A 72,089-nucleotide genomic window follows, 5' to 3' on the forward strand; every position below is an offset into this window, starting at 1 on the left:
GGTAATTATACCATCTTACACCTGTATTCATGTTCTATAGGACATTTGAATGTTCTTAAGATCTATGTCTATATTTCTTATTCCCCTTTCATATTTACCCAAAACATGCAATTTACCAACACTTTTTCTTGTGCATTGGGTTTGTATCCTTTAAAATTAATGATATTCAGGGTGTGAGCCTTTGAGTCTATTTTTAAAACCTATCGCCTGAGAACAGCAAGAGATTCCTAGAATGTATTCTCAAAAGTAACACAAATGCCTTTTGAATTACTGGGAATGTGATTCTTCTTTAGTAGCACCATAAGAAAAAAAATTATCTTTAGGGGGAAAAAAGCTATTTACTGTGATCTCTTGGTGATTTTCTCTAGCCTGGCCCCAGCCTCAGGAGTATAAAATGAACTGAGTTGGAATAAAGGACTAACAAGGCCAGGCTACAGAGGGTGAGAAGGAGGCTAAGTTGCTAGGTAACCACTTGAGCCAATCTAAGTGGTCCCAGAGGGGTACCAGATACAGGACAGCGCTCTCTCTCTCTCTCTCTCTCTCTCTCTCTCTCTCTCTCTCTCTCTCTCTCTCTCTCTCTCTCTCTCTCTCATGCTAAGTTGAAGTCCCTCTCAAAGGAGAAAGGAAGGTTTCAAAGGTGAGGGAGGGGCCCGATCACTCATACTAGGCACAAGTAAAGAAATGAGGCAGAAGCACAAAGAAACAGACAGCCCTATATTTCTAAAACCATTCAAGTCTCCTTCATTAATTGGCTTCCCCCAAAAGAAAGATTTCTTTATTAAGAAGTACCAGAGAGTGAAAAACCCCAACACATACACATTTGTAGGCTCACACAAAAGTGCAGAGATTTACATATTAAATTGCATTTAAGTTAGAAAATAGATTTTAAAACAAAATATTTTCCCCCAAAACAAGATAAAGAGATTTGGTCAGTAGGAAAAGGGGCCTTAGGGGTAAGGTAAGGGCAGGATGGTTAGGATGGGAAGAAAGGAAATTAGCTGCTATAGAATTCCATCCCCATTCCTGGGGAAAAAAGGAAAAAATGTAAAAGGAGCAATAATGATCTCAGCTAGGGCCAAGAGGGCCCCAGAGCCAAAGGGATATAAATTTTCCCTTCCCTCAGAGGTTTTGAACCAACGCCAACCATCCTGGCCTGGAGAAGTGGGGTGGGTGCATAGGAAGTGTGAGGAATGGAAAGGAAGGGGAGCATTGGAGAGAGTGTCAGCCATTGAAAACATCAAACAATATAAGGCCTCTTTCCCCAGAGAAAGATCAAGTTTTCAATCTCTCCTCTGATCAGAGCTCAGACTAGGGACAGTCCCAGCTGGTATATGATATGAATGGGACAGGTATTCAGGCCAAAGTCTTAAATACAGAAGAGAGAGAGGGAGAGAGGGCAAGGAGAGTGAAGAAGCAGATTTAAACAAACAACAAAACAAGCAAACAAACAAAAACATTTTATACTAGAGATAAAATATTTCCATTTCGATCCTTCCCACCAGAAGAGAAAGCTCTTCTGGCTGACCTAAGGGGCAGCAGAAGAGCAGCTGAGGTAAGTTGAGGGAGGAAAGAAATCCATTTTGTCCCAAGAGTGAACATGAGCTGAGGAGTGACTAGAAAGGGAGTCCCCATGAGGGGCAGTTGATTGGAAAACACAATAACACAAAAACATGAAACTTCCACACTCTCCACGATTGTCCCCCTTTTCAACTAACTGAACCCAAACTGTAAGAACAAAACTGAGAGAGCCATTGAAAAAGTAGGAAAGGAGAAGCAGAGAGGAGAGGAAGTTGAGTCAAGCTCTCTCCCAATGACTCTCTTTCCCCCAAGGATATTAAATTCAAATCCTGCAGCAACCAAAACAAAAAGACACAGAGAAACCTGGGAGCAGCCAATTTCACCAATTACAATTAACTGGAAAGAGTGAAATAGGAGTCTTGATTATAGACCATTGAAAAGAAATGCATGCCATCACTTGTAAAAGATCACTAATGAAATACTTCCAAGGGGAGGCCCTGGTCAGCCTGCTTCAAAATCCAAGACTCACTTGCAGACAACAGTGTCCACCTACTTAACACAATATCCCAATGAAGAACATGTTCTCTAAGTGTCAACCCTTTACTCTCCCAGTCATGCTCACACTGTGTATTGCTTGGACGTCCTGTCTTCATAGTCCAGAATAAGATAAACTTCGGCCCAGAATTAAATAGATCAACGGAGAGGTTGAATTTGAGAGGTATCTATCTCTTCAACCCAAGGGTACCCAAGAAAATGGAAGTATGGGAAGTAACAAGCAACCCCTTTTACCCCCCACCCACCCCCTGACCCAACACACAAACACATTCACAACCCCGTGGTGGCTCTTGAAATGGAAGGGGAAGGAGGAGGCAGGCAGCTTGCATTAGACACAGTTTAATTGCCTTCAAATAGATTAAAAGTTGTGGTTCACACCCCTTACTGTCCCCATAAGTTGTCCAGACAAGACCCTGGCTTAGAAAGAGAAAAACACAGGTACTTTAGGAAATATAGCCACATATAATACATAGAACTTCTTCCCTGAAATAGTGCAGGTTCTGAGCAGAGCTGCCTGGGGGCTACAGTCCACCCCCAGGGTGAAGTGGCTCAGGGACTCTGCCGGTGGAAGTGCTGGAAGAGTAGGGCTTGGATGAAGCCCCTGGTGTGGTTACCATTGCCAGAGGTGGGCTGAGGCCTTGGAGTGGAATACCCGGGAGGGTAGCAGTGCTGGGCTTTCCCTCACTCAGCCAAGGCTTAATGGAAGAACTGTTTAGCCTTTTTGTTTTGTTTTGTTTTCTTTTTTTTTTTTTTTTGAGGGGAGGAAGAGGGATAGGAGGGGAGAGGAGAGGAGAGGAGAGGAGAGCCTCTCTGTGCCTTGGCTTCCCCATTTGTGCATTCAGGGCCTCTGTAGGCCTTACACAAGAAGTCTGAGGGGTAGTGTTTTAATGAGCACTCAGGCTTCCTCTGAGGAAAAGGAAGCACCAAAGTGCAGGCTTTTATTACTGCCATTCCTGCTCCCAAAGGAAGCAGGAGTCAAAAAAAGAAAATTAAAATGGGCTAATGAGAAAAGAGGGGAGATGAGACAGAGAGTGTGAGGGGCTATGCTGTTGGCATCACATCAATGCTTATTGAGAATAGCACAGGCATTGAAGTCTCTGGAGAACCTATGAGAAATATAAATTGTTATCTCTACTATGACTACTTACATATATCATCTAATGGGGGAAAGAGTGGAACTTGGATGTTAGAGAGTGGATGGGGGTTGGGGGAGAGGAAAAGCTACACAAATAAATACAAGTGGAAGGTATTTGCCCTGTTCCTAAAAGGATTGGCTGGCAATGCTGGCACTTTGTAGCCAGGAAAATCCTCCAACCTCACTCTCCAATCCTCATTAGGTCTGAAGGAGTCAAGAGCCCAGTTAGGATTCCCTGGCCAGAGGTCTCTGTGACTGCCTCTGGACTCAGGATACGTAGCAGCTGGAAAGGACCTGAGTCAGTCTTGAGCATCTTTAGCCCAAGAATGAGACCAATGACCCCCAGCAGGAGAGCTAGGATCTGGAGGGAAGAGAAGGGGAGTCCAAGGACACCTTGTGGCTGAGACCATGGAAAACAAGTGCCATGTCCCAAGAGACCCATTTGTCCAGTTGCCAAGAGGTAACTGGCATCTTCTGCCACTGTCTTAAGTCCATAAATTTTAAAAAAAGTTTGCAGCAAGAAAATGCCAGTGTGCAATTCGGTGACTAAAGACCAAAGGAAAATAGTAATAAGGGACAGCTTATTTGCTCTCTGTCTCAGGTTGATCTTCCCCCTGAAATCTCTCATAGCCCTAATGAAACACAAACAAAAGTCTCTTCCATAGACAGGCTACTTCTCAGCTTCAGTCGCCTCCTGTGGTGGCTCTGGGGGCTCCGGAGGTGGCATCTCTTCCGGAGTAGTGCTGTCCTCTGGCATCTCATTAGAGTTCATATGTTCTGTTGAGGCCTGAGAAGTAAAAGATATCAGATTCAACGCAAAGTTCTCTTAAAACCAATGCAGATAATCCAAAGGCATTGACTTCTTCCTTAGAAACCTTTGACTCCAGTGACACTAAGATATGCAGCCATGGTTACCAAACTCAGACCAAGACCATTTCCTCAGCAGAATGTGCCTGCACCTTATTGAGGTCTATCCTTAAACTGTTATGGACAGATGTTTCCACTATTATAAAAGATGATACTAAGAAGTACCATGAATAATTACATACAAGCATACCCACCACTACAGAATATTATATTGTGCTTATCTAACAAGGTTTGGCCCAATGGTTTTCAATCCTGTTTCTGTCCTAACAGAGAATTTATTAGAATAATGAGTTGAAATCTATGAAAGTGGTTTCAAATGATACATATGATTTAAAATGTCTCATAAGTGACTCTAAAATAATCCTGTCCTATATTTAGCTGAAAACCACTAACCTATATTGTTATTATTTGGAATCAGCCTCATCAGAAAAATGATATTCAAGATGGTGACAATGACATGCTTGCTGTCCTCTAAAAAGCAAATGAAGCCGGGCGGTGGTGGCGCACACCTTTAATCCCAGCACTTGGGAGGCAGAGGCAGGTGGATCTCTGTGAGTTCGAGACCAGCCTGGTCTACAAGAGCTAGTTCCAGGACAGGCTCCAAAACCACAGAGAAACCCTGTCTCGAAAAACCAAAAAAAAATAAAAAAATAAAAAATAAAAAAAAATAAATAAAAAGCAAATGAAAAATTTAGGGGAGAAGAAAATAATATCCCTACAAAAGGTATGCACATGAAATAAGATATTTTGAAACAAAATTTAAATCTAAAAATCTATTAGAATGAAAACATATTTGGTTAGATTTCAGAATATGAAACTGGCATACAAAGATTAATTATGTTTCTCTATACTCCAATGAGCAATGCAAAAATGAAATTAGGAAATCAACTTCATTTACATTAATGTCAAAAAGAAAATATTTATGTAACAAAAGATTCATTTAAAACTATAGCATCAAAGAAAACCAAAATGAACAAAAAGACAGCCCATGATTTTTGGTAAGGGTTCCCTTCCTACCTGGCAGAGAGCTACTATCCCACTGTATCATGACATGTCAGCAGGTATGAGAGTCAAAGAAGCAGATCGGCTCACTCTTTCTCTCTCTGTGTCTGTCTCTCAATCTCTCTCCCCTGTGTGTAGATGTGCATGTGAGTGTGTGAGCGTTGCAAGTACCCTATCACTGAGCTCCACCTCCAACAAAAGATAGCCATTAACAATGGCTCAGAAAACTTGTGTCATGGTGGCAGTATTCCTCAAAGTGATCTATAGAGTCAATATAATCTCTATCAAAATTCCAGCTGGTTTCTTCACAGAAACTCATAAGCTTTAAGATAATCCTAAGGTCCACCTAGGATTTCAAGGAACCAAGACAAGCCAAATCAATCATGAAAAAGAATAAAGTTAAAAGAATAGTATTTCCTGTTTTAAAAACTTTTCAGTGTTAAAGCAGCAGAGACAATCATGTACTATAGGCATAAGAACAGACATATAGATCAACAGACTATAATTGAGAGTCTAGAAACGAAATCACACATTTCAGTCAATTGATTTTCAAAAAGAGTGCCAAAATAATGAGGGAAAGAGAACAATCTTTTCAACAAATGGTAGAAAAATAACTGGATATCCACAGACAAAATAAATAAATAAGATACATGCTCCCTACCTCTTCCCACGTATAAAAATTAACTTAAAATGGATCAAAAATATAAGTGTAAAAGTTCAAACTATAAAACTCTCAGAAGAAGCGGAGGAATCTTCACAACCATGTATTAGGTAACGGTTTCTTAATGTGGCACCAAAAACATGAGCAAAAAAGAAAAGAAAAATTGACATACATTAAAATTTAGAACATATGGGCTGCAGAGATAGCTCAATGGGTTGATGTGTAAACATAAGGACCAGAGTTTAATCCTTAGAACCCAGAGTAGGAGAAAGTCAAAAATGGTGACAGACACTTCTGATCACAGAGAATCTAAAAACAAACAAACAAAAATACAAGCCAAACAAATGAACAAGCCATCAAAAAACAAATCTGGAAAGCACTTAAGGAACAGTAAAAGTTATCCTCTGTCCTGCTATCTGCCTACACACATGAAGCAGGATAGGGGGTGAAAAGGGCTGAAGGGGTTGGGGGAGAGAAAGAGAGGGCGCAAACAAAAGATTTGAATAAACATTACCCTTGTGAAGATATACAAATTACTAATACCTATATGGAAAGATGTATGCATCATTAGTCATCAGGGAAATGCAAATGACAGATAATGAGATAACACGTCACATCTACAGACGCTAAAATAGAAAGATCAGATAACCTATCAGATAATGCTAGTGGAAATGAAAAATGGTGAAACTTTAGAAAGCATCTCAGCAGCATCCCAAAAGATGTAAATGTTTTATTTATATAATTGTGTTACCACTTCTTTCAGCAATTTCACTCCTAGGAATACAGCCAAGAAAAATGAAAGCATTTGTCCATGCAAAAACTTGCACAGAGACGTTCATAGTAGCAATGCTTATAATAACCAAAAGGTGGAAACAGGGCTAGTGAGATGACTCAGCAGGTAAGGGAACTTGCCAAGGAAGCCTGATGACTTCAGCTTGATCCCTGGAATTCACAATGAGAAGAGAGAATTGACTCTAAAAGTTGTTACCTGACCACCACATGCACACTGTGGCATACACATGCCCACACTCACACACACGTACCGCATATACACATACCACAGTAATGATAAATAAAATTTTAAAATAGAAAAATGTGGAAATGGTGAACAGATAGATACAATACAGTATATCCATGTGATGTGATATGAGTCAGCCATACAAAGGAATGAAGTACAACCACATGTTGATACATTCAAAAGGTTACACCTGGGTAGGGAGAGCTTATTGTTAGAGTGTTTGCTTAGCATGTATGAGGCCCTGGGTCCCATCCCCAGATCTCATTGCTAAGGTATGCAAGGTTTCTTTTCTTTCTTATTTATGTATCTGTTTGTTTGTTTTTCTAGACAGATTTTTGTCTGTAGCTTTGGAGCCTATACTGAAACTCGCTCTGTAGACCATGCTGGCCTCGAGCTCACAGAGATCCACCTCCTTCTGCCTCCTGAGATTAAAGGGGTTAAAGGTGTGTGGCACCACCGCCCAGTGTATAGAAGGTTTCTTAAGGCAGAGGATAAGGAAATTCTTTTTTTAATTTGTGACAATCATACACATGTTAGTATACTATACTAGGGAACTGTACATTTTAAATAAATATTGCATGGTATTGCATTGAATCTCAGTAAATATCTTAAATTTCAAACTGGGTGGTGGTAGCACATGCCTCTAATCCCAGCACTGGCGAGGCAGAGGCAGGTGGATCTCTGTGAGTTAAAGGTCAGCCTGGTCTACAGAGCTACTGCCAGGACAGGCTCCAGAGCTACATAGAAAAACCCTGTCTTGAAAACCCAAATAAAGGCCGGGCGGTGGTGGCGCACGCCTTTAATCCCAGCACTTGGGAGGCAGAGGCAGGCGGATCTCTGTGAGTTCGAGACCAGCCTGGTCTACAAGAGCTAGTTCCAGGACAGGCTCCAAAACCACAGAGAAACCCTGTCTCAAAAAAAAAAAAAAAAAGAAAAGAAAAGCCAAATAAATAAATAAATAAATACATATAGTTCAAATAACTTTTAAGAATTGTACAAAATATATCTTGACCAAAAAACCCGGGAGAATGCCCACAGCACCCGCATATTATACCAATGTAAACACATCACTAACTCTTACATGGTCCTCTGGCCACACCTTTGCCTCTACAACATTGTATGTTTCCCTAATCAAGCTACTCTTCACCCGCTGAGCAATGTTCTGTTTTCTTATCCCCATCTCCACCAGACAGTAACTTCTTTCAGGGAAGGACATCATTCAACTTGCTCACTGGTGTATCGCTTGAACCTATGAAAGTAGCTGGCACAAAATAACTCATCAGTATGTGTCAAAGAAATGAATAAATCTTAATCTATGCCAAGGGCACAAAGATCTGAAGGCACTATCAAGGGCAGAAGCAGAGACAGGGAATCTGGGGAGGTTAGGATACAAAAATCACAGTTATATTTTGAAGCTGTAGAGGTAGCCCACATGGTCCCTCTCACCGACACAGCATAAGTCTGCAATACTTACTGGACTTTGCGGCAAGAGGCTACTGCTGGTCTCTTGAGTACTTGGAGGACGACTTCCATTTTCCTCCAGTGGCAAAATACCCCTTCGATCCAACACACTGTCAGAGATAGGAGAATTAATCAAGGTCTTTGGCAGCCACTCTTCTACCAGCTCAGTCCCCACTGAATCTTGTTATGTACATTAGAAAGTACAAACATGCCTTTGGCAATCTCTCCTGACCCTAGCACACATCTACCTTCTATTTACTCTTCCACAAACTAAAGGATGTCACATTAACCAGGGAACAAACAAATGAAATAACCAGTCCATGGTTTATGGACCATGTAGATATAGTGCCACGTGACAATTCCCAGAAAGGCCTATTTGAGATTAAGAAGCTCCATTCAGGAGAATGCAGCACAGCAGGCAAGAAAATGGGTTTGAGTAGTTCATCCTAGTAGCCAAGAACACTTTTGTTACTCAAGTACCTGGGGGGCAGGGGGCCACAAAGCACTTCACAGCAGTTCTTCACAATGTTGCCATGGCTGTAGGGATTCTGCACACGATTCTTCCCTGTCCAAGATCCTTTGATCTAGAGGATAAACGCCAGGGCTTACATTAAAAAGTTATGCTGGAGAAATACATGCAGCATGGGATAACGGAAAAGTTCAAGAGGTGGATAATGGCAATCATTGCACAATAACATGAATACACTAAATGTCACTGAACTGTACATTTAGAAAAGCTAAAGATGTTGGGCATAATGGCACACACCCTGTAATCCAAGAATTTGGGAGGCCAAAGATGGAAGAGTCTGGGTGCTAGGCCAACCTAGTCTACATAGTAATCTCAAAATCCCACAAAAATAAATTAATAAAAAATTTAAAATGGTTAAGGTCAAATGGTTAATGCTTTATTTTATATATATTTTACCAAAATTAACGACAAAAATAGGGGCCAGGGAGATTGCTCAGTAGGTAAAGGCACTTGCCACCAAGTTTAATGACCTGAGTCATCAGGACTCATAAGGCAGAAGGAGAGAACCAAGTTTCCCTCTGAAATAACACAAGTGCTGTCATGCATGCACACACACTAATGAAAATTTTAAAAAAGCAAATAGTTGAACATGAAAATTGTTTATAAGAGTAAGAAAGAAGACAAATGAACACGTATTATTTTTATTCTAAAATACAGTGTATATAAAAACTCACAGAGACTGTGACAGCATACACAAAGCCTGTGACAGCATACACAAAGCCTACACAGGTCCAGACCAGACAAAATTCCAGCATGGAGAAGAGGAAATAGACACAAAGTCCTACCACTAACCAAGAAGTTATCTGCAATTGATACTTGCTGGGAGAGAAGTCAGTTTTCTCCAGTGAGTGTCACTGGATATAACAACCACTCTCCAGGGCAGGCTCCATGCCCACGAGTAGTTGGCCAACACAAAACAGACTCTGTATTTTGCCTTTTGTACTCTTTGTTTTGGTTTACTTTCCTTTGGCATTTCTTATCTTTTTTTTTTGGTTTGCTTAGAATTTTGTTGTTGTGACTTTTTTCTTTCTTTTTAAAAGAAAGAAAAAGAACATGAAGCCAGATGGGTAGGAGGTGGGGAAGATCTGGGAGGAGTTGAGGTAGGAGAAAGAATATGATCAAAATACATTCTATGAAAAATTTTAAATAAAATTAAATTTAAAATACAGAGTATGTGTAAACAAATAAGATCAAATCTAGACAAGTTTAGAAGAGTATAAATCATACCATTAACAAAAGTGATATCTAGAAGGTAAAGTTATGGGGATGTACTTATTTGTTCAACTATATTTTTCTCATATCCATAATGAATTTGAATTGGTAATTCATTAAAAGTAAATATTTATTTGGTGTAATCATCCTATATTCTAAATTTAGAATAGTACCAAAAGCCTTCGCTATTATTTGCTTGTTTTTAAGGCAACACGTCACTCCATAGCCCAGAGTAGCCTTCAACTTGAGATCTTCTTGTCTGAGTATCTCTAGAAACCACTGTGATTATAGGAGCGTTCCATCACATTAGGACTTCAACTAGCCTTTAAGGACCTATAAATAGTTAAAAGACATTGTGCCTTAAAAAGTTGGATAACTTTTTAACCTCTTCCTAATGTTCTGCAGGCATTCAGCTCCAAACAAAGCTGTTTGCCTTCTCTTCTAAACCTTTATTTAACAATCTCCCAAGCCAGGTTTCTTTTCCACTTGTCTCAACCTTCCAGGCCTTGGCAACATGGTTTCCTAGGTGACTAAAGAATGGGAACAGAGAGGATATATAGCAACATGAGAAAGCTGACTCACATCTTCATTGGTTGTCTGGTTGAGAGCCACGAGGAAAGTGTGAAATCCAGTCAGTCCCACAACAGACCAGAGTGTGAAGAAGCAAATGAGAACTTCCAGAACAGTGAGGTTAGGTTAAGGAATACTCAAGAACGCAAACTAGGGAACCTGATGTTTCAGTTCACATTTGTGATACTAGTTATACCACCTTTACCTCTTGGAACAAGTATCACAAAAGTCAAATTATCTGTATATAACTATACATGAATTCTAAATTTCACTGGATAGATCCTTTATGAAAGTTAATGCATTTCTGCTTATTCACGATGAATAAATCTCTAGCATCTCTAGCATTTGACTGTCATCAGTTCTTCAAAGAGGCCATTTAGGTAGGTGCCAAAGCTAAACAATGTTGGCCACCACTGCTAATGAAAATCCCACCCAAGATAAATTTTATAAATGAAAAATCAGTGGGATAGAAACAAGATGTGGTTTATCCAAATCTCTTCTAAATCTCCTTTTCAGAACTGTAGTCACTGCACAAAATAAGCCTCCACTGGAACAGTAGGGCAGGGCTCCCAGCAAATAGCACAAAAGTGGACTGAGACAGACAGTAGCCAACTAGAGGCATTAAGGCTGCACCTGGAAGGACTCTTGAAGGAGGGGAGACAGCCGAGAAAGAGGTGAGGGGCAAATTTCCCTTAAAGTCCTGACCATTTTTCATTCAAGTTGCTAACACTAGGACTACATTTGTTAATTTTAGGCTTTGGCATTCACTGATGTCTGGAAAACTAGATAGTGGGAGAACTGCAGGAAGAAAACATGCTGGCAAGCAGTTTAAGACGCTTCACAGGGATAAACTGCCAGGGGAGGATATGTTCCAGGAGTTTCTTTCAATGTCTCCAGGAAGCCAATTTTCAAGGATTCTGTGAAATTGGGAAGAGGAGCAGAAATAAAAATTAGTGACTTCAGTCAAAACTATAAAAAGCCCCTTAGTATCTACTCACTTCCTCATATTCCTGTCCTGTACTATACTCTGGCAAAAGAGAAGGTCCCACCGAGGCAAGGGGAAAGAGTTTCCCTTTCATCTGCACACATGTGACTGAGTTCACATTTCCAACACACTCCAATGCAGCACTAAGCACTGGTACAGAGCTGGGAGAAACTAAGCATTAGGTTCCTTTTCCCAGTTCCCAAATATGGACATGCAGTGGGATAGTAACAGATGAAAGAAACCAGAAGTACTCTAGAGGAACCTTCTCACAGATGACCCTCCCTTGTGTGATCGCCAGCTTAGAGCTCATCTCGTTTCAAGACCTCTTGCTTAGCTCCATACTCATGCACATGCACATGAGGGTGTGTTTTCCATCTCTGAAGTATATACCATAAGCCACAAACAGGAAAAAGACATTCCCACCACAAAGATATAGCTTGCAAGACAGAATGAGAGGATGTGTAGCGGCAAATACATACCCAACCTTGTGTATCACTTCAGAACCTCTCAGTACTCTGGGTGTGGCTCAGGAATTAGGGCCCCATTCTCACCAGCAGACAGCCAGAGAGAAGGCCAGAATACTCAGTAAATATCTATCTACCAATGTGAGCTCAGATTGGTTATCACTCAAGAACAGACAATAGTACTCACTTCTGTTTGTTCCTGGGGTGTCTTCCTAGCTACAAGGACCCACCAGAAATCCAACTTCCCCTAAGCTACCCCTCAAGCCTTTCCCCACCTAACTCCAGTGACAGATGCTGCCCTGTATACTCACTGAGGGCCACATAGACGATGTTAAAGGCGAAGACATAAATTGTAAGGAGGGAGAGAGAAAGAATGAAGAGGTAGAAGTAGCGGTAGTTCCTCTTTCCAACACAATTTCCCACCCAGGGGCAGTGATGGTCGAAGCGCTCTGTGGAAGAAAGGGAATTCAATGACAGACTCAAAACAGAAGCCACCCCACCAGCCACATGGTACCCAACCCAAAGAACTCAAGGAGCTGGCCATGGTGGTGCACACCTTTAATCCCAACACTTGGGAGGTAGAGACAGGTAGATCTCTAGGAGTTTGAGGCCAACCCAGTTTACGTAGTGTGTTCTAGGCCAGCCAGAGCTACCTGTCTCAGAAAAGAGCTACATACATACCTGTCTCAACAGCAGTGGAAGGGAAGACAACTACAGTTGACATCCTTCACTTTATCAAAATGTTTTCACCTCTAGCTCATTTGATCTTATGATGGTTTATCATTGTTGTCAACTTGACAATTTTGGTAATCAACTAAAACTCAAGCTGCTGGACAAATCTGTGAGGAATTTTCTTTCTTTATTTTGTTTTTGTTTGTTTGGTTTTGGTTTTTGTTGTTTTTTGAGGCAAGAGTTTCTCTGTAGCTTTGGATCCTGTCCTGGCACTCACTCTGTACACCAGGCTGGCCTCGAACTCACAGAGATCCACCTACTTCTGCCTCTCAAATGCTGATATTAAAGGTGTGGACCACCACTGCCTGGCATGAATTTTCTTAATCATATTGTTTGAGGCAGGAAGAATCTCCCTAAATCTGGGCTATACCTTCTGATGGTAGCCTACATAAAAGGACACGGAAGAAGAAAGCTTTTGCTTTTTGCCTGTTCACCCTCACTCTTGCTGGCAAGTTCATCTATCCTGTTGCTGAGGCATTCCTTCACTGGTATCAGTACACACTTCTTCAGATTCCAACATAGACTGAAGACTAGGAATCCTCTTGGACTCTAGCACCATACTGAAGTTGTTAGACACCCAGAGTCGTGGACTTAACAACTACTTACTGGATTCTTGGCCTTTTCATTAGGAAGCTATTATTGAACTAACAAGACCATAGCCTGTATGCCATTCATATATATATGTATATGTATATGTATATATATATATATATATATATATATATATATATATATATTCTATCAGTTATGTCTCCTTAAAGAAGCTTGACTAAATAGATCTTCACAACTACACTGGATGTCAGTTTAAAAAATATTTTCTCACTTTACAGTTCAAGAAAAAAGGCTTTGAACAGTCTAATGGTTGGGTTATTTTGTCAGTTAAGGGAAGAGGCATTGCTTTTTCCAGTAAAAACCTTAGCAGGTAGATTTACTAAATTCAGAAAATAAATTTGAGACGTGAACAGTATGAATCTTTTACCTGTATTCATTAAAAATATAACTCTACAATACACCATTCCTAAAGCTGTATGGAATAGGCTGGGTGGTGGTGGTGCACACCTTTAATCCCAGCACTGGGGAGGCAGAGGCAGGTGGATTTCTGTGAGTTCAAGGCCAGCCTGGTCTTCAAGAGATAGTTCCATGACAGGCTCCAAAGCTACAGAGAAACCCTGTCTCGGGAGGGGGGGGGGAACACCCCTCCCCCCAAAAAACTGCATGGAATAGCTCGAGGAAACAGAAAAAAACAGACTGTAGAGCATGCAGAAATTTACCATCTAATAAGCACACCATTATAAAAGAAAGTATGATTTCATGAATAATTGTGAGACAATAAGCTAACTGGTAGAAAATAAAGTTACTATTTTTCCTTCACACTATTTGATAAAATAAATTCCAGATGGATTGATTAATCGTTATAGGCAAAAAACAAATTTAGATAACAAAATAATTACAAAGACTAGATATAGGACTTTCCAAGCACCTAAATAATCCAACAAAACGTAGAGGACAAAGAAAAACAAATTTTACTAGGGAGGGAGAGGCGGGAGGATCTCTGAGTTTAAGGCCAGTCTGGTCTACAGAGCAAGCTCCAGGACACTGAGGACTAAACAAGAAACCCTGTGTCATAAAACCAAAAGAAATCCCTTACTTTAAAAAAATGACTTTCCATACATTAAAAATACTAGTGAGACAGTTGTGTGGCAAAAGGCACTTGCCTTGCAAGCCTGACAACCTGAGTTGGCTCCCCAGAGCTCACATAAAGTAGGAGTGAATCAATTCACAATGTTGTCCTCTGACCTCCACATTCCACAGCACACAAGCCCCACCCACATCAAACACACACACAAAACATTCTCTCTCTCTCTCTCTCTCTCTCTCTCTCTCTCTCTCTCTCTCTCTCAAAAGGAAAAACTAGAGAGAACAAACATATATGCCTAATTTTGTGAGAAATCTTTCTAAATCAATAAAAAAACACACTTCCTCAAGAAAAGTACCAAAGACTACTAGAAATTTTCTAAGAGAGTTCCTCTTTTTTCAGTTTGGGTTGTTTGTTTGTTTGTTTCAAGACAGGGTTTCTCTGTGTAGCCCTGGCTGCCCTGGAACTCACTTTGTAGACTCTTTTGCTAGTCTCTACCTTCAGAGTGCTGGGACTAAAGGCGTGTGCCACCACCACCCAGCTTTGTTTTTATTTTGTAAGACATTATCTCACTATGTAGTTATAGAGTGGGGTCTTAATTCAATTGGAATTATGTCCCCCTCTGAAGAGGATGTGACACTAGAAATGTGTGAATGTAGAAAGAAAAGGTGTGAGGACACAGCAAGGAAGAAGCCATCTGCAAGCCACAGAAAGAGGCCTTTCCAGAAACTAACCCTTCTGTCACCTTGGTCTTAGACTTCCCAGTCTCCAATACCATGAAATATACATATTCTGTTGATTAAACAATCAAGTCGATAGGATTTTGTAGTCATAACCCAGGCAAAGATCCAGTTATATAGTCAGAATGAGAGACCCTGTCTCAAGAAAATAAGTTGGGAAGGCAGCATCAAGATGGTTCAGAGGACAGAAACATTCTCAACCTTAAACAAGTCAACCTCAGCTGAATCCATGCGGCTGACTTAAAGGAGAGAGAGAGAACCACATTAAAATGCACTCTGAAGCACATAAGCACAAATAAACATTACACAACACAAATACACACAAATTAAATTAAATTTAAATTTAATCTGAGGTGGGGAGAGCAATTGAGGAAGATATCCAATGTTGACCTTTAACCTCTAACCGCATGTGTGCACAGCCAAAACACACACAGACACACACACACACGAACATGTCCACACACATACACACTCAAAAAAATAAAATAAGCCTCTTATATGTGGAGTAGCCAGAGAATTAGTGTAGAGATTCCTCAGAAAACCAAAAAATAAAACTACCATAACAGTCAGCTATACCACTGGGTATATACCCAAAAGAATCTAATATATCCTCCACAGAGATACTTGCACATCAGTGTTTACTGCTGCAGTACTCACAATAGTCAAGATAATGGCCCCAATCTAGAAGCCCATTAACAGATGAATAGATATCCTAGACATATAACAATCGAATTCTATTCAGCTGTAAAGAAGAACGAAATTAAGTCGTTGTCAGGAAAATGGATGGAACTAGAGATGATTATGCTAAATAAAATAAGCCAGAGTCAGGTGCTATGTATTTTCTCTCACATGAGAACAAGATTCGTGTGTATGGATGTGTGTGTGTGTGTGTGTGTGTGTGTGTGTGTGCGCGCGAAAGAGAGAGAGTTGAATAGAAATTACTGAGGCAAATATGAGCAAAGTGTAATGATACATGTGGATGAAAATGGCATAATGAAACCTATTATTTTGTACAATAACTAAAAACTAAACAAAGACGGGAGATATAACCTGTGATAAAGCGCTTGCCTAGCACGTGTGAGGACCTGGTTCAACCCCCAGTGCCACAAAACCCAGAAATTAAAAATCTTTTATATTATATTATGTCTTGTTTTACAAACAAAGGAATTAGAAGGAAATACAGCAAAAATAGAGTGTAAATTTAAAATTGAGTTTTATTTATATTTTTATGTCATCCATATTTTTTAACACAGCACAGTATTTTAATTGACTTTTTAACAAAGGGGTTGGTGGCTGGAGAGAAGACTTAGTGGCTAAAAGCACCTTCTGCTCTCCCAAAGAACCTGAGTTAAATTCCCAGCACCTAAAATAACATCTCATAACTATCTGTAACTCCAGTTCTAGGGGCTCCAACACCCTCTTCTGGTCTATGAATACCAGGCACACAAGTGGTGCACAGAAGTACACACAGGCAAAAGTTATGATAAGTTAGTATAAAATAAAAGCTAAGATAAAATAAAAATAAATGAAATGGGGGTTGAGGGATAGCTCTGTTGTAGTGTTTTCTGTGCAAGCATGGGGACCTGAGTTAAGCAACCCCCAGACTCACATAAAAAGTATAAGACATGGTGGCACATACTTATAATCCCATCACTAGAGAGGCAGAGACAAGGATATCCCTGGGGCTCACTGGGCAACCAGGATAGCCTAATTTGGTAAGTCATAGATCCCATAGAGAGACCCTGTCTCTAAAAAAAGGGAGGAATGACATCCAAAGCTCTCTTCTGGCTTACATATGCATGGGCAACCACACACACATGAACACACACACAAACACCTCTAAAGGGGGGGGGGGTAGTATTTGAAGAACAGTGAGCTATGTACTAATCAAAAATACGAATGTAAGAGTAGTATATCTCCTTGCTAAATGGTTACAATATATGTTTTTTCAGAAAGAAGAAATGTATAAAGAAAACTGTCATGCTCAAGCAGTTAGCATCATGCCTAGAATTATAGTCTCATTTTAAGCAAACTTGCCATATAAAAACGTTGAGAAAAATGCAAATTTATACAGATCTATGTTTTAACATCTTTTTAGTGCCGCTTTCAACTTGGTTCTAGAAGCTGTCCCACCCATCGCCACAGTGGCAGGAGTCAGAGCACTCAGAACTTATCAAAATGCTGAGAATAGCCGGGCGGTGGTGGCGCACGCCTTTAATCCCAGCACTCGGGAGGCAGAGGCAGGCAGATCTCTGTGAGTTCGAGACCAGCCTGGTCTACAAGAGCTAGTTCCAGGACAGGCTCCAAAACCACAGAGAAACCCTGCCTCGAAAAACCAAAAAAAAAAAAAAAAAAGAAAGAAAACAAAATGCTGAGAATAAGTGACTGTTGAATTCAGTCATAAATGAGACATTTATATTGACCCTATTAAGGCTCAAAGAACTTCATGGAAGAGGGAGAAGAAGGAGTACAAGAGCCGGGGGATTTGGAATGCTGATTTCTGAATGAGCATGACAGGATCCATTGTACTCATGAACAGCTTCTATGGTTACCTGCACAAAATCAAGCCAGTTAATTCCAGCACAGATGAAGGGGGGGGGGGCTCATGAGGTTCCACCTTTAGCTGAGAATCCATCAGCAACTGATGACTGCTGGGAATGGAGAGTTGTTTTTTTCTTTAGGGGTGTGGTTGCCAGATAATAAATGACCCCATATCCATGCACATGCAGGCAGCACTAATTGAACTCAATGGGTTATAAAGAATAAAATGGGGGCTGGATAGATGGCTCAGTGGTTAAGAACACTGACTAGCTGCTCTTCCTGAGGACCCAGGTTCAATTCCCAGCACCTATATGACAGCTCACAACTGTCTGTAACTCCAATTCCAGAGAATCTGACACCTTTACACCAATGCACATCAAATAAAGTGTTAAAAAAAATAAAATGAAGAGGGCATGAAGTTGGGAGAGGCATGTGTTGGGGGTTCTGGAGAAGGTCAAGAAACATTGTATGCATTATGAAATTGTCAAGAAATGTAGTAATAAGGGCGGCGGGGCTGCGTCCCCAGCACCCCAGCCGCCCGCACGGCTAGCTTATGCCCGAAATAACAACACACAAACTGTATTCATTTAAACACTGCTTGGCCCATTCTCTTCTAGGCTAATTCTCACATATTAATTTCGCCCATTTCTAATCATCTGTGTGTAGCACCCCAAGGTGCGCTTACCGGGAAGATTCTAGCCTATGTCCATCCTGGGTCGGAGCTTCATCCCGGGAGCAGGGCATGGCGTCTCTCTCAGGCGTCTGCTCCAGAGAGGAGAGCTGTCGAGACTGAGCTCACTTCCTCTTCCTCCCAGCGTCCTGTTCTGCCTATTCCTCCCACCTATCTTCCAACCAATAAAATGGGCCAAGGCAGTTCCTTTATTAGCCAATGACCTTCCTCCATCAAAGAAAAATTAAAATACAATTTTCAGAAACATCCAGTTTTAACATTTATCTCTGATTAGTAGGGGTTTTTACATTAATTAGATAATTAAATTTTCTGTTTTATGAACTGTATCTTTCTCACAAAGCATCAGTGCTTTTCAAGAATCAACTTATAAGCTGGTGTAGAGGCATATGCCTTTAATTTTAACACCTGGGAGAAACAGATGTGCAGATCCCTGTGCGTTCTGGGGCAGCCTGATCTACATAGAAAGTTTCAGGTCAGCCAGAGCTACACAGAGAAACCCTGTCTCAAAAAGTCAATCGTACAATTCTTCTATTTTTTTTACTTGGGTATAGGTTTGCCTACATACATGTCTGCATGCCTAGTACCCACAGAAGCCAGAAAAGGGTGTCAAATCCCCTGGAACTGAAGTTACACATGCCATATATAGCCCTGGCTGTCCTGGAACTCTCTTTGTAGACCAGGTTTGGCTCGAACTCACAGATATCCACCTGTCTCTGCCTCCTGAGTGCTAGGACTAAAGGCATGCACCATCATACCTGACTGTATGAGTTCTTTATATATAAGAATATTAATAAAGAGAGGGATGGGTTGGAGAGATTAAGAGATTAAGGGTTAGGCTGAATGGGCTCAGAGGTTAAGAGCACTGGCTGCTCTTCCAGAGGTCCTGAGTTCCATTCCTAGTAACCATATGATGGCTCACAACCATCTAGTGAGATCTGGTACCCTCTTCAAGCTAGCAAGGATATATGCAAGCAGAACACTATATACATAACAAATAAATCTTTTTAAAAATAGAGGGAATTCTTCATGAAACCTTCATATCACACTTTAAATATTGTTTGTATTCCATTTAAAATTAGTTTTGATTTATAGAATCTAACCCACATTTCAGTTTGGACCATATAAAGGAATATATATCTCCCCAAACTTTGCCTGAACACCTGGCTTGTAGGAAGAAAGCAAGGTTCGCAGACATGGTACAGCACATACAGAATGTTCAAATTTCATCAGTGACAACAGCAGCGTGACCTATATATCTATCAATGAACACCTTTATTATCTGTGTATGATCTTCCGCAGAGTTCAGTACAAAGTAGGAAGTATATCTAAGACTCATATACATAGACCTTGTATCCTGCACATCTATACACATATAGTAAGAGCAAAGACATAAGAAAATCATGCCAATTACACAAACTTACCCAAAGGAACTTCACTGTCACCATCTATAAAATGGGGATGATACTGATTTCTAGGGGTTGCTATGAACACTAAATGAGAGAAAGGGCAAACACTCTAGCCAGGGGTAAGCACTCAGCCCAGTGCTTAGTACATAGTGGGACCGCAAAGACCACTTTTGCTGTAGGCCTTCCTCAAAACTGCCCTCTAGTGTACAACGATATTCTCCCCCTTTGTAAAGTGGGCCACACCTGACAAGGAACGAATAGAAAAATTGAGATTTCCCAAACAGGTATTGTTTCCCATTGATCAGAGAGATTTTTTTAGACCAGATCTCCATAAGTATGCTGAGTTGCTGTTGTGTAGGAGCTTCTTTCCTATCTAAATCTACCTTGTTTCTCATCTGAATCTGCCTTCTCATTCCCATAGAATTTTCCCAAGAACTACTGGCCACTCACTGTGAGACCCCTTGTTCAGCTGAGCCTACCCCTCATCCCTTTGGTTTTACTCACCCACACAGTTGTCACAGATGCTACAATGGGAGGCCCGGGGAGGCCGGAAGATCTTGCATGTATAACAGTATTTCAGTTTCACAATCTGGTTGTTTATCTGGAAATTTTTAATACGAGGAGGTGGTCGCTGGCCCTGTGGCACCGCACCATTGGTGGCTTCTGTAAGTCAGTAAAAAGAAATTTAATTCACTGCTCTCCTTTGTTTGAGTCCAAAGTCTCAGCACCTCTCCAAAAGTTACAGAGGCCATGAAAGGCAAACGCTCCTCTTTCCCATACAAGTGCTACTAGACTAGAATTTCAACATCACACAACATCCCCCACATGTCTACTAAATGTCATACAATTTTTACATGTGATGTACATGTAAGAAGATGTTTTTTCAAGGGCATTGTGTTTGTGGGGCAAGTTAATTACAAATAAAAACATAAAAAAAGAAAAATGGCAAGAATATGAAATAAAGCATCTAACTTGACTAAAATCAGAGAAATGAACTTAAAATATAGTCTGGCATGTTGGACACATGCCTTTAATCCCAGCACTCAGGAGGCAGAGGCAAGTAGATCATCATGAGTCCAAAGTCAACTTGGTCTATATAACAAGTTCCAGGCCAGCCAGGGCTACACAGTGAAACCCTATGTCAAAAAAAAAAAACTACCAAAACACAAAAGTACTATTTCTGCCTATTATAATTAACAAATATTAAAAAGACAATAAATGCTCAGTGTACCCTGAAAAGGTCAAATTTATTTCTTACCAGTGATCAACATACTAGCAGCTACCATAACTTTAAATGCATGTGCTCTGTAACCTCGTAATTCTACTAGCAAAATTCAAAGAGAACTACAAAGCATGGTTATGCAAGAGTATTTTAATAATGTCCTTTTTAATAGTGAAAACTGCCAGCATGGCAGCACATGTCTGCTATCAAAGCACTTAGGAGGTATAAGCAGTAGGATCAGGAATTTGAGGAAAGACTTGGTGGTTACACAGGACATTAGAGACCAGCCTGGGCTACATGAGATTCTGTCTCAAAAAACAACGTCTAGAGGTGAAGAACATGTTCAAAGTACATTATATACTACTATGAAAGTGTCCTTGCAAAACCTAGTACCATATAGAATTCATATATGCCAATTAAAATAATATTTCAAGGGCCTGGAGAGATGGCTCCTCAGTTAAGAACATTTGCTGTTTTTTGCAGAGGGCTTAGGTTTAGTTCCCAGCACCAAAATGGCAGCTCAAACCTGCTTAAAACTCCAGTTCCAGGGATCTGATGAGGATCCTCGTCTCTATGGGCACTGCATGTACATGGTGCACTTACATACATGCAGGCAAAACATCCATACACATAAAATATAAATAAATATATCTTTAAAAAATTCTTTCAAAAACAAATAGGAGTAGGGGCTAGTAAGACAGCTCAGCAGGCTAATACATTCGCGGCCAAACCTAAGGACCTGAGTTTGGTTCCCAGCGAAGGACAGAACTCACTCCTGAAAGTTATCTTCTGACCTACACACCTGCATGTACCATGATGCATGCAGTTCCCACCCCCAAGATAAACAAATAAATGGAATAAAAATAATAAAAAAATATGTTAAAATAAATTGTTTTTAAAAGGAGGTACACTGGGGCTGAAGAGATGGAGAGAGTAGTTAAGAGCACACTGACTGTTCTTCCAGAGAAACTGGGTTCATTTCCCAGCACCCACATGGCAGCTCACAACTGTCTGTAACTCTAAGATCTGACACCCTCACACAGACATACATGCAGGCAAAACACAACTGCAAATAAAAATAAATAAATTTTTTAAAAGGGGGGTAAACCAAAAGTTACTTCCTTGTATTAAAACAAGGAAGTTTTAAAATATGAATTAAATATTGTATTTAATATGAATTAAATATATATTAAATAATAAAGTTTTTTAAAATATGAATTAAAAATTAATTCATATTAAAGAGGAAAAGGAAACAAAAATACACTGAAAATATTTCTATAGTAGGTTGTTTTAAATGTCTGTTATTTCCCTTAACTAAACTCTTAAGGAGCCCTTTATTACTAGGACAAAGGGCATGAACCCTTAACGCCACTTTGCTTATTACCAAACTGCCTTCCAGGCAGACTGTATGAATTTGCATGCCTATCCATCCCTAGCATATGAGAGTGCTGGGCTCGCTGCACCTTTGCCACAAAGTATAATTCTAAAAACAGAGTATTTTTCAATCCACTTTGATTCTAAAAATATTTGCCATATGGAACATTTTCCCTTTTGTAGAGTGGGGTAGGTGCTGTGAAATCAAACAATAACAGTGTGCTACACGTCCTAAGAAGATGAGGCTAGCTATTCATAAGATGATGATGTAAGTGCCAGCATGCCCCTTTAATATTTATTTACATATGCTTTACAGTAGGGTGTGTGGGCCACAGAGTTCATGGCAAAATCCAGGAGAGACATTGGGGTAGAACATGGGGTACTTAAGAGCAAGATAAAGGGGGACTTACGAGTACTGTCTTTTCTCTAGCTGAATTAATCTTACACAGCTACTTCCTCATTCCCATGTGGATTCTGCCTATGTCACCAAACCTTGCCTCTACTTTATGCTTACTATTTTCACCCTCACCTCACCCCATGTAGTTTCAGCTCAGACATGTGCAAACCATTTTCTCTTTAGCTCAACTAAAACTGGCCGAGTTTTTCCAAAAATAAACATACTATAAAAGTAGGGGGAAACAGTTCAAATAAACAAACACAAAAGCATGGCAGCCTTCGGAGCAACATCAAAGAACTAAAGGCTAGCCACAGACCGGAACTCTACTAACACGGATATTCAGCATTCTAAGTTCCCAGTCACAGAGCAGGGTATACAACTCAGTAGTAGAGCATGTGCATAGCATGCCCAGGAGACAGGGTTCGATCCCCAGAACCCAGGGGCAAGGAAGTGACAAAACAAGTCCTGGGTCCTTTATCTGTTCTTATCTTGTTTCCCTGTGGACTCAAGCTACTGTCAAAACAAAATTGAGAAACAACCACTGCTACTGAGCTGGTGGGCTCCCACTTGCTCCTAGTACTCGCATCATTGACTTTTCACAGTGGGAACTCCCAGGATATTCCCTTTCTAGCCGTGGGATGTTCTGTTTCAATTCACGAAGCCATCATGGCTCCTGGTGGTATTACATTTCAGTCTCAGAGTTGCAGACTGTAAATTCTGAGCCTGAAATTTCTTTCTTTACTCCTCTGAGTAGTTCCTAGTACCATGGCTGTCCCTTCTCATTTTGCATGACTCCTTGAAGCAGAAATTCTTAGTCTTGGACCCATGAGTGAACTTCAGAAGACCTATGAAATTATATCCCAAGTTGTATGTATATGCAAAGAAGAACATTTTATGGAAAGACAGTTTACAGCTTCCCTCAACAAGCAGATGTCTGATGGGATGGCCTCCTCCAAAAATGGAAAAGACACTCTCTTGGCAACAATTCAGTCAACAAACCCTTTCTTCAACGCAACATACGGAAAAAGAAAGCATGTAGCTTTACAGGCTTACTGTAGCCGTCTTACCGAATTCATAGGTGGTCATTTAGGATCTCAGACAGGAAAAGCTGGGATAGTAGTCTGAATCTGTGACTATGATGATCCCACTCTCCTATCCAACGGGGCCACCCACTATATAACAACTTGCCAACTGGTTACAAGACTCACCTATTTCCATTTCTATGAAAGCTGCTTCATCTGGTAGTGCTCGAGGAATCACTCCAGGGTCACTGAAACTGGTCCTCAACAATGTGGCCATAGAGAAAAGAAAGAGCATGGCAGCAAACACAGGAATGGCAGGAGACAGCTGAACAGCCAGGTAGCGACACCTGAAGAAAGGAATCAATTTAACATTTAAATATATATATATATATATATATATATATATATATATATATCCAGTTATTGCAACTGTATCAATCTGGTCTCCACAACAAGAACAGCAGATCTCCAGGGCAAAGACTATGTTATTTAATTCCTCTGGATATTCCAAACACTTAAGATGTGATTCTAAATACAATGTAACCTCAATACATACTTAATAGATTGGGGTCACCTATGGCATATAAAAGCAATCTCAAGGGAACTCCCTTATGCCTAAGATAACCCATACCTCTTATAACTCATGCCTCTTATCAGGACTCTAGGAACATTTTGTCTATCTCAAGAAAGGCTGATGCTTGCTAGGGACAGAGAAGTAAGAGCCTGGGTTTGTAAACAACATAGGGTACTTTTGCTCTGGGAATACACAGACCTTTTCTTATCCCTTTATCTGGCATTAGGACTGAGTTTGATGAGGAGGAGAAAAAATAGGATCAATCAGGAAGCAGGCTCATAGTGGCACACAGAGGGTATCTCAGCATGCTTTAAGACCAGTGAAAAGCTTCCAGGCTGCTGACTGACTCTGCAATATCCATTCCTTTTGTCTCCTCAAATAGCTCAGCTAGTAGGTGATGAACTATCATCAGCAATGGAATAAGAAAAGTCCCTAGCGCCACTTTCCAACACAATGTCCATTTCTGTCTTTCCTCATAATGCACCTTTTCCTCTCCATATCCCAAATGAACTCCTCTTTCAGGTCCTAGAAACATCACTGTCATCAATGCAACTACAACTTACCATATACCAGGCACTGTGATAACTACTTTTAAAATACCTTGTTTCATCCAATTCTCACACCAAAGCTACAAGGTAGGACCCTTTATATTTATTGATAGATGAAGAATTTGGGACTTAAAGAAGTCTTGTCTCCTCCTAAAGGCCTATGCGAAGCAGCATTCTCCCTTCCCTCCTGCCAGCAGCTTCACTGTGAAAGCCCTACATTATTTCCTAGCTCGTTATCAGTATGTTGATTTTACATCCTTCAACTTGACTTCTTAAGAGTAAGAAACTGGTCTCATAGGACCTTGGGTTCAAATTCTGGTTCTACCAACTCCCAACTGGGTGAGAGCTACTACCAGTTTCCTCATTTGTAAAATGGGGATAGTAGTAGTATTTCATGGGGTCACTGTGTAGACCCAATGCACTATTATGAAAAGTTCAAGAAGTGAACTTGATGTATATAAACCCTGAATAAATGACCTCTATTAGCATTAGCATCTGACTGTATATTTGATAGATCTTCATTCAAGTAAAGGAACAAAGACACTATCAATAAATACTTGTTGATCTGACCTGACTATCAAACCGAATGAATGAGAGTATGTGATGAGCATTATCACTGACCTATTTTTAGCCATCTCCTCCCGAGGCACATTTCTCCTTGAAAATAGAGATCCTCACTGGAAGCAGACTATAAGTAGATGAGCAAGGAGCAGAAGAAGAGCAGAGAAAGTACACTGAGGAAAAAGCTTACTTCATCAGCATGGAGAGTAAGCAAGCCACAGTCTATTCAGGGCAAATGTTTTAACTCCAGGCTGTATGTTTGCTCTAGTTGCAGAACAACTCCCATGGGATGTTCCCCTGCCTCCCCTCCACAATATAAGTACACAGGGTGGGGGTGTGAACTCACTGTTAAATTAGGCTAAGTAGTATTTATAATGAAAGTGAGTATATGTACTGAACCTGCAAAATGATTTCAGTGGCCTTTTGTTCTTTTTAAAACATAATTTGTGGTCTTAGCTTTCCTTTTTACAATTTACTTCCTTCTTTGAAAAGTCAAAAGGGCATTGGGGGAACATGTCAAGAACCTAGCAAATGGGTTCAGGGCAACTAAGGGCCATGACTATTACTAGTTTATAAATTAATTTCTTTTCCATTCCTCCCTTTGCAGGAATACATAATCAAAAAGTAAATTCAAAAACAAAAGTCACCCCCACTTGCCAGAGACCCAAATGACACAGAGGAATCATGAAGCCATGTTTCATGAGCAAGCCAAGCACAACCACTACACTAACAGAAAACAACTATCTTCCTAGTCGTTGATCATCTATAAGATCACTCTTCAAAACAAAGAAGCAATGTCTCTAGGAATAACTGCCCTGAGTATAGTCTCCAGCCAACACGGAAGAGGGAAATCGCATGGGGACCCACCCATAAACAAAGAGCTACAGGCAACTGAGGAATGCTAAGAGCAGGAGAAAAAATCTCCCACCCCAGGGAAGAATCCTCTAATTGGTTATGTCATACTAAACAGACAGAGCAGGGAAAAATGAGGTTGCTTCTTTTTTAAGATTTATTTATTTGTATTTCATGTGTATGTGTGTTTTGTATGCATGTAGGTATACACGCTATGTACATGCTTGGTGTGCCCTTAGAGGTCAAAAGAGGGTGTTGGATCCCTGGAACCAGAGTTATAGATGGTTATGAGCCACCATATAGATGCTGGGAATCATCCCAGGTCTTCTTCAAGAGCAGCAAGCAATTTTAATCACTGAGCTGTCTCACCAACCCCATTTCTTTTTATTTAAGAAAAAAGACATGGAGCTAGTAAAACAACCACCAAATTAAAAAAATCAAATCAATGCTGGCCCCTGCAAAGAAGGACCAATGCTTAACTAAGCCCAATTTCAACTCCTGCTGTAGACTAGACAAAAGACAACTTCGATTTGAATTCTACTACTCCATCAAGGATAAAGGTCTCTGTAGTCTCCATACAGACTATCTTCTGCACCTGCTAAAACAATCCATTCTGTATGTCAACAAGCACACAACAAGCTCATTGTATTATTCTCTTCCAGAGATGAGGCTACTGGCAGTCAGTTGTCCCTAGTAAGTGGGCGTGGTTAGAAAGGGAAATGGGGGACCAGCAGGCCTTTCTACTCCAAGTAAGAGAATATGTCAAAACTAAGACTATTGTGAACTACAACCTATGTTATCTCACTTCTAAATAAACATGTTTAAGTAAAAACAGCATCCTAAGTAAGGAATGGTGGCATATGCCTGTAGTCCCAGTTACTCAAGAGGCTGAACCAGGAGGACTGTTTGAGTTCATGATTTCAAGACCACCTTGGCAATACAGAGAAACATGTGTGCTTTTTTAAAACAAAACAAAACAAAACAAAACTCCCTCAATGTGGAGAGGTTGGTCAGAGGTCACATAATTTCAGAAAGGAAGAATAGATTTAAGAGACCCACCACACATAATAGTGACTATAGTTAGTAACAATAATAAAAATGGTTGAAAATAGATTTTAAGTGTTCTCTGCACAAAAAAATATGTCTATGAAATACTATATATGTTAAGGAGATTCATTTTAACCATTCTACAACATACACATGCATCAAAATATGTTGTTCACTATAAACAGAGTTTGTACTTGCCACTTTACAAACATTTTAACCTTATTTTAGTTCCATGGCTGCAGTAAGCTGGCACTCTCTTTGACAGGAATAAGCTCCATGAAAATTTAGTAGTAATTCCCCAAAGTCAAGGTAACCTCACACTTCACTAATTTGTCTTAGAGAAATACTTGATGTGTCATCAATAAACAAAAGCTAATTAAACTCCCTCTATTTTCCATCTCTATCATTTATTGGAATAAAGATATCCACACTCTCATGGAAACAGAAGTCCCTTTTGTCTTCCAAGTACCAGGAGGCCTTCCTCCTTCCAGCGGTTAGAAGTTCCCATTCTTACTTTATAAATAAGCCATGTGCCCACTAAGCATTCATTTCTGATACCTGAAAGGGCATTATCATTTTCAAATATCCTCTCCCAGCTCCTTGACTGACCTCCGGTTTCCATAGCTGGGCTAGAATACTGGATTCCCATATGTTTCCATGAGCCACATGCTGGTACTGACCAGCAGTATCCAGCAGTGCCAGGCTAGGCTAGTGCATCATGTCCCATGCCCCACCCCCAGCATGCTAGCTCATCAGAGGAATGATAGTAATGGCACAGACTTCAATTCACTCGAAAAAAAAGCTCAAAATAGATTCATGAGTGGAGCTGGTAAGAGACCAAATAGATTCTATGTTAGGGCTTTGCCTCACAGACTGCAATCTTGGATTGTTCTATATAACATTCTGTCTCTAAGTCCCTAATAGCTTTCTTCCTACATTTTTAATGCTTTGTTTGTTCTTTTATCAGTACAATCAATAAGCCAACAAGTATTTATTGGTCTAACAACTGAAGAACAAGAAAAATGGGAGCTAATTTTGTTGGGGAAAACATAACTAACATATGAAACAGCTAAAGCATAAGATGAGACCAATAATCAAGTGTTAGAATGGTGATTCAGACTCTCTGGACTGTAAGTGGTCAGGAAAGAGCTCTCTTGGGGAGCTGGTGGCTGTTGAAACTGTTCCAATAGCAGCTGTTAAAGAAGAGCTGTGCTTTTAACAGCAAGCAAGGCCTAAGGATCTGAGCCCAGTGATGCTCTTTGATCCACCATGATAGAAATAACACTTCATTTTACTTCCTCCCAGATATAGGTGGATAGTTGTCTCCTTATTTACTACTTACTGGCATACATTAAATGTTTCTGTTTCCACAAAATTCATGTTGAAATCCCAGCCCCTGATTCAATAGTATCTGCAGAGTCCTTGGTAAATGATTATGTCACCTAAGTCTCCATCTCCATGAATGAGATTAATGACTCATATTAACAAGACCTCCTTTGCCTTTCTATGATATGAGAAAATGACAAGAGGACAGCCATGTCCAAGCTATGAAATAGGTCCTCACCAGACCCCAATTCTGCCAGTACTTTCACCTAAAGCCCTCTAGCCTCTAGAATTGGAAGACAGATTTCCATCGTTGAGAAAGCATAGTCTATAATAGTTTGTAATGGCAGCCTCAACAGACTAGCAAGAACTACCTCTAGAGCAAAATAATCATGTAGAATTAGCACCCAGAACACATTTTCAAGGTTATCATAGCTACACTCAGAGTACTGAAAGGGAAGACATCCTCTTCAACACTAAAAACTTAATTGAAAATTAACCTCCAGACATTTTGCTACATAAAGGTCAGAGGAAAATGCATAACCCTCATTTGCTTCAGTAGAAATGGAGAACATTAATCAAATGAGCGTTTTCTATTCTGTGGTGGTAAAAAATCTTTTTGAGGAGATACATAATCTGTACCTGTAGATACAAAATCTACTCAGAAATGGCCAAATGTTAGTTTTAATGACAATTTTTAAACTTCAATCATAGTATACCCCTGCTTAAGAGCTTGGTACTGCTGCCAACTGTGTGTGTGTGTGTGTGTGTGTGTATACATATATATATATATATATATATATATATATATATATATATATATATATATATAGTCCCAAAGTCCACAGACCAGTATTCCAAGGCCTTCCATTAACTAGCCTTATCTAATCATCATCTCAAGGCTCCTGCCTTCTCATTGCTCCATCTCAGAACCATCCCACTAATTATACTGAATTACCTAGCTTCCTGATTTGGCAAGAGACACAAGGTGCCTCCTTTGTTCATTCTTAAACAATACTAGCTCTGACATCTCTGAGGAAGAACACTTCTGAGGTCTCTTCTCTCCTTGAGTGAGCATCTTAACTCATGTCAGATTGCCAGGAACATTTTAGTTCTTTGTGCTCACCTTTTCCAGTATAGAGAATTGCAGACTTAATTAAGATTCATTCTAAACTGGCACGGTGGCTCAAGCCCCACTATCCTAGCACTCATGAGACTGGGACAAGATGGATCACAGATGAAAGGTCAGTGTGGGCTACCTAGAAAGATTCAGGCCAGGCTGGGCTAAGTAGAACCTTTCTAAAACAAACAAACATACAAACAAATGACTCGCTCTCATTCTTGGCTCTGGTTTCATATAATTGGGAAGCTGAAGTAGGAGGCTCACGTGGGTTCAAAGTCATTTGAACATAAAGAAATGGCCATCTCAAGAAAAGAAAGACTATAATCCTCTTGGGGGGTAGGAGTGCAGCTAAATAGAACACTTGTGAGGCCTTGGGTAGTATAGAAAAAACAATATTCATCTAGGTGAAATTTTAAAAAATATTTTCAAAACAGATTGACAGTAAGTAATGCCATTATCACAAAAGATGGTGAAGAGAATAAGCCATACAAAGGAATCCTGGATGACAGAACCACTGGGAATTATTAAAGGAAATAAAATAGTTTGGGAGACTCATCTTCAAGGAACATGCATTATCAGAGCTACACCTAGGGATGTAGCTCGGTTGCTATCCTGCCTGATGTTCCATCCTCAGCACCACATAAAACCAGATATGGTGGCACCTGCCTGCAATCTTAGCACTCAAGAGAGAGAAAGGAGGATCAAGAGTTCAAAGTCATCCTCAGCTATGTAGTACATTTGAAGCTAACCAAGGCTGTATGAGACCTCATCTCAAAAAAGGAAAAAGTTAAGTTTAGCTAAGAACTGTAGTAGACTGATATCAAAGAGGTCAATGGCCATTATAGTGTTCCAAAACTTCCATTTGGTTGCTCAAGTACAAAACAGCTCTAACCCACGTAAAGTACAAGACTGACCTTCCCAGAGCAACTCGCAGAGGAACACTCTCTCAATCAGAGGTCATGATAGTTACCTTTATCTCATCTCAGTCTCGGTGAAGAATGCTCTTCAGGATAGACAGTAGATTTCTACCATGTCAAGCTGGGACTTTGGTTTCTGTAATGCTGTATTTCCTTAAACCTGGTTAACTGTTGCCAGGTCTGCTTTTTCTACTGAGTCATGAGTACCCACAGAATGTCTAGGTAAGGAGCACACTTTGCTCAATCTTTCTCCCAGCAATTTTCATACTGGAATCCAGACCAAGGAGTGGAAACAGAGACAGTAATCCTTCATGAACTCACAAAACATCTTACATTTTAAGTGCTCACTTAGTGATAGGCCACTATGCTCCTGCAAGGATGCCGTGCCAAAATGTTGTCAGTTTTCTACAAAATACTCCTTGGTTTCCTAGGAGCATGAGCTTAGAAGATTTAGCATTTGGCATCATACTTTAATAATTTGAATGTCTTCAGAATTGCATAGCCAAAAGAAAAGCAGTCAACAGAGCTTGAATTAGCTTACTTCTGTGGGCCTGATTTCCTGAACCACAAAAAGGATTGGAGAGAGTCTCTAGAGCTCTTTATAACTCTACCATGCTATGATTCTGAGTCAAGACTGGAATTTTAAAAAGCTTCCAGAAATTCTCCTGGCAACATTTACTGACCACCTACTCCAGTGTAAATCACCACAGGGGTTACAGACACAGGAGATAACACCTGAGCCTGAAAGAGCTTGAAGCTCTGCAGACGCAGGACGAGTGCAAGCATAATAGAAAGAGAAAAACAGCCAGGCTGGGTGTGGCAGCACAGACCTCTAATCCCAGTACTCCTAGAAGTGGGAGGATCAGGAACTCAAGGTCATCCTTAGCCAAACGGGAAATTCAAGGCTGTCTTGAGCTACCTGAGATCCCATCACACACAGAAAATCAAAGAAAAAACTCAGAAATGTAAGACATGTCACATTATTGTACAATGAGCAAATGTACAGTTCAAGGAACTTGAAAGAGGAGGGAGGAAAATCTGGGTGTGCTAGGAGAACTGAGATTAATTACTAAGCAATAATATAAATCTCTTTTCTAGTTTATCTGATTCAGTGACTTCTCTTCTAATATGCACACCGATGGTACCCATGGGGACCAGTCTGACAAAAAAAAAAAAAAAGGTCTGACAGCACCTTTATTCAATTTCTTCCACATCCAGCACACAGAGAGCATCAGCACCAATCACAGCAGCAAGGCACTACTATGTAGGGGTCAAGAGTCATACAGTCTTTCTTGCCACATAAAAAGTCTGGAGACTTTGACCCCACTAGAAAACCAGTCAGACAGTTAAAAGAGAACGTTTATAAAGTTCATTTCAGAGGACAGTGTGTTTGATCCTTTTCCCAGGTCTACACTTCATCAGGAAGTTGATTTAAACCACCTAATCACCAAAGCTTTTCAGTAGCTGGACAGCTCGCAGGTTATCAATGTCACTCTGCTGTAATGTTCTGGTGGAAGCTGGACAGGGTTTGAGCAGAAGGGCTTCAATATTGTTCCTTGTGCTGAAAGCTAAAACTGGCATCCACAAGCACATTTCCTAAATACCTCTCCCCCGAATTAATCAGAACATCCTTTGTCTTTATGCATTTTTACAATTTTCACTCCACTTTTAAATGTATATATGCTTCCCACAAATACAACTACCGATTGGTAATCTATACCCCCCGTATGCACCCTCACATCCTTTCAGACTCAGTTATGCAGAATTCCAACAGATCTACCACTTCACACGGAATTTCCAATCTGTGACAGCAACCTTAAGGGATGGCCACCTCACTTCTTCAGAAATACTTCTCACAATTTGGTGCTAACTGCTCTCAGGTTGCTTTAGGTATCCAACATGTAACCTGTTCACTGAAAATTACACATCTCTCTTTTGAACACTCAAGATTTGGAAAAGTAAAATCTCAAAGTGCAAGGCTGGCACTAGTACCAACAAGGCACATTTTTTTCAGGAAGGGGGCACCCACATGACTGACCAGAATGCTCAAACCATCTGGCTGGCCCACAGCTAGGCCAAACACAGTCATAAGTCTGCTCACACTTGTTCCTAAGCACCTGCTGCCAACAGGACCTGGTTGATAAAAAGCACATCCAGATGTGTATCAAGATTTGAACTACCTTCCTGAGTGGCAAAAGTGTGACAGAATAGAGAATCTAGACTCACAGATAATTTAAGAATGACAACAGGAAGCAATCTGTGAATTCAAATATGCTCTCCTATCACTTCTTGGTGTTTTGGTTAAAATCGAGTGTAATGTCAAATGTCATCATCAGCTGCCTGAAATTAGAGACTAGATCTGCTTTCCTTGGGTCTCATCACATTTTAATACTAACATTAGGGCCCCAACTCTGGCTTCCAAACCCTACTACCCTCCACTATTTGCCTGAGAGTAAATTATAGACTAGTCTACCAAAAAAAAAAAGTCAATTCCTCATTCTTATGTTGCTGTACCTTGCACAGCCTACCATTAGATAGGTACAAAGTAGCCACCACTTTGATTATCGATGTGCCTGCATATGCCAAACAGACACATGCACATGCATGCATGCACGTGCACACGCGTGCGCGCGCGCACACACACACACACACACACACACACCAGATTCTACCTTATTAAAAGAATTCATTACCTAAAAGCATTCATCACGGGAGTCCTCTTTTCTTCGGTCAGATTTACACTTCCCCATTCCACTAAGCTAACACATTTACTTCCTTCTCTCCTCCCTCCCCCAGCCTTTACTTTTGAAATATTTATTTACTCTTTCAAACAGACAGCTGAAACTCGGGACAGTTTTACAAAACTTCGTGTCTACATTAAAACCCCAAGAAATAACTTTTAAATGGGAGTTGTCTTAGAAGAAAACTTATCAAGCTTCTGTTGAACAGTAATTTAGCTAATTAGAAGCTTCATCCCATGGGCAGTTTTCTTCAGAGGCCTTCAGGGGCCTAAGTGGAACAGATCCAAGGCACAGTCTCTTTAAGCCTTCCAGGTACAAAAACAGGCCCAAAAGCCACAGTTCTAAATCCTATGTTTCTCTGACCAAACCACAGGTTTCCTGAACCCAGAACTACCAAGTCACTCAGAGCCGGAAAATAAGTTTCATCTCGGTCATGAAAGATTCAAATCATAAACATCTAAGTGCAGAGGTGGGGGGGGGGGACCAAAAGAAGAGAGAGGGAGCAGGATTCAACGTTGTACTTCCATCAAGAAGACAAGCAGGAACGAAGCAAGAAAAATGTAGAAAGAAGAGTGAGGTGAAGGAAAACAAACTGTTTTGTGCTATGTATAACCCTCCTGGATGCACATGCTCACTTGTAACCCACATAAGCACATGGTGATGTATACACACACACACACACACACACACACACACACACACACACACTGAGTTGTAAAACTCAGAATGGAAAGCAGGTAACAAGCCTTCAGCAGCCTGTCTAACTTCATGGAAAACCTCCATCAAGTCAGTGGCAATAACAACAAAAGGACCTTTAACTAAGAGTTCATTTGATCTTATTTTACCAGCCCTGTTATAGAACATCATAACACTCTTCCCACTGCTGTTACTCAAGCCAGATGCAATCATCAAAAGTCTAGCAAAGTTGCCCCCCAGTCACTCTGAGATGCACAGTGAAAGCCTCTAGCCCTTAGAGAAAGACAAAAGTGAGTCTCAATGATCTGGAGATCATTTAATGACTTACTCAGTTTGGCCAAGGAGCCCCCTTGGCACCTTCCAGCCACACCCCAGCATGGGAACTCTTATTTCCAGGTCACCCATGAACACAAGCCATGGCAGGCTCATAGTAGGTGTGGCCTCGGTAGACATGTGTACACCTCTTGTTTCCTCAAGGTCCTCCTTAACACAGTAATCCCAAAACAATTAACACTGCTCCCATCCCTAGTGGAGACTCATTCTCAGCATACCCAGTTGTCATGCCACAGTGCATGAGACTCCCAACTGGCCACCTCCCTGAAGCAGTGACCTATACACACAACGAACAGCGTCTCTGGCACTGGGTGTCACGTCACAGAAAAAAATAATTTCAAGGCTAACAGTAGGCCAACATAGAATGTTTATTTTTTTTAATACTGAGTGATTGGGGCGGGGGGAGAAAGAACAACCACGCTTCAAAAGCACCTATATGGCATTCCCACAGCTTCTTTGTGGTACAGCTGATGCTGGAACCAATCTTCAGTTCAGTTTTTCAATTTAACAGCTAAGTAAGAAGTAGGCCTTATAGAAATAGGATCCAAAATAGCAGATTAAGTGGATATTGTTGGGAGGTGTTATAACAATGGGGGCTACTCCCAGACCTGGGAGGGGTAGAGAAGAAATAATTTGTTACTAAGTTACTGTCAATGAAAGAAGGTAAATAATTAAGACAAACCCCTTGTTTGTCAGGGGTTATTCCCACCAGTGCTATGAAGTTGACATTAAAGTCCCTGGTCTTTTTATGGAGTATGTATTCTACTATAACCACAAAGCAGTGAATTCAATAGACACAGCCTATAGACACTGTTCACGAGAAGAGTGAAATCATGCAAGAGCCACCCAGGAAAGACAATTTCATTCCTTGGACCCAGATTAACCATCATCAGACAACCGTAGTCAATGAAAACTCACTCGAAGGCAAAGAAGAGTGTACATGTCCCCAGGATGAGGAAGAGGGTCAAGTAGAAGATGCCCTTTTGCCGGGCCATCATGACGCGGCCATCACAGCAGAAGGTGTTCCTGCCTGGGAGTTTCTCCCATTTCCGTGTCACCTTCTTTCTTACCACCATCACAGACATGACTGGAGATCCTGGTCCAAACGGGCTTTGTGACTACAGGAGAGCAGAAACAGAGGCTGAGCCCAGCTTTGAAATCACGGCGTCTACTATTGTTGCCACTGGGTCAAACATTATCAAGAGCCCTAAAATAAGAAAAGGGGGGAAGGTGAGACAAGAATAACAAAATGCAACTGAACCCTCATTACCAGAGACAGAAAGATGAGCACTGCCTGAAGGAGTGGAAACGGGGAGGTCTGAAGTATTTATTTCTAATCTGTGTTTGTTCTCTAAAGAGGAAAACAAACACAACAGCTCTCCAAAAGGGGAGGAGACTAGTATATTTAAATAATAAATCCCGTTTCCAAAGTAATACTGACGATTTGGTTAATTCTGAGTCTTGGAAGGAAGCAGGAATTCTTTGTGTCCATCCTAATTACTATATTTTACAAAGAAGTAAACTGAGGACCAATGAGATGAAATAACATATTCAGGGTCACGCAGCAACAAAACTGAGACAAGAAAAGCATGCGCACTGACTTCCAGTCCCTGGTACTTTCCACTACACCCCTATATTATTTAGTCTTCATTAAGACACCTATAATAACAGTAGTAGGTTTTTGTTATTCTTGTTGTTGTCTGTCCCTAAGTAGCCCTTCCCATCCCTCCTCCAGGCCTTAGCCTTCTTTCTTCCGTTAGTCATTCAAAATATCCATTCCAGGAGGGAACAAGTAATCCTGTGGCTGGGGTAAGATGTTCTGAGCATTCTGTACAGAACACACACACTGTATTTACCCGAACCAGATTTCCCCTAATCAAGCCTTTTGCAACTTCCCGAGTCCGAAAATGAAACAGTCTTGCTGGTCTAGCCCCACGTTTGTAGGACTCTTAATAAACCACATCACCCTGTAGATAAAAGGCTTTCTTTACCAGGAGAGATTCCGGGATGGTTGGTAACTGGCGATGGGGTGAGGGGTGCCTGAGGGCGGTGGCAGTGGCTAAGGTAAGTCCCTTGGGGGCTTTTTGGGACATTTCACCAATACCAGCTCAATTCAGCATCCTGGATTTCCAGGCCTAGCCTTCCCACTCACTGTCACCCCCTTCTCTTCCTCTCAGGTGTGGGGCTGTGTCCTCTATTTACTGGCACCACATGCCCCATGCTGGCAAGAATGAGTCGGAAGCCTGCAGCCTGATGAGCAAGAAACAACCAGCCAGAGATCATTCTGGAGCTAGAAGAGGGCAAAGGTCCAAAAGAGGACTAAAAGCTGAGCTGCGAGGTGGAAAGGTGGAAGGCGCTGGGAAAGGGGAGGGGGCCCCCAGAGGTGCAAAGATCACTTCCTTTGTGTAAAAACTAACCTGGAAAACAATCTCCTCCTCAGAAACTGACCCAGCAGGAGAACACAGACTAGGAAAGGGAGCCCAACCTGGGAGGAGGAGGAAAATGAAAATCCGTCGGGAAGCAGCGACCGGCTTCAGCAGCCCGAGTGCAAGAAGCCAGGGCAGTGCAGCAGCGGGCTCGGCCTCTCAGGAGGCCCGCCCTGCCTCCTCCGCCACGCAGCCGACCACCGCCCCAGGCTGACTGGGACGCGCGCCACATCCACACGCATACGCGTCCAGAAGCTCGTACACACTCACACACACCCCGCCACGTGTAGTCACCCCGGGCCAGGGGCTTGGCAGCTGGCGAGCTGAGCAGGGCGGTGCCAACGTCCCCGGGTGCCAGCGGAGCTGAAGTGGGATGCAGCCCTCCAGACAGCCGAGCCCCGGAGACCCCCCCACCCCCACCACTGCTTACCTGAATGAGAAAGACCGAACTCGGCCAGCAACTGAGGACAGAAAGTGCCCTGTCCCTGGGGATCGTGTCAGCCGCCAAAGGTGCTAGCGACTTCTCCCTGACAGGGAGGGTGCCTCCTCCTGACAGGGGGCCCCAATGGTCGGGGCCCTAAACCAGCTGTGGCAACCGCCCACCGCTGGCGGAATGGAACGCTCCTCACGTCACCAGGTCGCTCCAGTAGTTGCTCGTCTTCCATTGGCTGAACGGTCACAGGGCCGCCAGCCCGCCCCTGCCGCGTCCTGCCATTGGCTACTTAGAACGCCACTCCGGAGCGGCTCCGCCCACCCCCCCACCCATCTCCTTGCTACAAGCCCACCTGCCAAGCCACAGCCAGCCTGTCTCTGGGGCCTGAGCGCCAGGATGTGGAGTGTTCCCTTCTATTAATATAGTTACGCAAAAGCGGAGGCGAAAGGTAGTGTGGACAGGGCAGGGGAGGAGCCAAAAGCAGGCTCCCCACAAACACACGGCGAGATGCTGAAGCAACACCAGCTCACAGATCCGGGCGCTCACCCTGAATTAGGTGTGCCCTGGGCCTCTCCAGTACTGTTTGCCTTAAAATCAACCAAGGTCTGTTAATGGGCATCTCCGTGTTAAGTTCTCTGCTTCCCAAGCCCCACCATTCAGAAGCCAGGGACTCCGATGCAATCTCGAAAGCTTTCAGAAGAAAACAGAAAGAAAAAAAAAGATGATAAAAGAAATAACCGTCTCTGAAAACGTCCTGTGATATTGAAAATAAGTAATTGACATTCAGGGAGCTGGAGAAACTCCACTGAGACAACATAAATACTTCCAGGTAGATAATGAGGTAAAGATTGCCAGAAGGTAACTAATTTCTATTAGAACCTGAGGTCTTGTTTGGTGTGGTGAGGCAGAAATAAGTCAGTTTCTGTAGGTATGAGGCCAGCCTGGTCTCTACATGATGAGTTCCAGGCCAGACAGGGCTACATAGTAAGATCCTGTTTCAAAGAAACAAAACAAAAGAACTGGGGATATTATGATAATTAAGGGAGGGGCATCCAAGGCACAATTTTCTTACATCCAGCAGATTGGCTCTGTCCTTCTGATGCCTCCTCTGCAGTTACTGCCTTGGCTCTCAGTTGTGGTGAGGAACATCATTTAGAGATGGAAGACGACAGGAGTGAGGAAAAGAGCTGAGAAACACAGCGTTATATTATAGGGTGGATGTTACAAGGCACCAGGCCTGTTTCCACGAGCATGCTTGCTTCTTGCCTTCCAAATAATACCAAGGATAATTTAAAGTGGTCTGCTCTTGCCTGCCACACTATATTACCAGCCCAGGTTTTCCAGAGCTTGACCAAAGTTTCCCTAGGGTCACAGTAGTCGGAATTAGTACAGAGGTGACTGCCAATGCTCTCCTAAAACAGTTTTGTGATAGATTTAATGAAGGACTACATCTATGGTTCAAGAATTAGTCTTCCTTTATAGTATTTTGGTCCCACATGATATAAAATAAAAACCTTTATAATGATAATTATTCTTGAGACGTTCATGACATCTTTCAGTCAAAAAATTTAGAGGATTTCAAAAGCATGACCCAATTGTATTACAAGAGAGATGTGTTATAATTAATTTGTTGCTGAAAGTATGTCTTTGTAAACCTCCTATTGTTCCTGAGCACTCAAGCTAACTGTAATCATCGGTGTATTCCTTATGAAGTATGTGATCAGCATTATTGCCTCCAATTCCTGGAGGGTACTGATATTATTACACACTTGGCTTGAAAGGAACAGGAACTTCTCTTGGCCCTGTCAACTCTCTGAATTCCCAAGCGTGTGCATACGAGATGATCTTAGGAATTGCATGCTCAGCCTAGCTGTCATTCTTGTGAGTGTGCAGCCATCAGGATGAAGTGACCAAAGCAAAACATGCTTTGGTCATCACTCAGGTGCAGGTGAGGCCTAGGAAGTTCTGGAATGAACAGAACGTAGCAACACATTCCTGAGCTCTGCCCCTCCCTGATCTGGGTCACATTCCCTCTGGGATTAAATGGTTTTGTAAGTCAGGCTTGTTTTATTGCTTTAATTTCTTATTAGTCTTGCTCACTGAAAGAAAATTAAGGAAATTTTATATGACTAAATATTTATTTCTACACAATTACTTTTTTTTTTGTTTTTTCAGGACAGGGTTTTTCTGTGTAGTTTTGCAGCCTGCCCTGGAACTCGCTCTGGACACCAGGCTGGCCTCGAACTCATAAAGCTCTGCTTGCCTTTGCTTCCCAAATGCTGGGATTAAAGGCCAATGCCACCACCGCCCGGCCTCTTAAAGTTTTAATAAAAAGTATAAACTGACGCTGGGTTTTCCTTTCCTTTTCTCTTTCTTTTCTTCCCTTTGCTGTTTTTGACAAACTTCCCTACTTTATGCACCCAAATCAGTGCTGCCTCTTTTAAAAGGAAGTTGCAGTTATCCAGCAAGTAGGAGAAACACTACTAGAACCAAGAGGTAGACTTCCATCTTATAAGCAGCTCATGACTTAGTGGTATATGTCTGGCATGCTATTTTTTTAAGAATTTGTCTTCATATTTATGGCATATGTGTATGTGTTTATGCATGTGTAGGTGTAAAGTAATGTTGAAGGGATTCCAATTCTGAATGGCACTGCTGGATTGGACACTGCTTGTCAATGTTGTTCCAGAGACCATCCAGAACCATGGCCAAGAACACATGCATCAAATTAAACCCTAGGTCACGTTTGAGCTCAGGATAACCCCTTTTCTTCCTATACTCAATCCAATACACATGTGCCTCTTCTCACCCCACTTGTCTAACTTACATTCCTCTCCCCACTCCCTGGCTATAAATAGATAATAGTAAATAAATCACGAATGCCATGCCCACACATGACCAGCTAGTGTTTCTAAGCAAGATCTGCTTCTGTGGGGACAATATAGATGAAGAATGGTATTCAGTAGAGAAAGAACATAAGCCTTATGACCAGGCAGATCTAAGTTCAAATTCAGGATACTTAATATCTGGGGTAATCCTGGCAAGCAACTTATGTATTCTGTACTTATGTTCTCATCTATAAAATAAAGCTACTACAGATAGCCCTCCATATATCATCCAAATACAGATATTTAAAAATAATGTTTCAGGAAATAAAATGTACCTCTACTGAACATATAGAAACTTCTTCTTGTTATTAGCCTCCCAAACGTCATTTGTATAACATCTACTGTGAAGTCAATATCATAAATAATCTGGACTTAAAATATGTGGGAGGAAAAAAATAAAATAAAATACATGGGAGGCTTGCAAAGGCTATATGCAAATACCATTCCATCCTACATGAAATATTTGAGCATACATGCACTTTCATATTCACAGGGTCCTAGAACCAATCCCCTTTGGATAATGAGGGACAACTGTACCTACTTCATAGAATCTTAAAGGGTCTTAGAGATGATGTGTTCTAAATGCTTGGCTTATAGGAGAAACACAATCCATGTCAAATGTTATAGTCAAGTCTGTTCAGCCTGCCATCTCCTGCCTCTCTCCTTCAGTCATGCTGCAGACTAGGGATAGAGAGATAAGAACGAGACTCGCCACCATGTTTTCATACTCTCTACATTCACCACTGAATTAATCCTTATCTGACAGGCTGCTTGGTTGCCAAGTCCCACATTTCACTTCAACCAGGTAGTTTGCCCAGTAATCTTAGTCTAGTCAAACACCTGTTCTTCTCCATGAATCCTCAACAACGCTGTCACAGTCTCCATTTCAACAGGTGAAAGAGAGATGGAAATTGCTTTCAGTAAGCACCCCCTTGTTCACAGCACTACACTTGACTTGCTGGCTCTTCTCTGAGAATAAACAGCACCACTAAGATGTCCACACCTGGAGCCAGGTGGTGGTGGTGCACGCCTTTAATCCCAGCGCTTGGGAGGCAGAGGCAGGCAGATCTCAGTGAGTTTGATGCCAACCTGATCTACGGAGTGAGCTCCAGCACAGCCAGAGCTGTTACGCAGAGAAACCCTGTCTCAAAAAGCCAAAAAAGATGTCCACACATGAAAACCAAACATACAACAATCCAGTAAAAAAAAACTGCCTGGGGTGTTAGAGAAAATGTTTATCCATAATGCAATTGAAAATCTATTTCAGGTTCTAGAAACTGAGCCTCATCCCATGGTTTTCTTCTTTGCTTTTGTTGGTGGCTTTGTTGTAGTTGTTGTGTTGTGTTGTTGTGTTGTGTTGTTGTTGTTTTGACATGGGGACTTGCTGTGTGGTGCAGGCTATACTCAAACTTTAGATTTTCCTGCCTAAGCCCCTCATATGCCAAGATTATAGGACTACAATACCTTGGCCACCCTCCAAACCGGTTTCACCTCTGTCCCTGGCTGTTCCTGCTGGTTCCCGATTCGTTTCCATCTCTGGGCTGCGGCTTTCTGACTTTCCCTAGAATAGTTTTAGGCGCCACGCTTGAACCTTCAACTCCCCCTAACACTATCACATTAAATGGGAATCACAACAGCAATATAGAGGTCTTTTATAGGGAGCTTCCCTGGACCAGGAATCGTACTAGGTGCTTGATACAGATAAGGTTCCCAGATTAGGGTCTAAACTTGTCCAAGTGAGAGCAACTGATACTGACTTGGCACATCTCTAGTCTCTGACTCTGCCCAGCCCTCTCGTTCCAGGAGCTGACCTCAAAACATTGAGTAGCCCACAAATATAAACCGGTTTATTAGTCATTCACTGGATATGTATTGATCACCAACAGTTTGCCCAGCCTATGCTGAGCACTATGGGAAATGCCAAGGAAGTGTATGGCATGGCCCCAGCCTCCAGGGAATTTAAAATATTCTAAGGGGGAAAAGCCTAGCGTCTCAGTAGTCATTAAAGATAAATACTAAACAGTTCAGAGTCAAATTCTCAACTACTCACTATTGAGCCTCCAGTTAAAAAAAGTTTGACTCAAAAGAATACTCTCTTAGAGATGGGGTATAGCTCGGGGATTAGAGCGCTTGCATAGCATACATATGGTCCTAGGGTCCATCTACAGCACTAAAATAGAAAGTTTGTGGGCTGAAGAGACAGATTAGCAGTTAAGAATGAATACTGCTCTTGTAGAGGACTCAAGTTCCAATCCCACCATGCATGCTGCATGGTTCATAACTGCCTGTAACTCTAGCTCAGGGAGATCCAATGCCCCTGACCTCCATTGGCACCTGCACTCATGAATGCACACACACACACACACACACACACACACACACACACACACACACTTAAAAATAATGAAAATGTACCATAAGAAGTAAAGACTGTACCCTCTCAAATGATGTCGATAGAATAATAAACTGCTTTTAAAGTCAGTTAGACTATTTGACAGGATCTCCTAATATTTATGTATTATCTAACCACTGATCCAACAATCCTACTTCTTTCTAGAAAAAAAAAAGCTAGTAAAAATGTTTAAAGAACAAAGCTCAAAGACAATCACTAGAACATTATATATAACTACAAAAATCAATAAACAAAAAAATCCACTAAATATTGTACACAACTACACAACTGAGAGATTATCTGACTACTCAGTAGCCTGAGGCAGGAGAATCACTGGTTCAAGGCTAGCCTGGACAACAGGGGAATACATCTCAAAAATAGTAGTAGGGATAGGGAGATAGCAGTTTGCCAAAGTGCTTGACTTAGAAGCATGAAGACCTAAGTTCAATTCCCAGAACCCACAAGAAAAAGTCAGACATGTAATCCCAATATTGAGGAGGTAGAGACAGTTAGATCCCTGGGGTTTGCTGACCAGCCTTTTAGGTGTCCCAGGTCAGGGAGACTGGTCTCAAAAAGCAAGGTGGATAGCCTCTGATCTCCACACATACAAGCATTCATGTGTATGATGTATACCTACACACAAGTCCATCAACACAAACATGCAAACATACACCAAAAAAATAATATCAATTATCCTGATAGCTTAGCAGATAATAACATTTGCCACCAAGCCTAACAACCTGAGACCTGAGTTTGATCCCTAAGACCCATCCATATATGGAAGGAGAGAACCACACACTAACTAAATAAATGTAAAAAATAATTCAAAATTGCCAGGCGGTGGTGGTGCACACCTTTAATCCCAGCACTCTGGAGGCAGGGGTAGGAGGATCTCTGTGAGTTCAAGGCCAGCCTGGTCTACAAGAACTAATTCCAGAACAACTAGGGCTGTGGTTACACAGATAAACCCTGTCTTTAAAAGCCAAAATAATAATAATAATATCAATGCAAAATTAAGTTATAATACACATACAAAAGAGTAGAACATCATTTTTGTGTCTATGTGCATAGTTCAATAAAGAACTTTTATATTAAAGAGAGGCAAAATGGCTCAACATTAAGTCACTTGCCTCTTAGGCCTGGCAACCTGAGTGCAGTCCCCTGAACCTACATGAAGGTAGGAGAACCAGTTCCACAAAGTTGTCCTCTGATCTCCACACACAAACATTGGCAAGCATGCCCCCTCCACACACAACAATACTATAAAATAAAACCAAAAGAGCTGTGCTGGGAGATTATAATAGGGTGAGCTCATCAGTGGAAATGAAGGTCAATACCCTAAGTTTATCTGGAAATGAGGACCATTCCTCTTGAATGGCCAGAGGTTTGCTAGAAATTCTCAAGTTCAGGAGAGCCTAGGAGGTCAGGTGAAGTATGATATCATATTACAGGCTCCAGCAGGAAAGAAGAGAGTTCTATTTTAAAAAAAAAAAAACAATTGATATTAGGCTGGGTGTGGTGGCAAATGCCTTTAATCCCAGCACCTAGAAGCCAGAGGCAGGCAAGTCTCTGGAGTTGGAGGCCAGACTGGTCTACATACTGAGCCCTATTCTCAAAAACAACAAAAAAAGATATTCAGTGTTAAAGTTATTAAAGAGTTTAAATTCTATAACAGAAAGAAAATTTTAATTTAAAATATTTGCATTTATTATTAGAATTGTGTGTGTATGTGCGTGCACATGTGCAATGGGGGATATTTGTGTGCCACTGCATACATGTGGAGATCCATGTGGAGGTCAGAGGACAACTTTGCAGAGTTAGTTTTTGTCTTCCAGGTCATCATGTTTATGTGGCCTTTATCTGCTAAGCCATCCTTCTGGCCTTATTTATTTTTCTTTATGTATTATATTTTCATTGGGAGGCATTTCTGTGTATCATAGCAGTCCTGTGGAAATCAAAGAAAAACTTACAAGAGTTAATTCTCTGCTTCCAACATGTGGGCCTAAGGCTTGAACTCTGTTCCTCAGACTTGGTGGCAGACACCTATGCTGCTTGAGCTAGCTTGGCTGATCATCATTGTTTCTTTTCTTCTTTTTTGAGACAAGATCTATTTGTGTAGCTTTGGCTGTCTTGGAACTCTTTGTGTAAAGCAGGCTGGCCTTGAACTCAGGAGATCCACCTGCCTCTGCTTCCTGAGTACTGGAATTAAAGGCATCATTACTTCTTAATAAAGCATTGTTTTACCTCAACAGGTTTGAACCCTATTGTTATTTCTACCAATTGAAACAAGGCATAGAAGTATTTATTCATGGATAGACTGGTTTTCTCTTGTCAGCTATAATACAAAGTGCTTAAAACTCCTGGTCAATTAATTATATGTCATGCATTAAAATATAATTGAAATTTTGTCATTGCAATTTTTCAGGCCTCCAATTATCCTTACAGTGGATAATTTAGTGATCCATATGGACATTACTGTGTAGATCAATTGTTTTCTGCCTATTTTCCTGTAATTTATATGAAGTCTTATCAACAAAGAACATTATTGCAGATAATTTCTTTTCTGTTTTTCTCAATGTGGGATTCAGAGTCTAACAAATTACCAAAATATATGTTTACTATCTCATAAGAAGTATGATAATAGCAACCTTTAATTTTTTTAAGCAATCAGAATTTCTCTACACTGTACAACTGAACTCGAATGTGCAGCTCTTCTGCCTCCTGAAATGCTAGACCTACAGGTGTGTATACGTCACTGCATCAGAAACATGATTGTATTATTTCCCATTGTAGCTGGGTAGAGATTTGGTTTAAAATCCAAATACTGCTGACATAAAATAACATTTTTGCATATCTAATGTATACACATAGAACAAAATCTTCAAGTTATATAAGGATATATACTGGCAACCAGGCCTCTGCTCTCTCTCATCTCAAAATTCACCAGTTTCTCCCTGGTGAAGCAAATGCCTGTGAGCAGTCTCACGTGTTTCCTTTGAGAGGTCATTTCACTGTGCTTTGGTGAGGAAACAGAGTAATTGCCTGTTCCCTAGCAAGCTCTTAGTACCTGGCAATCCAAACGTGTAGCTCCAAGGCCAAACTAATGTTCTAGGTATTGGGATGGAACAGTGTCTGCCCTTGAGTTTTCTCAACTTCATCTTCAGAAAACACATTCTCAGAGCAGGTCACAAGATACTTGTCGGAACTACTTCTAGCTGGACAAAACACTAATGGACACACAGATGATGAACATACAGTAGCCAGTACACCTCCCAGATCCAGACATTTCAATAAATGCTTTGGGTGGGTCGTAGTGCAAGGAAGGAGGTGTGCTTTTATGCAAGACGAAATCAGCGAGAGACTGTTCACTATTTTCTAAGGAACTGGGGAGTTCATCAAAGAGGTGCTGTGTAAATGACAGACAGTTGGCCCCTGGCTCAGTGATACACAGGAGCCATTCCAGCAACATTTCTGGTCCAGAGGAAATCCTGGAATTGAGATTTCACATAAAAGGGACAGAAAGGCAGTATTTGATATTTATTTATAAAGAGCAGAAGAGATAAAATTAGAGTACCAGTGAAAAGCGTGTGGTAATATGGGCTGAACCACCCATTGAATTTGCAGATAATGAAGCCTTATGTAAACCTCTGTAGAGAGTAGTCAGTCTCCTTATATTTACTATGCCTCCTACATTCCTAGCGCTGTCATGGGAATACCATTCATTTCGGAACTTCTCTCAGAGGTACTAAGAATGGATAGTGAAGAACAGCAGCAAGCTTCCTACATTATATCCACCTCACAGGTTGACCCTCTTTACTAAATGGTCATAACTTTAATAAATTGTTGCAGCTATATTATTTGCATATTTAAATACAAATGTGTTCTTTTCTGCAGGGAGCTCTCCTGTGCATTTTTAAATGTCAAACAGTGTCCCTGGTCCCCATAGTACTCCCCTTAAAATGTCTCTAGACATTTTGGGCAAATATCCCATGGGGAACTATTAACCTAAAGCTTCATGAGTCTTTCTTCTTTTCTTTGGTCTTTTGAGCCAGGGTCTTGCATTATCAGCCATGCTAATATCTAATTGACAACTCTCCCTCAGTCTCCTTCATGCTGGGATTACAGGTGTAACACTCTATGCCTTGCTGAACCTTTTTGTTCTACAGAAAGTTTTTAAATTAACATTTAGAATGCTTATCAAAAGGTATCCCTAAAGGTGCAATAATGGCATTCATATCTTGGTACTACCAAACCAGCTGTCTAATTGGACTTATGATGTACTTAACGGGAGGAAAATCATTCTTACTACAGGAAACCTAGTCAACTGCCCAAGGCTAGTGAGGTATTGGATCTTAGAGAACAATTGACTAGTGCCACTTGACTAAACCAGTGTGATTTCTAACTGCACTCGAAATACTTACTCTTATACCCACAGATAAGTGTAGCTTCTCACCTTTCATCCAAGGTTCCCACTGAAGCAGAGACCACTAGAGAAAACCACATCTGGTCCAAATACAGAGAGCAGCTGATTGTGGGTTTTCCATCCATACCTGACACATTCACAACACAATAACTCCCATACCTAAGGCTCAGGGAACACTGGGAAAGAGGAAATGTAAAGATTGTAAGAGCCAGAGAAACAGGAAGTCTTCTGCCAGACTGTGTCTCCAATAAATGCCTGGGAGCTTCACCCATGATACCTTAACAATATGGCTGCCGACACAAGATTTGAACAATGACATATAGACATGTTAACACAGAAAGGGAAAAATCTCATAGGAGCTCAGCCCTAGACACAAAACTATAAACAAATAAGGACTGCTGGTAGAGGGAGGGAGAATTAATCTTCCCCAGGGATCAGTCCTCTAATTGGTTATCCAATATCAAGTGGTCAGCCCTGAAATCGCATACATACAATCAAAAATAAATGGAATCAGTGGATTGTAGTTACAGATTTATGCACAGAGGAAACAATAATAATTTTTTAAAAGGTATTCATGAAAGGGAACACATGAGTGGGGAAAACTGGAGGGAGGAGGAAGGAGAAATTACATAATTATATTTCATTTTAAAAACTGAAAACAGGGTCTGGAGAGATGGCTCAGTGGTTAAGAGCACTGGCTGCTCTTCCAGAGTTCCTGAGTTCAATTTCCAGCATCCACATGGAGGTTCATAGCCATCTATAATGAAATCTGATGCCCTTTTCTGGTGTGCAGGCATACATGCAGATAAAACACTGCATAATAAATAAATAAATAAATAAATAAATAAATCTGAAAACAAGTGCTGGCACACGCTTTTAATCCCAGCACTCAGGACACAGAGGCAGGTGGATCTCTGTGAGTTTGAGGCCAGCCTGGTCTACAAGAGCTAGTTCCAGGAAAGGCTCCAAAGCTACAGAGAAACCCTGTCTCAAAAAAAAACTGTAAACAAGAAAAAATTTCTAGATTATAGAAAAATACAGATAATACAAAAAATCCTGCTATTAAAAGTCTTCTTTCATAATTATAAAAAAATTATTAAAATATTGCATTCTGCATTCATAGCTGGGTTGTGGTGGTGCACACCTTTAATCCCAGCACTAGGGAGATATAGGCATGTGGATCTCTGTGAGTTCAAAATTAGCCTGGTCTACAAAGCAAGTTCCAGGACAGCCAGGACTATTGCGCAGGGAAACCCTGTCTCAAAACACAAAACACCACATTCATGTGCATAAAGGTTAAATAATAACCAAAAGGCTTAGAACAATGAACAGTATTTCTCACCCCATTCCTCCATGCAAGTAGTCTCATTCTCTAAAGATTACCACAATTGCTTTTGAGACAGGGCTTAATGTAGCCCAGGCTGGCCATGTCGTTGAAGATGTAACCTCGAGTTCCTGATCCTCTGCCTCTGGCTTTAGACTTGTGCCATCTCGGTGGGTTTTCTGCAGTACCAGGGATTGAGTTCGGGGATTTTTTTGCACACTAGCAACTGAGCTTTACCTTCAGCCCTGAGTTATAAACACTTATAAGTGTTTCTGACTTGGGTTTTTCTGATGATTCATGTCATTTCCATTAACTTGTGCTATAATTTGGATATGACTTTTCTTCCAAGTTTCATGTGTTGGGAGCTTTGTTCTCAGTGTGGTTGAACTGTGTTGAAGCTGATGTTACAGAACCTTAAATTAAGAGGTGATTAAGTCATTTGTGCCCTACATCTTGGGAGAAATTAATGTAGTTCTCACTGGACTCCAGTTAGTTCCTATGAGAATGGTTTGTTATAAAGACTGAGACTGGCCCCTGAATCTCTCTGGCTTCTCATCTTTCCATTTGATCCCACTGTAATCCCACATGGTACATTATGATAGCGTTAGAAGGTCCTCAACAGAACCCAGCAGATGCTGTGAGATTCATTTCTGTATAAAGCACACAGCCTCTGGTATTGAGTTATAGCAATGAGGACTAATACATCCTGTTTATCCACTACTTTAAACAAACAAAATATTTTTAAGCACTGTGTTTGTTTTGTTCATTCTCAGACAAGATCTCACTATGTAGCCCAGGCTGGTCTCAAAGTCATGGAAATCTTCCTGCCTGAGACTCCAGAGTGCCACCACCCCTAGGTATGTTCCTCTTCTTCTGAGGACAGCAGTTGTATTAAACTACAGATCTACATTATGGCTTCACTTTCCTTCACTCACTTTGGAAACAACATCTTTAGCTATATTTTAAGGTATGAGGGGTTCAACATATGCATTTGGGAAGAGACACGTTAGCCCATAGCAAGCACCAACTGGGTGATAGGCACAGTTCCAAGGAGTAGGAATAGAGCAGTGAGTGAAACATGAAAATCTTTGCTCTCGATGATGCTCTAGTGAGACATAGAAGCAATAAGAAAGATAAATAGCTAAAATAGTCACTGTTCTATTGCTGTGAAAAGACATCATGACCAAGGCAGTTCTTAGAAAAGGAAATATTTAATTTGGGGCTTGCTTACAATTTCAGAAACTTGCCAGTTGTGGTGGCACACACTGGTAGGATTTGCTGGAGGCAGGAGGATCACAATGTCCAAAACAGTGCATTTTTATCACAGCAAGGAGCACAGTCGAATGCAAACGAGCAGAATGGAGCATGGACCAGAATCTAAGACCTTTACATCCTGATCCACAGGCAGAGAGAGAACCTGTGCCTTGCATGTACCTTTGAGACCTCAAAGCACACCCCCAGAGACGCAGCTCCTCCAACAAGGCCATACCTCGTAATCCTTCTAATCCTATCAAAGCATTCTACTTCCTGGTGACATGGATCCAATGGGGGTCATTCTTATTTAAACTACCACAAACATGCAACACAAAAAACAATATGTGCAATATGGTAAACAAGATGATGGCTCAGCTTGCTGCCCCTGTAGAGGTCCCAAATGTTTGGCCCAGCACCAATGACTCAAAACTGTAACTCCAGCTCTAGGCAATTCAACCACCTTTTCTAGTCTCCTTGGGGACACACACACACAGCAAAGACACAGAGAGACACATATACAAGAATAAAATGAAAATATTTTTGAAAACAGCAAATGCTATGGAAGCAAACTAGACAAAGGAGATAGAGAGTTGGGTGGCTGCAATTTCAAATTACAGCGACCAGAGCAAACCTGAGAGGTAGGTGTTTTAATAAGCACCTGAAAGAGATGATAGAGTGAGTCACGATAATATCTGGGGAAAGATAATTCTAGGCAGAAAGTATAGCTGGTTTCAACATCCTAAAGTGGAGACAGGGTTAGATCACTATAGAAACTCAGCAAGGCAGCCATTGGACTGTTGCAAAATGAGAAGAAATTGTAGAGGATGGAAATTGTGAGGCAGACAATGGTGTAAAGCTTAGGTAGCCTTAATGGCACGATCTTTTGTTCTGAGTGAGCCACCGTGACAGAGTTTAAGTTTTCAGAGAATCTCTCCAGCCGCTGTGTTAATAATAGACTAAAAGGGGGCAAAGGTGGAAGCAGAGAAACCAGTGACCGGAATATTGCAAGAATCCATTTTCTCTAAATTATTCCTCGGTTTACCAACTGCAAACAGCATCTATTGCTTCCTGTGTGATAGAAGGGGATTTAGCACTTATACCACAGCATCTCCCCCTCTTCCCCTAATACATTGCTGTTATTAGTTCCCGTTTAGTTCCCTCCAAACAGACAACAGAAGCAATGTCCATCTTTTTGTCTTTGTTTTTCTTTTGTGCCTTTATAAGCATGTAATTCTCATTCACCTATACATATTGTCTCTGGGTTTCACACTTCTTAAAATTAGAATATGGATGTCTCTATGTGTCCTTCTACTTCCTATAATTCTACTTTCTGTAAGCTTTTACACTAAATGTGTCAGCAATAAAAGCTAAGTTTTCATCACGCAGTGGTGGCGCACACCTTTAACTCCAGCACTCTAGAGGCAGAGGCAGGTGGATCTCTGTGAGTTCGAGGCCAGCTTGATCAACAAAGTGAGTTCCAGCCATGGCTGTTACATAGACAAACTCTGTCTTAAAAGAGACAGCAAAGTTGTCTGTGATTTCTTTTCTTTAGCTTGGATTCCAAAAATCAAATAAAATAGTGTTTAGCTTATTATGATTTCTCAGTATAAAACCAAAGATTGGGCCATGATTGTGTTTTCCTCTTTGCAGATCCAATGATACTACCTCCTCTGCCTTACCTCAGACATCTTTCAGCTTCTTTTTCATTTTGTCTATGTTTATTTTTTAAAGTATTTCATTTATTATTACTCGGTGTATGCATGCATCTATGATCTGTGCACTTCAGTGTGGAAACATTTGTAACACAGCAGATCCAGAGGACAGCTTTGTGTAGCTGCTTCTCTCCCCTGGCTACCTGCACAAGACCTGCATAAAGTCAAGCTGATCTGAAGTCCAGCATGAAAGAGAACACAGGAGTACCCAAGTCCCCACTCCTAGCTGAGGAGCTAGGTCCAGTTGGTTGTTATTCAGGGAAGGAGAGTCACTTTTCTTTGGGGATGGGACCACTAGTAGTCATGCCCAGGACAGGTCTACACTTATTTTTTAAACTTAGTGTATATTGGGTACAATTGCATGCCAGCACATTGATATTCCATCTTTAAAATTGCATTTATTAGCTGATGTGGTGATGTAGAACTTTAATTACAGCACTTGGGAGGCAGAGGCAGGTGGATCTCAATAAGTTTGAGGCTAGCCTGGTCTATAGAACGAGAACTAGGACAGGCTTTAAAGCTACATGGAGAAACCTTGTCTCGAAAAACAACAACAATTAAAAAAATCTAGCTGGTCTACAGAGTGAGTTTCAGGACAACCAGGGATACACGGAGAAATTCTATCTTGAAAAAACAAAAAAATACATTTTTTATTTACGTGTGTGCACAAATATGACACAGCACATGCATGGAAGGCAAAGGCTATTGTGCAGGAATAGGCCCTCTCGTTTCACTATGTGGGCCTCAAGTACTGGACTCGGCTCATTTAGTCAGATGGGAAGCGTCTTTATCCACCGAGCTATCTTGCCATCCCTAGAGACTTAATTTTTAAATACTTTTGGGTTGATGAGATAGCTTAGCAGGTAAAAGCACCTGCCATCAAGCATGATTACATGAGCTCCACCCTTGGGACCCACATAGCAGAAGGGCACAACCAACTCTCCAGCGTTGATTTCTAACTTCTACATGTGCACAGACTGATCTACAAACTAACAAACACATGAACGAATGTGAAAAAAATAATAATAATTTAAATAAAAAATTATGCCACAGAATTTCTAAGCATAATATTGAATATTTAAAAAAAAAACACAGAATTCTCGCTGGGTGGTGGTGGCGCACGCCTTTAATCCCAGCACTCGGGAGGCAGAGGCAAATAGATCTTTGTGAGTTCAAGGTCAGCCTGGTCCACAAGAGCTAGTTCCAGGACAGGCTCCAAAGCTACAGAGAAACCCTTTCTCGAAAAACAATACAAAACAAAACAAAAAACCAGAATTCTCCTCCTTTCCAACTGGAGTCTGTAATGACACCATACTGATCTGACCTCCAAGATCCTCCTGGACTTGAGAATAACTGGGAAACCTCTTACCATTCCAGGGAAATGGTCCTGATTTTGATGTACCTTCTCCAGGCAAATTGAGGATGTTGACCTTCATTGACCTTCCACTGACAAGCTCACCCTGCTGTCATCTCCCTACAGATTTGTGTGTATGTGTGTGTGTGTGTGTGTGTGTGCGTGTGTGTGTGCTCGCGTGTGTGCACGTGCACATGCCAAGATATAGAGGTCAGAGGACAATTTGTAGAGTCGGTTCTTTCTCTGCATTCAGGAAGGTTTCAGGAATCAAATTCAGGTTGTCAGGCCTGTGCAGTAAGTACCTTTACCTACTGAGCACTCTAGTCAGCCTTCCCATCACGTCTTGCTTCTAACCTTGCATTCATTTGCACAGAAGCTAAGTTGAAGAATAATTGTCAATGGTAATGTGATTATGGTTTTTTGAAAAGATTATAATTATCACATTTACCTATAGAAATATAATTACTGTAATTTTAAAATTCAAAAGCTAACTTTTTACTCATACAGTGTTTATTCCCACCTGACAACAACTTAATTGGTTGATGTATACACTTAGAATATTGGTCAACTCAGGACTATATCATAAAACTAAATGGCTGAACCAACTAAAATGTTAATTTCTCACAGTTCTAAAAGCTAGAAGTCCCAGATCAAGGTGCTAGCCAATTTGGTTCCTGGTGGGAGCTCTCTTCCTTCTTGCTAAGCTTCTGTGACCATTCTTTCCTTTGTGGTACTCTGAAAGACAAAGATCTCCTATGTAAATTAATACATTCCTTATCAATAAGGGTATTTTTAAATTTATTTTATATTTAATATTTATCTATTTTAATGCATATGGGTGTTTTGTCTGCATATATGTATGCGCACCACGTCCATGCCTGGTACCTATGAAGGTCATAAGAGGGTGTCACATCCCCTGGAAATGGAGCTACAGATCATTGTGAGCCACCATGTAGGGGCTGGGAATGGAACCCAGGTCCTCTGGACCACTAAGCATCTCTCCATCCCAATAAGATTTTTTTAAAGGACATGGAAAAGGGAAGAAGAAAATTTCCATATACTGTAATATCTATGCATCTATTTTTAAAAGATAACTAGAAATCTGAATATTCAGTTGCAAAATGTTAGCGCTCTATCTGGTGAGGACAAGTCTGCATGACCTCTTTTTAAGTTCTAGATCCAAATACAATAATGTGGTGGTTTGAATAAGTATGGCCTACATAGACTCATGTGTTTGAATGCTTGACCCATAGGCAGTGGCACTATTAGGAGGTGTGGTCTTGTTGGAAGAAGTGTGTCACTGTGGAGGCCGGCTTTGAGGTTTCATATATGCTCAAGCCATGCCTAGTATCTCAGTCTCCTTCTGAAGCCTGTGGATCAAGATGTAGAACTCTCAGCTCCTCCTCCAGCACCATGTTGACTTGAATGCTACCATGCTCCCCACCATGATGATAATGGACTAGAGTTGTGAAACTATGAGCCACCCCAATTAAATGGTTTTCTCTATCAGAGTCACCTTGGTTATAGTGTATCCACAGCAACAGAAACCCGAACATACACCAGGCAGTGCTGGTGCACACCTTTAATCCCAGCACTTGGGAAGCAGATACAGGTGGATATTTGTGAATTCAAGGCCAGCCAGGTCTACAGAGTGAGTTCCAGGACAGCCAGGGCTACACAGAGAAACCCTGTCTCAAAAAAAACAAACCAAAAAGGAAAAAAGGAAAGAAAAGAAAAAAAGAAAGAAAGAAACCCTAAGGTAGACAAGTGACATTGGGCGTTAGTACTTAAACCATGTGAAGGGTGGGGATACGGTTCAATGCATAAAAACCGATTTAATGCAAAATTTCTCACTTGCTAGTAAATTAACAGGTGTCTGAGATGTATATGGGAGAATGTCTATCTACAAATACACAAACATTTAGAACTGGTTTAGCAGACAAGTGAGCAGCTTGCTTTGTAGTTGATGGGAATGATGTATAGAATGCATCCACGGTATCCAGAAGAATAGCATAAGGAATGACTAGGCAAATCATCCGCTAGAGTGGGGAAAGTGGGGCAGCAGCTTTAACCAAGGGAGTAGTGAGAAGCTAGCAAAGTCCTTTGTCAATGCGAACCATTCAGTAGGACTAAGTAGACTTTTGTGAATCCACATTCTTCATAATATCAGCTGAGTCAAAGCTCTGCCCGGCTTACTGGACTACCATCACCTAACCTGTCCCATCCTGATTACAGGCTCACAGAAAAATGATAACCATGTCCATTTAACTCGCTCGCTGTGGTATTGTTTAACAGAATTGTGTTTAAATGCTTTCGATAGTGATGATTATAGAGCAAAATGAAATATAAATGGCTACTGGCAAGTGTCATTGTAACAACTTTTATAACCCCATTATTAAGGAGATTAATATCTTCATATTCCTAAACAAGAGGTAATCACATGTCTAAAGCCTCTTTGCCCCTCACTTATTTTGTTAAAATGCTATTCTCATTTATTTTCCATCTTTTCCTCTTGGTGTGCATTAGTTACTATGGAAACATCAGGATATCAGAGTTTGAGTATCTCAACATTCCCAAGTTCTATTAGAGTATGAAAGAAATTTCTATCATTGTACTGGGGGAAGCAGTTATTGCCGTTACAAATGAAGGCAGGGCAAAAAATCATATTACCAGACAAGTACAGGCTTTATTCAGACAACACCAGATAATGGTTAGGGTTCATCTTACCTGTTCACACTATATACCAAGAGCCAAGTAGGGAATGTAGAGATGCCTCAGTCATTAAGTATACTTGCTGCTCTTGCAGAGGATCCAGGTTGGATTCCCAGCATCCATTTTAGGCAGCTTACAACGATCTGCAACTCTAGTTCCAGAAGATCCAGTACCCTCTGTTTTCTCTATGGGCACCTGCAGATTCCTCACTACAGTTATCAATGAGGTCCCCCAAAAATAACATCTATTTATATTTATAACAACATAAGACATCAGCTTCATTTATTTATTTATTTATTTATTTGGTTTTTCGAGACAGGGTTTCTCTGTAGCTATGGAGCCTGTCATGGAACTCACTTTGTAGACTAGGCTGGCTTTGAACTCACAGAGATCCACCTGCCTCTGCCTCCCAAATGCTGGGATTAAAGACATGCACCACCACCACCACCCCACCAGCCTTGACTCTTTCAAGTCAGAACTTAAGAACAGCTTTAAAAATTAGTTTCCAGAGCTCACTATTATTTCAGTTCTCACATAGACATACATGTATGCACAATAAATAGACATTGACAAACACCAATGCACATAAAATAAAAAAATTAGTCATTTAAAAAAATTAGTTGCCGGGCGTGGTCATGCACATCTTTATCCTAACACCCAGAAGGCAGAGACAGGCAGATCCGTATGCACTTAAGTTCAGCCTGGCCTACTTAGTGAATTTCAGGTTAGCCAGGTCTATGTAATGAGATATTGTTTCCAAAGATTAGTGAGGAGTTGAGCCAGGTGCTGATGGCACATGCCTTTAATCCTAGCACTCAGGAGGCAGAGGCAGGCAGATCTCTGTGAGTTCGAGGCCAGTCTGGTCTACAAGTGCTAGTTCCAGGACAGGCTCCAAAACTACAGAGAAACCCTGTCTCAGGAAAAAAAAGTTTATAGCATCATTAAAACACACAAGTTGGCTTGATAATCCAGAATCTTGTTTCTGTAGCAGGATAAATTAGATCTTATTCACTAGCCTGCTTTACTGTTCCTTGTACAGAAACACAGATGCCATCAAAAATGTTCTGATTGCCTTGTTTTTTAATTGTTATAGCTTGCTGAATCAAAGAAGCTGAATTTGAAACAAGTTCAATATCTTTTCTTTCAAAAATTAATGTACCTTTCTGGGCTTGATAAACAGAAAAAGCAACATCTATCCTCATCTGAACCCTGCAGATACTTTTTTCATACAAGAAATTTCAACAAGAGACTCATTATCCGGAATAATAATATTGATAGGGAAGTAAGTTTACATGGACCTCACCTTGTAACGGAAGCCCAGTGCACCACAGTTGAATCATATTCTGTACGTGGCCATAGATAGCCTTTCTTTTTGCCTATCATTTGTCAACCCAGAGCCTCTTCCTTCTCTTTTCATTGAGGCTGAGGTCCATATTGCTATGATTCAAGATCCTCCAAAGGCTTCCTCTGGGGCCCTTCGCCATAACAGTGCACCCATTCAGAGTGGTGACAACAGTTTCTGGAATATCCTTGGTGTGATTGCTGAGAATGGTTTTCATTCTCTCCATAGATCTGGTTTTAAAAAAAATAAAGCCGCACTAATCATTTATGAGCATAAATCAATTTCTTCTGGCAGAGGCAGACTTATTTCTGATCAACTGTCCCATACCACAATAAATATAGAAGCTGCATGACCAGGCATGGTGGTGCTAACCTGCAATCTCAGAATCCAGGCAGTTGAAATAGATGGTAAGGCCTTGTCTCAAGGAAAAAATGCTGGAAAGCACTATAAATATATTGTTTTAACTTGATCACACTGGAGGGCCTCCAAGATATCAAGGAATTGACAAGCTGAAATTCTGGACCTGAGGGAAATGTAGGAAGGAATGGGACGAGCCAGATAGAGATGTGGTTACATCTTTGCTTCTAAGCAACTTGCCAGCTTGAAATCTGTGGATGAAATGTTAAAAACCAGTGAAATGATGATGAAAAAATAACAGTGTCAGAGACTCTCAGAGATGTAATAGAACTTCCATGAGGAAAATAGAGCTGAGGATCCATGGAGGAAGAGTAATCATAGTAAATACCACAAAAGTCTCAGTCTACCCACTCCCAATCGCTAGAACCTTAACCATTGGGATAAGAGTGAATGAGAACAAGATGAGTCTTATGAAAACTGAAGGTCAGTCCCAATCTCTAATCAGATTATGATGGTCACTTATCCTTGCTTTGTGTTCTTGCCAAAGGAAGAAAAAATAAATATCATCTAGAAGAAAAGAGTATCAACCAGCAGCAACTCTACATTTTATGCTTTGTTCTACACTTAATTACCAATAATGGGCCATACAAAAATACAACCACTAGCCAAAATCATGAGAAAAAGGTCAGGACAATAAACCCTGACATAAAAAAGATTCAGATATTAAAATTTTCAATCATAGATTTTAAATAACTACAATTAACATATTCATGACATAAGGGATAATTTCAGCAATGTGTGATTGCTTACATGCTATATTAGTTGCTTCCTATTTGTAGAAATAAGAGCAGCGGGGCTGCTTCCCGCCACCCGGCTAGCTTTACGCGAAATAATTACACAGAAACTGTATTCTTTTGAACACTGCCTGGCCCATTAGTTCCAGCCTCTTATTGGCTAGCTCTTACATATTGATCTAACCCATTTCTAATAATCTGTGTAGCCCACAAGGTGGCTTCAGGGAAGATCTTAACCTGCGTCTCTCTGGAGTGGGAGAATCATGGCGACTCTGACTCAGCTTCTTTCTCCCAGCATTCTGTTCTGTTTACTCTGCCTATCTAAATTCTACCCTATCAGAGGGCCAAGCAGTTTCTTTATTAATTAACCAATGAAAGCAACAGATAAGATACAAAACCCACCTCCATCACCTATTGCTGTGATAAAACACCATCCTCATTCAAATCTTTATACATGCCGGGCAGTGGTGGTGCATGCCTTTAATCCCAGCACTCGGGAGGCAGAGAGGCAGGCAGATCTCTGTGAGTTCGAGGCCAGCCTGGTCTACAAGACCAGAACATGCTCCAAAGCTACAGAGAAACCCTGTCTCAAAAAAAAAGACCCAAAAAATCAAATCTTCATACATGCAGAAGGATTATATTAAGGAACTGGGTTAAGATTATATTAAGGAAACACTATACTGAGTGAGGTAAACCAGACCCAAAAAGAGGAACATGGGATGTACTCACTCATATTTGGTTTCTAGCCATAAACCAAGGACATTGAGCCTATAATTAGTGATCCTAGAGAAGCTAAATAAGGAGAACCCAAAGAAAAACATATAGGCATCCTCCTGAATATTAACCTTCAGCAAGCAATGAAAGGAGACAGAGACAGAGACCCACATTGGAGCACAGGACTGAAATCTCAAGGTCCAAATCAGGAGCAGAAGGAGAGAGAGCACAAGCAAGGAACTCAGGACCATGAGGGGTGCACCTACACACTTAGACAATGGGGATGTTCTACTGGGAACTCACCAAGACCAGCTGGCCTGGGTCTGGAAAAGGCTGGGATAAAACCGGACTCTCTGAACATAGCAGACAATGAGGACTACTGAGAACTCAAGAACAAAGGCAATGGGTTTCTGACCCTACTGCATGTACTGGCTTTGTGTGAGCCTAGGCAGTTTGGATGCTCAACTTACTAGACCTGGATGGAGGTGGGGGTTCCTTGGACTTCCCACAGGACAGAGAACCCTGATTGCTTTTCGGGCTGGGGGGGGGACTTAATTGGGGGAGGAGGAGGGAAATGGGAGGCGGTGGCGGGGAAGAGACAGAAATCTTTAATAAATAAATAAATTAAAAAATTAAAAAAAAATTAAAAGGCTAATATTCACAGTATTTACCTCCAAGTTCCAAAAAATGTGAGAAATATGAGGCAAAATAAAAGAAAATTTTAATTCTAGAAACAAACCCAGAGTAACATTGGTTACAAATACATTCAGATGACTGAAAATGTGTTCATGATATTTGTATGCCAGGAAATATAATAAAGGATTGAGACTGTTCAGAGGAAAAAAAAAAGATTATATTAAGGAATTGGGTTTCTTGGTTTCTTACTGTTAATCCATTGAGAAGGCCTAGGAGTAGCAACATACTAATAGCAATGAGAATACTTGGCACCTAAATTTTGACCTATCAATAACATTCTCCACCCAAAGGAACCAAGAATCTTTACTGAAAACACTAATTCCAAAGGGTTTAGACACCAAAAATAAAGAATTGCTCAAATAATTATGAGAACATGTAAAAAGACATAGGAGTCAATCTAAAAGGGTTCCTTCTAATAAATTTGAACATCACAATAACAGATAAAAAATATCAAATAGCTAGGTGGTGGTGGCACACGCATTCAAGAGGCAGAGGTGTGCAAATCTCTGTGAGTTCGAGGCCAGCCTGGTCTACAGAACGAGTTCCAGAACTGGTTCTATAGCTATTGAGAAAGCCATGAGTCTGCCAGGCGGTAGTGGCACATGCCTTTAATCCCAAAACTCAGGAGGCAGAGGCAGGCGGAACTCTGCAAATTTGAGGCCAGCCTGGTCTACAAGAGTAAGTTCTAGGACAGGCTCCAAAGCTACAGAGAAATCCTGTCTCAAAAAACCAAACAAAAAAATGAAAAAGGAAGGAAGAAAGAAAGGAAGAAAAGAAAGCCATGAGTCCACATTGCCATGAACGATGAGACACTTACTTGAAGGGGAGAGTTACCGTGATTATGAAGGTGATTATCTCAGGATGGAGCTCATCTGTTGCACCCTGGGTGTGCTGTCTCCTGTGATTTCCTCAAATGTGGAAAACTTGACTGCATAATTTGTGGTAGTGGTGAAATATGTTCATGCTCCCCTAAAATAAAAACTGTAAAAACAGTAAGTTTTACGACTATATGTGAGTGAGTGTGTGTGTGTGTGTGTGTGTGTGTGTGTGTATAGTTACTCATTGCCTGTAGAAAGAGATAATTGATAGGCAAACATAGCATCAAAGTTTCTTTCTGCCAGATACTTAAAGTTGAAACAATACAAGAAAATAACCTTTTAGAAGAGAAAATTCAGATAATGTCACCTTAATCAAATGAACAAAGAGAAAATGACCAATGATAAAACACAGTGGACTGGAGAGATGGCTCAGCGGCTAAGAGCACATGCTTTTCTTGCAGAGAACCTGAGTTCATTTCCAAGCACCCACATCAGGTGGCTCACAATGACCCTGACTCCAGCTCCTGGGGATCCAACAACTCTGACCGCCAAGGGTTTTATCCCAACACAAACACACACAACTCACATAATTTTAAAAATAATAAAAATAAATCTTTAAAAAATAATAAAATAGCGAAACAACATGCTCCCGGTCAGATGTCGTAAAAAGAAAAAGCATTATTTCTTCGGTATTAATGCCCAAATTTCACAGGCAGAATATAATCATGAGGAAATGTCAGAAAGACCCAAGTTACAGGGCATTTTACAAAATCACTAGACTATTATCTTCAAGTATTGAAAACTGAAGGATACTGAGTCGAAATTAGAACAAAATGCAGCACTTGATTCTGAATTGGATTCTCTGACTTAAGGACACTGCTGAAAACCTGGCCAGGCTTGAGTGGGATGGTAGCAATAGCAACACTATAATCTAATGTTGATGGTTATACTAAAAGCTTTATAATAGAGCACTCCTGTATTTTAGCAAACACACAGACAAATGTCCAGAAATAAGAGGGTAGGCGGTGGGAGGTGTTCTTTGTATCATGCTGAAAACTCTTCTGTAGGTTTGTAACTGTTTTGAGGCTTATTTAAATGTCCTGTGAAGCGGGCAAGATTGCTCATGGGTAAAGATGCTTGTTTTTAAGCTTAAAGTCCTCAGTTTGATCCCTGGGACCCACACAGAAGAAGGCAAGAACCAATTCCCACAAGCTGTCCTTTGTTCTTCACATGGGCACCATAGAGCATGCACACAAACACACACTCATACTCAATAAAAATAAATGTAAAAAAATAAGATGCCTTGTGGAATATTTTAAACAATGAATTAATATTTATGTCATCAAAATATATCCCGATCAGAACTTCCCACTGAAATACTTATATTAACTATAAATACCAATTAAAATGCAAACTGTTAGACTACTTTATTTTAGAGACAGGCTGTTATTATATAGTCCTGGCTGGTCTGGAACTTGCTACATAGAGCAGGCTAGCCTCAAATTCATAGAGATCCGCATTCCTCTGCATCCTGACTGTTGAGATAAAAGGCATGCGCCACCGCACCTGGCCCAGACTATATTTTAACAGGAATATTAGTTACTTTTCTATTGCTGTGATAAAACATTGTGGTCAAGACAATTTGCAAAAAAAAAAAAAGAGTTTGTTTGGGCTTATGGGAGCAGAGGGATAAGGGTCCATGGTGGCTGGGAGGAAGCAGGCATGGCAGCTGGAATGGCAAGCTGAGAGCTGACAGCTTGAACCATAGGCAGGAAGCAGAGAACGTGTACTGGGGATAGCAATGGGCTTTGAAACCTCAAAGCCTGCCCCAGTGACACAAAAAGGTCATAACTCTTAATCCTACCCGAATAGTGCCACCGACTGAGGACCAAGTATTCAAACATATAAGCCTATAGGGGTTATTCTCTTTCAAACCATCACAAGTTCAATGGTTGATGACTTGCTTTGTCTGCATGCTAGTATCTTGGGCAACTGAGGAGAGGGAACCTGAAATGACCCTATCCTATAGCCATACTGATGAATATCTTGCATATCACCTTAGAACCTTCATCTGGCGATGGATGGAGATAGAGACAGAGACCCACATTGGAGCACCGGACTGAGCTCCCAATGTCCAAATGAGGAGCAGAAGGAGGGAGAACATGAGCAAGGAAGTCAGGACCGCGAGGGGTGCACCCACACACTGTGACAGTGGAACTGATCTATTGGGAGCTCACCAAGGCCAGCTGGACTGGGACTGAATAAGCATGGGATGAAACTGGACTCTCTGAACATGGCGGACAATGAAGGCTGATGAGAAGCCAAGGACAATGGCACTAGGTTTCGATCCTACTGCATGAACTGGCTTTGTGGGAGCCTAGCCTGTTTGGATGCTCACCTTCCTGGACCTGGATGGAGGGGGGAGGACCTTGGACTTCCCACAGGGCAGGGAACCCTGACTGCTCTTAGGACTGGAGAGGGAGGGGGAGGGGAGGGGGCATGGGGAGTGGGGGGAGGGGAGGGAAAGGGAGGCGAGGAGGAGGCGGAAATTTTTTTCAACAACAAATAAATAAATAAATAAATAATGCACCCCTTAAGATATAGAAACTAACATTGAAAGTAAAACTAAAAAAATGCAGTGTAAGCAATAAATATATCAAAGGCAATGACTGCACCAAAAAGTAAGTTGGGGAGGAAAGGGTTTATTCAGTTTACACTTTCACATTGCTGTTCATCACTGAAGGAAGTCAGGACAGGAACTCAAACAGGGCAGGATCCTGGAGGCAGGAGTTGATGCAGAGGCCATGGAGGGGTGTTATTTACTGGCTTTCTTCCCATGGCTTGCTCAGCCTGCTTTCTTACAGATCCCAGGACCACTAGCCCAGGGATGGCACCACCCAAAATGGGCTGGGTCCTCCCCCATCAATCACTAAGAAAATGCCCTACAGCCAGATGTTATGGGGCATTTTCTCAATTAAGGTTCTCTCCTTTCAGATAACTCCAGTTTGTATGTCCAGCTGACATAAATAAGACTAGCCAGCACAGTTAGCTAAGTGTCTGTCACACAAGCATGAGGATGTGAATTCAGACCCCCAGCATTGATGTGAAGAGTCAGGTACAGTGGTGTACCCCTGTAACCCCAGTTCATTAGCCAGTGAACAGAGCTAATTCAGGGAGCTCTGGCTTCATTGAGAGATCCTGTCTCAGGAAAAGGAGACTGATACACAGACAATATGTTTCCACTTAAATAGTGGCATGATTTTTATGAGAATAACCAATATCTTTCTGGTTTGATTTGAGGCCAGCTCCATGGGAAAGAATTTATGCCTGGTATAGTAAGTAAACCTCGCCAAGACCCCTATTTAGGAAGATAACAAGGTCCTAGTATGGACCCTACCACTATTGTTTTGCTAAATATATATGTTGTGCCTTTCAAAGTGCTTTCAAAGTATTTGGGTTTATGCTCTTAAAATGCTGCCACTCCTAGCACAAGTGAATTGCACTTACTGTAAAGATTCGAAACTTATCCAGGTGCTAGGAATAACTGACCAGTGAGTACTAGAAATGGGTAGAAAAATTACTGACTCAAAATGTTAAGCTAAATCTCTGATCAATAAATTGACTGACCACAAAGTTGGACAACCCAGGAGCAAGTCTGTTATGTGATACTATTCCTAGAGAGATGTAAACAAATTCACCCCAGATAGGGAGCCTCCAACATACCAAAGTACAGATATTACCAAAGTTTGACTTGCTGAACCAATGAATTTTACTAGGGTTACTTACAGGAATATGGGAGTGGGGTTACTTTTTTTTTTAAATATTAATTTATTATTATTTATTATGTATACAATAGTCTATCTGTGTGTATGCCGAAGGCCAGAAGAGGGCGCCAGACCTTATTACAGATGGTTGTGAGCCACCATGTGGTTGCTGGGAATTGAACTCAGGACCTTTGGAAGAGCAGGCAATGCTCTTAACCACTGAGCCATCTCTCCAGCCCCCATGGGAGTGGGGTTACTTACAGGAGCAGAAATAACATGAAGATGGTTTGTTATGGTTTTCTGTCTCTTTAAGAGATAAGCCACGCCCACTCCCTCCCCCACCCGCTGAGGCAGGCTGATCTTCAGCTTCCGGCTTGAGCTGGCTCTCTTTTCCATCTTCCTCTCGGAGAGGCAGTTTCGCTTCTGCCTCTCTCCCTACTTCTCTGCTTCCCCCCTTCTCTGTCTCTTTCTCCTCTTCTCTCTCTCTCTCTTTCTCTCTCTCTCTCCCTCTCTCTCTGTCCGCCCTTCACCCTTCCTCCTCCATAACCCCCTGAATAAACATTCAACCTCACCCTGCATGTCGTGTCTATCCATGTTTCTGTCTTCTGCCCGCCTGCCATGTATCTCTCTGCCTAGGACCAGCCATTGCTCAGGGACCAGCAGCTGTCTCTGCCTGGGGCCCACTGCCTGCTGCCACATGGCCCGTCACCACTGCTCTGAGACCAGCAGCCGTCTCTGCCTGGGACTGGCTGCTCCCAGGGCCTGCTGTCTACTGCCACATGGCCCGCCACCACCATTTGGGACCTACAGCATTTCTGCTGCCTACTGCCACCAGGGATCTTGCAACATTTTTTAAATAAGAATATTAGGTTGCATCACCAAAGCCCACTCCAGTATGAGTGACAGTTCCTGGAAACTGGAAACCTGGAGCACACTACACAGCCTGTAGGCAGCTCAGGGGGTTGGAGAGTCTCCTTTCCAGGTGCCTCAGTTGGTCTCACCCTGTTCAAGGCTGCTCAGATGGTTTTAGAGAGTCTCTTAACAGTCCTTACAGTTTATATATGTATTTGGGAGGTAGAAGCTTAGTGAATATGGTCAGTTTTAGGGACTTCCTGAAGTTATTCAATTGTTTACTTCCTGAACTTAACAGCTTCAGTGAATAACAGTATGTTCATGCACCTACACCTTTTAGGACACCCTGCTGATTTCTCCTCCTGTAAACATCCTGTGTCTTAGCAAGACTTCCTCCAAGTTGGAAGGCTTTAGTCTTGGAGGAAACTGCTACACAGCAGACCCCTAGACAGTTAAATTTATTTTTTTCTTTCTTTTTTTTTTAGATTTATTTATTATGCCTGCATATATACTTGCACACCAGAAGAGGGCACCAGACCTCATTACAGATGGTTGTGAGCCACCATGTGGTTGCCGGGAATTGCACTCAGGACCTTTGGAAGAGCAGGCAATGCTCTTAACTGCTGAGCCATCTCTCCAGCCCCCGACAGTTAAATTTAAATATAACAACAAGACTTTGTTAATCAGAGAATCTTGTCACACACTCAAAGGAATTAAAACTCTTTAGTACAAGCATATCACTAAGCAAAAACAATAAAAAATTTAAACAGAAAATGATAAATAACCTTATATACCTTGAAGAGAGAGGAATCAGAATCTATAGTTGTTACCAGTGAAAGACCTGGATAAATCCAGACCTCCCCAGCAGGAAGAAAATAGCCAAAAATCCAAGCAGGAAGAAAAGAATCAGGAATCTAGCCTAGCATTAGCCAGTTTAGTGACTGTGTTTCAGGAACTAGCTGAAGATAAAGTTAGATTGTAATCCTGAGAATAATCTTGAGAAACAGGGAGTTTCCCCCTTCTGATTGTCATTGTAATGTGTTTTAAGAACTAGCTGATAATGACCTTGGGAGTGGTCCTGAGAGGCAGGGGGTTGCCCCCTTGTAATCTTCACTGGTATTTTCGGAATTTTCTGTGACACACTCCCTGCCAATTCCGGATCACTGGGCTGTGATTTCTTCCCTTAAAAATCGCTTCTCCCGATCACTCGGGGTCGAACTCTTCCCCTGCGTGGGTTATGAGTCTCGGCCCCAGTGCACTGGTTCCCGTCTCATCTCATCAATTAAAGCCTCGTGTGATTGCAGTTGTTGGACTCTAGCGTCCAAACACCGAGAAGGAGTCACCCCCAGAGACCATCTCAGACACCACAGCCAATGCAAAAGCATGAGGATTTTATTAATTCTGTCATGACAGGGTCCCCCAGCATTCGGGAAGCCGAGGGACCTCAAATAGCTGGTACAGTCAACTTTTAAAGGGGCCATAGAAGCAAGGGGGGTTGTTCTTTGACTATCATGATTGGCTTATTTGAAAGGGCTATTACCAATAATTGACTGGAGAGCTATTGCCAGATCAGATGAGGTAAGAGGTCATTTTGACCCCGTTTCCCAGGGGACCGAACCAAAGCATACTTATATGGGTAATTGTTCAGGAACTGAGTATATGCGAGTGTAGCTGTTAGGTCCTTGGTTCCCAGGGGAGGAGGGGAAGCACTATGGCACAGAGGCTGAGAGGATTCAGAATTGTCAAAAATGGCTTCAGGATTGTCTTTAAGTCTTATATTCCCTCCTCTTATTTGGTCAAATATCTCAATCTTGAGATATTAGTAAATTTGAAGGAGCACTTGGATCTGTACACAGAGATTAACAAACCAGTGTTGTTTCCTCATAATAGGGAGGTCCTGCTGACAAGCATAGCCAACAAGACTGTGTCAAGCTGGGGTCAGTACTATTTAGCAAAGAAAAGGTTCCCACTATCAGATTAAACAGTCGCTGGCCTGTATTAGAGCTTGCCAGCAGTGAAGCAGGGGTTGCAGAAGGGTTTTTAGGACTAGGAGTGGAGCCCAGGGCCCTGGAAAGGGGGCTACCTCAGCAGGGGCTAGCTGGCCCTGGTCAGGTAATACCAAGTTGGACCCTAGTACTATGGTCATTGGAGGTGTTACAACAACTCACAGGGTAAACAGAATTTGTATGTCTTTTCTTCCTGGATCATATAACTATAAACCCCAAATATTGCCTGTTAACTGGTTAGCTCTTTTTTTTTTTTTTTTTTTTTTGGTGTGGTACGAGTGAAAGAGACAAAGTCCTTTTTGTTAACCCTCAACCAGGAGACATTGACATGGGTTTTACATCCCCAGGCAGCATAATAAAATATTTTAGCCCCCCCCCATACTGCAGTTTGCTTTTCCCCCAGACAAATATATCATTCAGAATATTTGTATACAGGATAAAAGTTTCTGGGGGTTTGCTCAGTATCCTCCCAAGAGGCTTTTGCTAAAACACACAGGTCAAAAGTTAGCTGGGGGAACCAGGTATTCAGGGGATGAACTTCATTGGCTAGCCTTAAGGCTTGCTCAGTCTCAAAGTTAGTCAGGGTCCAGATTAAACATCAGGGCAAAGATCAGCAAGCCTGGCAGAATCAGGCCTCCTTGAGAGGATTTTGGGTACGTTGAAGCTTTCATTTGGATGGTCCTGGGTCGTCCTGTGAAGGTGCAGGCTTGACGTGAGACGCACACATCCAGGCTGCAATACCGTCCACTTTGAGGGCAGTAGGTGTAGGGTCCCTTCCAGCGAGGTTTAAGGTTCTGAGACTGGTGTCTCTGAACATATACAGAATCGCCAACCTGGAACGGGTGTGTGATGGAGGAAGGTCATTGGCTAATAAAGGAACTGCCCTGGCCCATTTTATTGGTTAGAAGATAGGTGGGAGGAGTAATCAGAACAGAACGCTGGGAGGAACAGGAAGTGAGGTCAGAGACTCCACAGCTCTCTCGGGAGCAGACGCCTGAGAGAGACGCCATGCCCCGCTCCCAGGATGAAGCTCCGAACCAGGATGGACTAGGCTAGAATCTTCCCGGTAAGACCAGTTCTCACAGATTACTAGAGATGGGTTGATCGGGATGTGAGAATTAGCCTGTAAGTGCTAGAGCTAAAGGGCCAAGCAGTATTTAAATGAAATCAGTTTGTGTGTTGTTATTTCAGAGCATAAGCTAAACAGGTTGCTGGGGTGCTGGGGATGCAGCCCCATTGCCCTTACTACTTCAGGTGTGAGATTTCCGGGTGCCCGGGCTGGTGTTGGGAGGTGCCAGCAGAGAAGCAGGGAGAGTAGCTTAGTCCAGCAGGCAGCAGCAGGGATAGCTAGGGCCCCTTTAGGGAGGGTCTAGTCTGGCCTGCAGCAGCAGGCTCTGGTCAGATAGTACTTGGTTTTAAATACCATCTTATGCCCCAAGTCCTTCCCGACACCCATGGAGACAGTCCCGCTTCTCGCCCCTGGGAAACAAGTGGTGGAGATGTCTGAACCCTCGTGTCCAAATATTTCCTCCAGGGGAAAATCTTTTGCCAGCCTCCAGGGGCAGCTGTGGGGGACATGTATCTCGGATATCCCAGGAGGCTAGCCCTGCCACTAGTTGACAGAAATCAGGGGTAAGGGCAGGGGTATCAAAGCAAGGGCTTGAGGAGGCATGGATTGCAGGTATGAGTGGGCAGCTGCTGTTCTGGCTGTGGGGTGCTACAGCTTTCCTCATGTCCCACCGGATATACCCCAGGTGTCAATTCTGGAACGAATGCGAGATTTCCAGGTGTCAGGGTGGCCAGGGGTCTATATGCCTGGGTTCGGAGATCTGGAGAGCCTTCAACCGCGCCTGCAGATGGGGTTTGTGAGCAAATGGGTCATGAGGGGCCTTAGGAAACTAAGAGGAGGGTCCCCCATATTGGATCTCATAGGGGGTTAGTCCAAGCTGAGACGGGGTGTTTCGTACACAGAACAGGGCTAGGGGAAGGAGCTGTACCCGGTGTCTAGTGCCAGATTCCAAAGGCTAATTTGGTAAGGGTCTTTATTTATCCTGAACTCTGGGGTCTGTATGCACAAAGTAATTTTCCCCAGTCTTACCTATGCCCTGACTTTTTCTGAGCAACAAGGCAGTTTTACCATCAACCTCGATTACCTTGAGCAGGCCAAACCTCGAGAAGATTTCTTCTTTGATCTTCTTAGTCCTGGTAAGAAAAAGCTTTCCGGCCTTCCGGCTGATGTCCCTTTAAGTAGGCTGCTCAGTTCATTTACCATTGCTGCCCTGTCTTCTTCAGCAAATCCTACCTGCACACGCCACCAAAACCGGCTCTGCTTGGGCATTACTGAACCCCAAGCTTTCCACAGTTGCGGTCTGGGAGCTGGGGGCAGTTGTTCTCTGTGAAACTTGCAAGCAGCTCGGGAAGGCTGTTTGGAATTGGGCTCCGGAACCTCCAGGGCCCCTCCTCTCTTCAGTCAGTTGCTACCTACGGGGGCCGGTGACTGTAAGCAGAGTTCCCAGGCTTGGGCTGTGACCAAGGCAGCTGGGAGGAGGATTCAGCCGGCAGTGGCTGCAAAGCCTTCCTCAGCAAGGTGGGCATGGCGAAGGCAGAGAGCAGCCTGCTTTTCTTTACAGCCCTGGAGAACAGTAGGGGAAGTCAAAGTCTCCAACAGGTCTTTTTGTAATAAAAGTGTGGGACACTCAGGAATAATCAGCCATCCTTGTGTCCATAGTCAAATGCTTTAGACATAGCGAGGGGGAACTCCTCCCCCTTCCCCCCCCCCCCCGTACACCCCAGAATCGGACACCTGGGTGTATAGTGTAAACAAGGGGGGGAATTTCAGTACTGTCACTGTGGCTGCTGCGTAGGCCTCTCAGGTGGGCAGAGCATCGCTTCAGTAGCTGGCTGTGCTTGGCGCCGTTTTTCCGACCTGCTTCTGCTCAGCAGCTGCTTTGGGAAGTGTCTCCAGCCCAAAGCCCTGTAGGGCCACTCCTCACTGAAGTCTGCATTCGGCCACTCGGGGGCTGCTCTGTCTGAGGTGCGTAGTCTCTGCAGCTGTCATTTTTTGTTGCCTCCCTATCTAATTTTTTCCTTTATTAAGTCCTGGAGGGAGCATCTCTGCAGTCCCTCCATTCTCTGCAACTTGCTACGAATATCTGATGCTGACTGGCCTATAAAAGACATCACTACATTGGCTTGGCAATCTACTGCCATGGGATCAAAAGGGGTTTACATCCTGTACCCCTCCAATAATCTTTCTAAAAATCCTGTAGGAGTACTATCAGACCTTTGTACTATTGCTCTTATCTTAGCCAAATTAGCAAATTAGTGGGGTGCTTTGCAACCCCCCCTCCTTTTTTTAGACCCGCCAACTGGACTTTGGCAATAAAGACGGAGCTGCTCCCTACCAGCTGGAGTATTTAAGTCCCATCCTCTATCTTGTCCGGTGATTGGGTTGGCCTGCTGTCAGCTCCTGGGACATTCATTTTTCCTCTGTGGTTAGGAGCACCTGTAAGAGCTGCTGGCAATCATCCCAAGTGGGCTGATGAATAACCAGAACAGATTCTATAAGCCCGGTCACGGCCTGAGGGTCCCGAGAAAAGGAAGGGTTGTAAGTAAAGATTAGAATCAGAAAAAGGCAGTATTGTAATTGGCCTGCTACTGAGCAAAGGGGAAATGCTTGGGAGGTCACTCTCTCCCTAGCAGACATCCCTCCCCTGTCTCAGCATAGACGCTGAGCACTGAAGTTTTCAGGGCTAGGGCCCTTGACCGGCAGGGCTCCTCAGGAACGAAGTGCTTCCTCTGAGGGAGGAGGAGGGAGAAGTCTGCCATGCCTGAGCGCTTGGCTGGATATTGGCTGGATATCAGGAAGAACCGGAGGTGCCTGGATTCTGGGTTTCTTTTGCTCCTGTACAGGAAAGAGAGAAGACAAAGGGCTTGGGGAGGGGCAGCCACCACCTCCTCCAGCAGTGGGGCTGCTTTCCGAATCAGGGAAACTGATGATCGCCTGGGGGCCGGTGCCAGGTTCTGAATTCCTGCAGGTGGATTTTAACAAAGACAAACAGAAATACAAAAACAAAAATATAAAGAGACAGACATAAACTCAAAACCAGAAGCTGGTGCTCTCACCACCACTCTGGTGTAGAACTGAAAATACACAAGAACAAAAAGACAGACATAGACTCAAAATCAGAAGCAGCACGGCAACAAACTGATACGAACCTAGAAGGGAGTGGGCGATAAGGGCCACACTACTTAGAAACTAAGATGACCTGGTCGCTCCTAGTTTCACAAATTGCCAGTGAAGCGTCCTCCACGGCTGGGCCAGGGAGTGTTCCCGGACACGTCTGTCCCACTGCCTGGTCCCCTTCAAATACTAGCCCTGCGCAGGTACAATTCTCAAGTTACTGATTCACAATTATACAGAAACAAAAACACAATACACAAACAGACAGACATAAAAATGAGCTCGTTTCTTTATACCTCCAACTGGGTCTAGAGTGTGTCTGGGAGTGACTCGATTCCGGGTCAGGGAACCAAATGTTGGACTCTAGCGTCCAAACACCGAGAAGGAGTCACCCCCAGAGACCATCTCAGACACCACAGCCAATGCAAAAGCATGAGGATTTTATTAATTCTGTCATGACAGGGTCCCCCAGCATTCGGGAAACCGAGGGACCTCAAATAGCAGGTACAGTCTACTTTTAAAGGGGCCACAGAAGCAAGAGGGGTTGTTCTTTGACTATTCTGATTGGCTTATTTGAAAGGGCTATTACCAATAATTGACTGGGGAGCTGTTGCCAGATCAGATGAGGTAAGAGGTCATTTTGACCCCGTTTCCCAGGGGACCGAACCAAAGCATACGTATATGGGTAATTGTTCAGGAACTGAGTACGCTTGCGAGTGTAGCTGTTAGGTCCTTGGTTCCCAGGGGAGGAGGGGAAGCACTATGGCACAGAGGCTGAGAGGATTTATAATTGTCAAAAATGGCTTCAGGATTGTCTTAAAGTCTTACAGCAGCAAGGATGGTCCCTCGTGAGTTACTGGGGGGGGGGGGGGTCGTGTTATCCCGAGACTTGAATGACAGTCTCCCCGCACCGGGGGTCTTTCACCAGCACTTGGAGACTGAGGCAGGACAATTGCCACAAGTCCAAAGTCAGTCTCAGCAGTATGGCTAGTATCAGTCCAGCCCGGGCTATAGAGCAAGACCCCACCTGATGGAGGGAGGCAGTTCTTCCATTGAGATTCCCTTTCCCCAGAGGTGTCAAGTTGATCAAGATTAGCCACCACAGAAGCGTTCGTTTATGGACTCTCCATTCTGTTCCGCCCATGTTTCTTTCTTGGTGTCAACATCACATTATCAGGCTGGAGAGATGGCT

At 41.9% G+C, this 72,089-nt stretch overlaps 1 protein-coding gene, 1 long non-coding RNA gene and 1 other non-coding gene across 7 annotated transcripts; 2 read left to right on the top strand and 1 right to left on the bottom strand.

The window, feature by feature from the left end:
• Positions 1–2,396: 2,396 nt before the first annotated feature.
• LOC121444893 (palmitoyltransferase ZDHHC9) lies at positions 2,397–37,497 on the bottom strand. 5 transcript variants are annotated; one of them, XM_041646824.1, is made up of 11 exons: positions 37,310–37,497; positions 36,871–36,938; positions 35,372–35,571; positions 23,925–24,085; positions 20,228–20,386; positions 12,289–12,426; positions 11,397–11,445; positions 10,541–10,643; positions 8,698–8,801; positions 8,231–8,327; positions 2,397–3,995 (listed from the first exon to the last, which is right to left on the bottom strand). In XM_041646824.1, exons 3-11 carry the CDS (start codon positions 35,536–35,538, stop codon positions 3,879–3,881), a joined length of 1,095 nt encoding a protein of 364 aa, XP_041502758.1. In that variant the 5' UTR covers positions 35,539–35,571; positions 36,871–36,938; positions 37,310–37,497; the 3' UTR covers positions 2,397–3,878. The 5 variants fall into 5 exon arrangements, with proteins under 5 accessions (XP_041502758.1, XP_041502757.1, XP_041502755.1 ...); XM_041646823.1 differs by lacking the exon at positions 36,871–36,938; XM_041646821.1 differs by lacking the exon at positions 36,871–36,938 and having other exon boundaries at positions 35,372–35,660.
• On the top strand, positions 36,456–36,908 carry LOC121444894. Its single transcript, XR_005973836.1, has 3 exons — positions 36,456–36,517; positions 36,631–36,791; positions 36,894–36,908. It is a non-coding gene; the product is annotated as an uncharacterized LOC121444894 (long non-coding RNA).
• A 22,586-nt stretch (positions 37,498–60,083) lies between the features above and the next one.
• LOC121444901 lies at positions 60,084–60,246 on the top strand. Its single transcript, XR_005973837.1, has one exon. It is a non-coding gene; the product is annotated as a U1 spliceosomal RNA (small nuclear RNA).
• The last annotated feature ends 11,843 nt before the right edge of the window (positions 60,247–72,089 follow it).

This window comes from Microtus oregoni, unplaced genomic scaffold, assembly GCF_018167655.1.
Source record: "Microtus oregoni isolate MIOR12 unplaced genomic scaffold, Mior012 000146F_ref0000122, whole genome shotgun sequence".
NCBI classification, from domain to species: Eukaryota; Metazoa; Chordata; class Mammalia; order Rodentia; family Cricetidae; genus Microtus; species Microtus oregoni.

Bases quoted from the DNA above. Each gene is read 5' to 3' on its own strand.
- LOC121444893 (XM_041646823.1), bottom strand. From the start codon at position 35,538: ATGTCTGTGATGGTGGTAAGAAAGAAGGTGACACGGAAATGGGAGAAA. The intron at 8,802-10,540 runs GTGAGTCAGCTT...TTTATCCTCTAG, and splicing joins ACCAGACAACCAATGAAGAT to ATCAAAGGATCTTGGACAGG. The intron at 3,996-8,230 runs GTAAGTATTGCA...TTTACTTCTCAG, and splicing joins GCCTCTTGCCGCAAAGTCCA to GCCTCAACAGAACATATGAA.